Source organism: Onychostruthus taczanowskii, unplaced genomic scaffold (genome assembly GCF_017590055.1).
Source record: "Onychostruthus taczanowskii isolate IOZ18803 unplaced genomic scaffold, ASM1759005v1 scaffold50, whole genome shotgun sequence".
Lineage (NCBI taxonomy): Eukaryota > Metazoa > Chordata > Aves > Passeriformes > Passeridae > Onychostruthus > Onychostruthus taczanowskii.
Genome location: NW_024502569.1, coordinates 2258630 through 2323966, shown reverse-complemented (window position 1 = coordinate 2323966; position 65337 = coordinate 2258630). Strand labels below are relative to the sequence as shown.

The following is a 65337-nucleotide window of genomic DNA, read 5'->3' as shown; positions in this document are numbered from 1 at the left end:
ATCAAGAAATGACACGACATAGGCTGGCTGAGGTTAACACACTGGTGGGGCCTGGCAGTGAGAACACTTGCATCTCTCTGTTTAGACTGATGCTCTGGATAAAGCCAGCAGGATGGAAATCCTTAAAACCATGATTTACCAAGGGCTATAGAAATGAGATGATATGCTTTGTTTCAAAAATCTAAGAAAAGATTCTGAAAAGTCTTGGTTCTTCTTACCAGCAATGTGGAGACTGTGTGTGTCTTCCTTCTAAACTAGAGACAGGAAGGGTTACACATGGAGTCAATCCTCTTGTAGGGGCGGGTGGGAAAACATGTAACCTCTGCTGCTGCTTGTTAGTGTTGGAAAGCTTGTGAGTTCCAGAACTGAGGCTAACCAGTGTGCTGCCCTTCTTTTTGGGTGTCACATCAGCCTTTACTGGATGTCCATGTGGGCAGTAATGCTGGCCTGATGTGAAGTTTCTGTTAATGTTCTCCTTGGTCATGTAGTCTGTGATCTTAGTGCTGCTGGGAAGGGGAGAGTTCTGCTACTCTTGCTTTCTCGTTGTTCAGTGGGGTATTTGGTTCTTTCATATTTCTTTGTGGTTTTGCAAAGCATCAACTATTGTAGCTTGTTACCAGAATATAATGACTGAGCCACGTTTTTCAAATTTTTAAGGTTGCCTTGCACATTTAGGATGAGTGTTGCTCAGTTTACCCAAATATTCTCTCTACTTTGGTGTTTAACTTATGATAAATGGAGAGAGAGTTTGGTGACAAAAAGGTGCCTCTGGTGGATTTTTCTTCATCCCTGAGTACGTGCAGGGAGTTTAGCTCTCTAAATGCTCTTACTGTGGCACTTAATGGCACACTTCTGTGAACGTGCCCACATTCTGACCTGGAGAAAAGATCAATCTGACCTTCTTCAGTGCAAGCAATGCTTTAAAATGGTTGCTGATCAGGCCTTTAAAAATTATTTTCATATTTGGTACTGTGGCCTCTACCAGAACATTGATAAGTATGTTCAGAAACGGAATTTAACTTGGGAACAGGAGTTATCTCATCTGTTAAACCAGTCCTAATGTTGGTAACCTGCCATGGGCAGCCGAGATAGAATGACATTAGTGTCTATACAGGGAATGTTACCATTATAAAACATGACCTCAGCCAGCTAGAGGATGGGCTAATGTCCCTGTGGAAGGCCAAGCATAGGCACTTATTCCAAATGAACACAGGAATCAATTGAGTACTTGAAATTTCTGCTGTGTTGCCAGAGGCCCTAACAGAGATCTACAGGACTTCTGCTGGGAGAGTAGAGGTAGCATTCTTTGTACATAATCTTCATATTTTAATAGAAACAGAAAACAGGAAAACCCATCCCAGTATAGGCAGGCAACACCGAAACGTTGCACTCCAAGTAAATAGGTCTCTGTCATTTATCTGGGGACTTTATATATGTTCTCACTTTCCATTTGGGGATTGAGCTGCATTCCAGCCCATGCTATTGTTCTAATCTGTTTGGAAGTTGCCTGTGCCAGCTTTACAGCAGCTGCCTCTCTGTAAATGTGAGCAGTTGGCTCTTATGGTAGCACATGCTGGTCAGTCAAAGCTTCTGCACTGTTTCTGTCTCTCATCATTTGAGAAGGTCTTTAATGCAACCTAATGAGATTAGGGTTCATTTGTTCTTGGGTTCCCAGCTAAGTTTTAAAAGGGTAAAGAGCATTTCAGGTCATTGCTTATTCCGAAGGAGGACTGCCATTCCTATCAAGCTGTGGTTCTCTGGAAATATGAATTAGTTCACTAGACAGCTCCAGTGGTCTCACCCTTGTGGTACAATCCAGTACTTCAGCTCTTGCTTTACACTGATTTTCATACCACTGTGTTACCACTGTATGGTATTTATTTTCATGTATATAAACATTTTGTAAATCAAGTGAAAAAGAGGATTGTGTCAAGGAAAATAATACGAGTTGCCAAAAGTCTATCCATCTATGTGAGACTACCACATGATGCTTGTATTTTCTTTTTTTTTTTTTTTTGTCTCTTCTGTATAGGAAGTGTTAATGATAATATCTACAGTATTATCTTTACTAATACCTCCATTCACATTCTTATCCTGGAGAAAGAGAGGAAAATTGAAGAGGATATGTCACCCATGTGGTAGTGTAAGTAGCCTGAAGCATAGCAATCTATGGGCACTGCTTTCTGAGTGTTTGAAATCTGAGCTGAGCTGTTCAGAGCATCCCTACTGAGGGGAAAATCCACTTTGTATGAAATGCACAGCCTCTTGGGTAAGGCAGATAAACTTGATAGATTTTTGCATTCTTCCTGCTAAGAGCTTCAGCACTTGGCAAATTCTAATGAGGCTCTTTGCAGCTCTGGCCATGTGTCAGCACTTGTACACACAGCACAGCACGGATCCAAATCCCACAGGAACCAACAGGGTGATGGCTTTATCTTCCTCACACTCTGAGTAAGACTCTTAACCCAAAGAAACCTTCTTAATCTGAATTTCTTGTGACTTTTTTTCATTTTCATGCCTATTAATAGATCTGTGTTCTTATAAAACGTGAGTTAAAATGGAGCACACTTTATTTTTGAGGTTAACATGAATTCCTCAAAACCTGTAGCTGTGAATGTTTGCTTTGATGGCTGGGAAACTACTGTTACTGTCTGATGTTGATTAAGCATTATTTGTATTTAGAAAAGCACAAATTAAGACTGAAACTAACACAAAGATGGAGAAGATAAGTTAAAAGTTACGGTGCCAAAGTTATTGTGAAATTCTTAGTTTTATTCCCTTGGATGTACAGATGTTTTCATCCTGTCACTTAAACAACTGGATTGTCCCACTGGAAAATGTTAAGATTTTAGGAAAAAGAACATTTACTCTTTATTTGCTTTGTATTTAATAAACTTAACACAGCAAGGTAGGTTTACCATAAATGTTTTAAGATCCAAAATTATGGAGACTGCGCACATTGAAATAGTACTCAACCTGGAGTGCTCATGAATCTCAAATACTCTGAGTGATTATATGTTTATAATTCCCTCATACACTTTTCTCCTGTTGCTTGGACACAAGATGTGTTTTAAATAAGAAAATCAGAAAATATTATTATGGTTTGAAACAAAATTAATATAGGTGACCAGCTGAACATCTCTAATTGGAAGAAGGAGAGAGATGGATGTTTTTTAAGTAAATATGGAATTAGACTGTATAAACTCTCCGAGGCCTAAGTGCAATTAATAAAATAAATGTACTTGTAAAAGCAGAAAGATTGCAAATCCTCTTTAGACAGTCTGTATTGAAAAAAAAAATCTGTGGGGTTTTGACTGGTTTTTATACATGAAATAAAAGGAACTGAATGTTATTTTTAAGTAGGGAAATGCAACGGGATGAAAATTAAAATAAAGGATGAGGGGAATGGAGATGAATAGCTAAGTTATTACTACTTGATCTGATAGAAAACCATCTGGCAATATGCTGCCAAATCATTATGTATCATTTATATGACTCAGTGCTAATTAGATGTGCATGGATTATGCAGACTTCTTGTGCTTTCAACATTGATAAAATGTTTTAAAAATATCACTTACATTATTAGTATGACATGTACTTGTTATGAATTTCTGACAGCAATCCAAGCCATTTTTTCACGAGAAAGTATCCAAAGCACTTCAAAGACTGTTCAGATTTTGACTTATTAAAAAAAAACCAAAAAACAAACAAACCAAAACTGAAAACCCCAATATAATATCAGGATCTTCTGTCCAGACACTAAGAAATTAATTTCTTTTGCTTTTCCAGTGACTTTCAGAAAATCTGCTGACTGAGTGGTTAGGCCTGGACAGCATGAAAAGTTAACTAAGTACATAAATATATATACACTACAGATTACAGTAAACAGGCTTAGAAAGATCAAGTAATAAAGCATCTTTAGAAGTGTGTGTGCATTGCACCATGTCTATACATACACAAATCAAACACTTTTCTTTCCAAAAAGAAATGTAGGTATGCAATTTCCCCACTTTTATTCTCATAGAGTCAAAAATTGCCACAAATTGAAGCCTATAAAATTTTCCTTTGAGTGTGTATAGTACCTCTATTGCTATACTTAGGATCTATTAGCTATTATATGTCTATCTTAAATATGCTGCAACATAAACCTGTTAATAAAATGTATTCTAAGTGTTGAAAACTTCACACTGTTTTCATATGAAAGCTATAAAAATCTATTGGATGGAAGATGAAATACTGAGAGTTAAAAATGAACAGGCTGAGTGATTAAGAGGTGAAATTCTTTCCTTTTCAAGGAATGTCTCAAAGGTGGTGCATCTAAAACTACAGATTTTTTTTTTTTAAGAAAAAAAATCAATATGCTTAACAAAAAAATATTATGTGCTTTTTGAAAAGTAAAGGCCTCTGAAGGGAGCTTGTTATTTGTCCCATGAACATAAGATTTGGTGATGAATATGGTGAAAATAAAGCAGCACAAACCCATACTTGCATAATGAACTAGCAAGTGCAAAGAAAGAAGTAATATTAAAAAAATATCAGAACATTCTAGTACCAGGAAATAGATCTTAACAAAATAATACTTTTGGTGATGTGAGTACTTTAGTAAATATGCATGACTTGGCATGTGCAGTTTTTTATTTACATTTATAGATGATTTGGAAGAGTTGTAAGATAGCCCAAAGAGCTGGCAGAATGCTTTACAGCGTAGAACACATGATCTGCAAAGTGGTATAAACAAGCATTTATAGACTGAGAATTACACAAGAAAGAGGTATATGCTCATTAGAGCATTTTTTTTTATTTCAGAAGAAGTCACATTGTGTTCCTCAAGTAGAGGGATGAGGGCAAAATTCCAAACAAAAGTGAGATGTGTATTTTAACAGTAATTGTCATTAATGATTTTCTGTTGATATTTTCCAACATTATAAATTCTTTCTTTATAGTTGCAGGGGCCGTCCTAAAAAAAGTTACTGTCCTTTGAACACAGGCTAGATACATCCATTTATCAAAACTGGATTATTATTATTATTCTGTGCAAGAATTTTCATTTAGTAGTATAATGGTAAAGTCCCTGCACTACTTGAAACATGCTGAAACTGATCTCTGTGAGAGGCCCCAGCTGAGAGGGCTCAAAAAGTGAGAAAATGAAATAATGAGGACCTTAGGAAAATGTTGGTAGAAGTGTTTTGACAGCTTGAATGGATTTACCTGGGCTATGCTAATAATCATTTTACGGAGAATTCAAGCTGAAACTAAAAAAATATTTGCCTGCTTGGAAATTTACCACATCTGTTAATCTTATGCCTGAGCCAAGCCTTCACATACAGTTATAATTACTAATAACATTACACACAGCTTGTCGAGGTTGGAGGGTTTTTGTTCTTGGATCAATAAAGAAAAAACAATTTATGTATAACTTCTGGACATTGGGTGGCACCATTGCCTCATGTAAACCTTCACAGTGTTGGCTCTGCTCCTTTTTTCCTTTAGCATAACTATATAAGGCAAGTCAGAACGCAGAACTGGTTGCCTTCTTTCTTCTCTCACTCTTTTTTTTTTTCCTTTTTAGTTTGATTTTAAGTAATCATCTTGCTTTAAATAGTAACGGATTTTTAACCAAGAACTGATGTTGTGCAGTTTAGGGAAGTGGTGTTTTGGTTTCAAGTGCTGAAATGGAAAGATATTTTGTACAGCCAAACTGCTTTCATGTGCACGTGCACCAGCCAGCCTGTGATGAAGCTGTACACTAATGCAAAAAGCAGGAATAGCACCTGTGTGGTTTATTGTCTTTAATAAAATTCAATTTAAAACAAATTTTAAATTCAGAGCTGATTTGTGTCTGTAGCAGGGCTGATATATCATACTACCATACCACTATGTGCTTCTTAAGGTCAAGATTCCTCTAGGTTTACTTTTAAGTTGTATTTAGGTCTTTTTAATTGGATCTTGATCCCCTTTCTGGCAGGGACAAAAACTTTGCTCCCAATAAGGAGACTGTTATAAAAACTTACAACAAATACACTTTTCCTTACATCAGTGTGAATTTTTTTTTCCAGGGTTCATTAAATTTATTGTACAAAGTACTCAGTCATTTACACAACAGTGTCTTGTCTTCACATTAATTAAACCATCAGAGACTTCATTTTGAACATTTTCTGACCAGTTACACAGCACTGACTACTGTGGAAGTAGTCCAGTAATGAGCCAGTAAAAAGAAATGCAGTTTTTCCATTAATTTTTACTTTATGGCTGTGCATGTCACGGTCATTTTCTTAGGATTGATTGTGTTTTCTGTAGAGCTGTGTAAAAACTTGGTACTGCTGTTATAACCATTGTGCCATACTGCTTGGTCACAAAGAACCTTTTCCAGACTCTTAACTGAGTGATTTTGATTTAGGACTGTGTATTTTGAGGGTTTGGGCAATGTTTTCCTAGATGATGTTGCCATCAAACTCTGAAATTTCTTTTGACTTGTGTAGTTTCCCTGTGTCATGTTGACTTGATGTTGTTGTACTTGAATGGTTCTGTACCAGATGTGTCATTCTGTGCTTTTTTTGATCCAGTTCTGTTTGACTTCCCATATCAAAACAGAATGAGAGAGTCCTAAGGGAGCAATTGTGGGTGGACATAATCTAAAACTGCTTTGGGGCTAATAGAGGCTGTGATGAGTGACTTGCTCTGAAGTGACACCAGGCTGTAATGGCTCCTAAGGGCCACTCCATAACTGAAGACTTCTGAGTGAGAAGTGCTCTGGTTCCTGCTGTCGGTTTTGATCACTGAGCTGCTCATCTGGTTAACTATCCCAGCCCTTGTTTCCCCTTATGTCACTGAGAAGGACAAGGCAGATGTCCACCTTTGAGTGAAGACAATCAGAATGCAGAAGTCCTTTTCAGATAATTAAATCTATTTTTATTGCAGAGAAGATATTTCATGGGGCTTTGTTCATATCGAGGGATGGTTGTTAGGTGACTTATTCATAAGCAAGGATGGCTGGCAAGCTCAGAACTGAATCATTTTACCTTCAATAATGACTGATATAATGACTTTAAACTGCTGTTTTGCCTAAGTGGGAGGTCTCAACAGGCAGCAAATACCAACTTCTGTTGTTGGTGGTGAGAGTGAGTTCACATATTCAAAGTTGACTGTTTTTGTCTGCAGGTGAGTGTCTTTTTCTATTCTTCTCCCTACCATCTCAGAATAAGAGAATAATTAAGCTGGGAAAGAAGTTTTGAGGTCATGTGGTCCAACACCCAGCTCAAAGGTACTTCGGCAAGATTTTCCAACTCTGCTTGTTCAATGGCATGATTACTGTGCACACCAGAGCTGGTTCAAAAGAAAACTACTTCAACTGAAGAAACTAGATGTTATGCACCTGCCACTGTTTAGAGTGTTCACATCTAAGTATACAGCCCCTTTGCTTCTTGAGATTACTGGCATTAAAAGCTGTAAGACAGACATACCCCAAAATCTTTGTGTCACCATCTTACAGGATGGATTTTTCCAGAGTCTAAAGCCTCGTTAAGATGCCCCATGCTGGCTGAACATCTCTGGATATTTCTGTGACTGCTTGTCTCTTCCACTCTCAGGGATTCTTTTATTTTTTTTTTTTTTTTGGCTGCCAAATTGGGATGTCATAACAGCATTTGAGTTGGTTTCTGAACTGTCGTGGTTTACAGGGCAGCTGTAATAAGGCAAAACAAAATATATGGAATTTATTTGTGAGGCATGGGACATCTTGAGGCACAAATCCCAGGACATGATGCAAGTAAATCAATGCTTGAGTGATCATGATATTTACAGCTCAACAAACCAGCAGAAATGTTAAAGACAAATACATAGGACATTATTTAACCCCCCCACTTCAGTATTTCTTGAACAGTTTGCCTCATTCTTTTTCCCTGCCACTATGAGTACACAGTTGAGAAAAGTGGGTGATTCTTTACACCACTGTTTCTTTTCTTGTAAGAATTAGAAGCTGGGGAAAGTAGCTAATGTAGCCACTAAGCTCTTTAAAACTTATGGAAACATTTTGTACATACATTATTTTGCTCAGTTAAATTCCTTATTATTTATCTATATTTTGACTTTCAGTTGACAAGGTAATATTTCCACTAACTTATTAAAAGACAGGATCAGGTAGTTTAGGACGAATGTTTTGTGGTTTTAAATAGCTACATTTCAGCAGGGAAATTATAAAGAGCTCAGATGTGCTTGGTAGAGGCAGTTATGTGTCAGATGGAAGCAGCAGGAGACCAAACAGGAGAGAGCAGCAAGTCTGACAGTTCTCTAGGCAAGCTGTTCATTTGACCAAGGGAGTGGGAAACATGCCCTTGGCTTATAATCAAGACTGAAAATCTTCAGTCCTCTATGCCTGCCTATAGAATTTTCTCCTTGACTGTGTGCAGTACAGTTGACAGGAGCATCTGATAATCTCATCACCTGAACTGTGAGGACCTGTGCTAAGTTCCACAGCTTGATAGATCTGTTTCTTATCTGTAGCTTCGTCTGTAACAGTTCAAAGATGTTGAAATTCCTGTGTCCTGCCCCCTCCCCTTAGTGCATATATTCTGCCTCTTGGACAACCCTAAATGAGCACCAGAGGATATGGTGCAGATGGTATTTGCACTGTTTCTCTGCCAGAAGACAGAGGAGCTGACTGGCAGAGACAGTTAAGCACTCATTACTATCCCATAGGAAAGGAATTGTCTTTGATCCATCTTTACAATCTTGTAAGAATCTGTGACTGATGGCTTCACAACCAGTGTTTGTCCAAGTCCTTTCTAGAGAGTGTGTGATCTAATAACAGCAGTCTCTATCACGAAAAATTGCTTGGTTGAACTCTGATCCCGGGATTCTTCGCTGCAGCCGCACACCAGTTCTCTATAAAGCTTTGATTGAAGGTTCCATGACTTGGCTCAAATGGAGTCCTCAAACTTTAATTAAGAACAAGCACTTCCCAGGTTAACCCAGGAAGAAGAGAGACTAAACTCAGACTACACTGTGGGCTGCCACAGGGGTTGGCTGTAGCGCTGAGTTCCCTCAGTGATTTGGTTGTCAGGTTTACAGCATGCACGTGCTGGTACTGCAATGTTATCAGTTCTCCCTGATGGAGCAAGATGGAGCAAGTCCCAAGACTGAGTCATGTTTGGAGTATAGGGCGCTTTCCCTGCTGCTGCAGGTTTCTCCCAGGGAGAGTTTGTAGTGGTCCAAAGGGGACAAGCGAGTATAGTTCAGATCTGAGTGCTGCAGAGCTCAGTCAGAGCTCCCCTGCTCAAGCCCCCTGCCTAGTGTTTGACAAATGTAGTTGTATGCACAGGGTATCAGTATTTTAGGGTACAAAATAATGGACTGGAACTGGCATTGAGTAGCTGAAAGCTGAGAAACTCTGTTTCCAAATGCATGTTGGAATTTAAAAGTAATTGTGTGGTTCCAAACTCATTTGGATTAGTTTTGCTCATTTCCACAGAATTAGTCATCACTTAAAGTTATGCCCCTCCTTACGTAACTTCCTGAGTAGGACAGAGGGGTCCAACTGCAGAAGCCTGAGGAAGAGCTGGAACAGAACTTGTGATTTGCAGGCCTGTCTCTGAAGAGGTTTTCTGCCCAACCTATTGAAAGAAACTACGGAAACTCTGTCATTCCTGGGTGAAACCTTTCTCAGATGCCTTAAAAGAACAAAGTAGTTGCAGTCACGTTCTCTAACTCAGTAACTGCTGTTGTGTCTGGTTCATAATTTCTCTGTTTCCCCTTATTATAGTCCTTCTATAGAAAGAGATGACAGAGCCACAAGGGTATCCAGAGGCACTGCTGCAGTGCCTGCACAAAGAGCAAGCTACCTTTGAACCCCATGCCAGCCTTTGCACTTTATATACATGCATCTATCTATCATCTATCTATCTATCTATCTATCTATCTATCTATCTATCTATCTATCTATCTACTATCTATATCTGGCAGCATTTATTTGTGTTTGCAGCCCTCCCTTTCTAATCTCAGAGATGGGACAGCATCAGTAACACGTTTGTACTATTTAGGAATCTAAAATATATGTAATACTATAAAGAAAGGAGGCTTGGTGGTGTTCTAAACCTCTGTGTTCCTTAACAGAAAGTTCATTATTTTCAATTTTCCTGAGATGGAAATTCTCAGTGCAATAGTTAGAATAACAAACAAACACAATCTGAATGTACAAGTAGAGTAGAATGCAAGAAAAAACTTTATTTCATACTTCTTCCTCACAGACCTAAATATAAGATTTAAAACACTTAAGTGATATTTTTCTTAACAGTTGGAGAACACCAGGTTTCATGGTAGAGTTCCATATTTCTTGGGGGTTGTTACAATGGAATTTTTCTTATAGTTGTGGCAAGCCAAAACACTTATTACATCAAAGCAAAAGGCTGGGGTTTTTTTCCTTACAGACTCACTGCGTGAAGAAACATTGGAACATGGGTATATCTTAACCATTTTGAAAGTGAAAAATCTTATGTTTATCCCAGATGCTGTGGGCATGATCCTTGTGATGTGAGTTCTTAAAGAAACCAGCACAAAACAGAGAAATGGAAGAAAGGGTGGGAAGTGCTGCTGAAACTTATAAGGAAAACCAAGCAAATGCAGATATACATGTTAAGCAAAAAGTTTCATATATTTTATATTGTTGTAGTTCTAGAAGGATAACTTTATGCTTCTCTCTTATTTTTTTTTTCCTGCTAATGATGAGCATGCACATAAAATCAGAAACAGTATGCAAGTTTCTACTTAGTTGGCATCAGAATTATTATTCTTGAGGCCAGTAACTTATTTAGTGAGTCGGAATGTCAGCAACAAGCAGTTGTTTTTTAAGGCAAATAACAAGCTGCTCTTCATGCTTGTGCCTCATTTTTCCCTTCTCTTATGATATGAAGAGGTGTGTGTTTAGAAAATACATAAGGCAGGTTGAGTACTCCAAAGAAGTCTGGCTAACATATTTCTATTGTGATAGTTTTAAAGGAAAGTGTGAGGTCTACTATGAAGTTACTGTGATACAGATGTGCTTGCCTGAGCTTGCTGTGAAAAGGGTTCCATTCATCTTCACAATCACTTCTCTGGTATATTTAAGGTATCCTATTGTAACCACTTGACCCTGAGGAAAAGAATGGCATAGATCTAAAGGTTGCAATGTTTTAAAGAAAGATCCAAGTTGGGTCCTGTGCTGTTTGGCCTTGCTGGTTTAAAAATAGTTCATGGCTGACTTGGACTCTGCACCATTTTTCTCCAGTGAGGTCAGTGTATATTGAATGGTTGGGTTGCTAGGAGGGGTCTGTGTGAAAAGTATTTGATGGGAAAATGTGTAGAAATAGACCTGGCTGGAATTCATGTTTATATGTAGCCAGCAGGAAAGGAATTGTTACATAGGGCCACTGGGTGTTACACTCAAAATCATGTTTAAGAGCAAAAAGTAAGCATACCTTACATGTTATATGCCAAGAATTTTTTGTTTCTTGCTACTATACTTTGAAATGTGAAATTCAAATAGTTGAAATATGAAATGTGAAATTCTAATAATTATTAATACAGATCGAATTGTTACAGAAAAAAGAAAGAATAACATAGTGATGAAAATTTTGTACACACTGCTTAGTTTCTAGTCCTATCACTTCTTGCCTTTCTGAGGCTTCTCTGGGTCTGAAGGACAGCAGTTTAATTCTGGGATGTATAGAGGAACTTATAACAAGTTGTAAACATGGAGTGCTTCACTAGGACAAATCTGACATTCCTGTGGATGGTTTCTTCTTCCTTGTGCCAGGATTCATGTTGGATCATTTTTTGTTTATTAACAAGGTTTCACATTCTTGATCTTTCTTCACTGGTCGGTGGCTCTGTTATATCCAAATTTACTGTCTGTATTGTGACATATATGCACAGGGTTAGTCATTTTAGCTGTGGAGTCTCCAGGGCCAAGGCTGTGCTCCAGGTCACACGCCTTACTCCAGGCTGCACCCCGTGTCCACACTCCTGGTCACACAGGTAGTTTAGGAAAGGCTGTCTGAAGGTCCACATGCTCTCTTGGGTAAGGGTTTGTGAGGGTTGGTAGAGAGATTAATTAGGTCCCCTGCTTTGTTGAATGAGGTTCCTTTGTTGAATGAGGAGTGCTGGCTAACATTTCACAGAATAACAGAACCAAATAGGTTGGAAAAAACCTCTGAGATCATGGAGTCCAACCCAAGACTGAACACCACCATGTCAACCACACCACGGCACTGAGTGCCACGGCCAGTCTTTCCTTACGCACCTCCACAGTCAGTAACTCCACCACCTCCCTGGCAGCCTGTTCCTACGGCTGTTTAGGAAGAGTTAATGGCTAAGGGGAGCTGAGTTTACTGGCATTATTTCGGGCAGGATGCTCCCTCCCTGTCCCGGAGCCGGCGGGTGTCCCGTGACGAGCGCCCGGGAGCGCGGGGAGCCGCGGGAGCGCGGGGCGCTGCCTCTCCCGCTGCTGCCGCCAGAGGGCGCCACGGCCGCCGAGCGCCTCCCCCTGCTGCCGGCTGGCGGCCGGTCCTGCCGGGAGGAGGGAAGGGGAAGGCAGCGGGAGGAGGAGGAGGAGGAGGAGGGCGGGCAGGCGGCGACCGCGGCACCGCCGCCAGCCGGAGGCCGCTCGCCCGCGCTCCTGCGGCAGAGGCGGGCAGCCGAGCGCACCGTGCCCTTCGCCTCCTCCCCGCGCCGTGCGGCTCAGCGGCCCCCGCCAAGATGTCTCGGGAGCCCGGCTGCAGCCGCTGGCTCCTCTTCGCTGCCTGCGCCCACCTCGTCTTCCTTCTCCCGCCGCTCCGCGCCCGGGGTGAGTGGCGGGGGCCGGGCCGGGACGCCATGGCGAGGTGAAGGGAGGAGACCCGGGACGCTCGGCCCCTCCGAGGAGGTGATGACAGGGAGGAGGGCACGGAGAGCTCGGAGGGCGCCGCAGCCGCCGCCGCTTCCCGGCCGCTCCGTCCCGCCCCGCGCGGGAGGCGGGCGGCGAGCTGAGGCGCCCTGTTCCCGAAGTTTGTTGGCGATGCGGGCTGGAGCGGGCCGGTCCCTGTGCGGGACCCTGCGCGGCCCCGGCTGCCGGGAGCGCCTCCTGCCCCCGGGGCGGGTGCGGGGCCAGGGGTGCGGGCAGCGACAGCCCGCACCGCGGAAAGCGGCCCTGGGATCGGGAACAGCTTCGTGGAGCAGCCGAGCCCAGCGCGGAGCACTCGTGCTTGTGTCTGGGCAGCGCCGCACTGACGGAGTGTTCTGTTCAGGGCGGGCGGAAAAGTAAAACCGCCCGCCTAAAATGCCAGCCGAGAGGAGGAAATATATTACTGTGTTTTAGAGATGGTTTTCATGTGTCTAGTCAGCTGGGAGAAGATGAAAGGAGAAGGATTATTAGAATGTCAGCGTTTGGGTTGCTACAGGCTCCTGGAGTTGGGAGCTGTTGGCATGAGTGTAAGAGGCAGAAGTAAGTATTTACATCTGTTCTCTTTCTCATTATTTCTATTCCTGAATATTTCCATCTCTGTCAGCATAGGCTTGTCAGTTTGTTGTGAGCCTTTGGATTTTATTCTTTTCCATTGTTAAGGCTTGTGCATCAAAATCATACAGGAGAAAACTGGTACTAATAAATCACGTTTCCAGCAAAGTAAAACTGTGATATTTTGGTTTTCCTTCTGCTAAACACTTTTGCTTTCACAGTCACAGCTTAGTTTTGGAGTAGTCCTAGTATTCTACAGCTCTTCCTAAAGCTGCATTTCATTCTTTCCGGAATGAGTAGTTTTGCTCCAGTAAGGTACTATAGCACTTCTAATAGCAAACAGATTGTAATCACAGTCAGAGAATAGCAGATTCAGTTTTCCCCATATCTGTATTTATTGTACGTGCATAGATACTTACCTACATGCAGGTAGAAAGCAGAAATGGAAACACTTGTGTTCTTGTTTAGTAGGTCTTGATTAATGCTTGTATGGAATTTATTCACCAGAAGCTTCCTGCAGTATCATGGTTTTCTTTTGGTTTTTTAATACCCGTTTATGTTACAGAGTCTGTCCTTTCCCACATAACCCATGCTTTTGAGATGGCCTGGATAGTAAGTTTGTTCTACGAAAACAGAAATAATTTGAATTGCCTTCCACAGAAGCAAACAGCTTGTCTGTCAGTAGTTGGGTAATTTCATAAATTCCAGCTTGCAAGTGGCAGCTTACAGAAGAGGAAAATGTATTCAGATGATTTTGTATGGTGTAACTTCTAGGCAATAGAAGGGATCATGATGATGCTTTTTCTTCTACTGTTTTTCTTTGCTTGCCTTTTATAAGGATAGTGGTGTACACAGCACTCATTTAGCCATTCCAGTGGTTCAAAGTACTGATTTCAGCTGCCTTCTTCCCATGTGTGCCATTTGTGAAAAGAAATATAAGTAGTTGCTTTTTTTTAATGAAAAGCTCAGATGCTGTAAATTTGCTTGCATCAGCCTCTCCTCTTCCTCCTTCCCCTGCTCTCTCCCCATTTTGTGCTGATGAATCTGTAATACATTCTTATCTGGCTAGACCAGAGTCTTTGATGCTGACAGGGTAGCAACAGTGAAGAAGTATTATAAAAGCTTGCATATAAATACACAAAACTAATTTATAGTGCTCACAAGCTGTCTCATAATGGAAGATCCCAACTCTTTGACAGTGTCAGTGCAGATTTTCTCTGGAATCATGTCAATCCATAGAACCTTATATTCTTTGAAAACTTGTAAGGGGGAAGAAACCCAACCAAAACAAAAATAGGCCTTTCATTAAATTATTATTAGAAGTGTAAAGAAATTCTGATTTAAATGTTTTCTCTGTTGCATACAACGTAATCACTGGCTGTCATTATTTGAAGTGGTTATTATCAGTCACAGTTTTGCCATACTTTAAGTCATAGAATTGTTACTTTTTTTGTAGCTCATTGAAACTGACCCACAGCTCAGTGAGGTGGTTGGAATGACACTGGGTCAGTCAACCTTGAATCAGACTGTAAAAGAGGAATATAACAGAAGTATTGCTTTTCTGTCTCAGGTGGATTAGTCTGTGAAAGCAAAGAGTTAACTCCTCAGTTTTAACATCCTTGGCACTTCAAGGACATATAATTTCAAACATTTGGAAGTTGTTTATGCATGAAAGAGTATTACCGAAGAAAGGATTGCTTCTGCATATAAAATGTGGTATTGTATAATTGTATATATTTATACAGTGTGTTGTATTTTAATGCTGCAGTGTTTACATCCATTTTCCTATCCTGCACACATTCCTGCAGTTGGGTTGCTGAACAATGAAAAGAATTGCTGAGTTTTACATTCTAGTGTTATAAGCAAGTCTGTTTACTTATTAAAATTTTAATGGAAATAATGGAACACTTAACAAAAATAAATAGGAATTGAAGGAATTGAACTGAATAGGAATTCTCATATTACATGTCCAGGTTTTGAATGGATCCAGAAATGTTGCCTGTCTTTTCCAGTGGATTTTAGTCATGCTCTCAAAAGACATGACGATAAGATTGGTGGTAATATAGAACTTTAAACTCTTTCTAAAATTTCTTCTTTTTCTTATCCTCAGTTCTTGGCCATTTAGCAAAAGGAGAGGAACACTGGTGATTGACAGGTTCTGCTTCTGTCTGCTTGTGCCAGATGACACAGTGTTAATGCACAAAGTGTGTTAACAGCCTTCAGAGTACACAATGCATTAAATAATGAAGTGATAAATACAAGATTACAGTTGCATTTAAGATGGTACCTTGCTGGTTTTTTTCTGCTTTGGGTAGCTTTGTTTGGGAGAAACTGTACAGTCAATCACCCTGGTCTTTTGGTTACTGCGGTATCTACAGGGCTTGAACTTTTACCAGCTAGTAAGTTTCTTCTTGCAATGTGTTTTCTCTGTGCTCTGTGGCAAATCCAACTGAGATATGCTTACTTTGTATTAGAAAACACAAAAGGACTAGGGGAAATTTTGGATTTTTCAAAGGTGTCTCTAACTCCAAAGATTTATAGGTGCTTTAGGGAGTTACACTGAAAGAAATCTATTGTGATTGTCTGAATTATTAATGACTTATGAGCTTGAAAAATTACTGTTTTGTTATAGTAGCATCTGATAGCTCTAGACATAGGTTATCCTTCTTTGTGCATGTATGCCTTGCACACAACAAAAATATATCCTTCACACAGAGAATTTATAGTTTCTATAAATTAGCCCATGTTGTACAAGTGACCTGGCCATGAGCTGCATCTGGAGTTAGAATTTTTCTGTCAGTGATCCATTCTTGGGAACATATTTTTCAGAAACCTCCTGGAAGTGAATTGCATGTGAACAAATTAATCTTGGAGTTGTCCATTTGTTTCAAGGCACTGTATTTTCTACCTACCCTGTGGTCTCTTTGTTGATATGGTGTAGGCCAGATAAATTTACCATGTTCTTTTCCTGCTGCCCTTTTCCCAGTAAATCCTTAGAAGAGGGTATTTATTTCCATGCTGAGAGATCCGGTTGCTTAGCCAGAACAGTCTTGGCCACAACTGACTGCTGAAGACTGCTTTATCAAATCAGATGTGCATAACAGATTTGCTAATCAGGTAGAAGAGTGTTGCTAAGATAAATTCATACAGTCTCTGTGATGAAATTCTTCACTACTGTTGGGTGAAGACTCTTGAGGCTTTTTTGGTGGTGTCTTCAGGGGTCTGTTGGTCTGTTTTATGAATGGTTCTTCAGTAGTTTAAAAATAGTCTGAACAGTTCTTGTCTTATTAAAATGTATTAGCTGGAAGGAGTCTTCCTGATATACTTAATGTAAAAGATACCAAGTCATTTTAACGTGTTTAATTTTTGAAAAAGGAGGGGAAGCTGCCTTAGTGAAATCACAGGGAATAAGAATAATGATATAGCGAGATACTTTAGCATTCATTTCATGTATTGGTTTGTTGAATAAATTATATGTGTGAGTGTTGAAATTGCACTGTGTGACAGAGTCAGAGCTGGTTGACTTTCAAGGTTCTTCTCCTACAATAGTGATCCATCCCCACATGCAGGAAGGCAGGCAAAGATGGCAGGAGGCCCACATGCACAAACAGGAGCTCCTGGCAAAGCTCAGACATAAAAAGGAAAGCACACAAGAGATGGAAATACAGTCAGGTAACATGGAGACACTGTCTGAGAGTGCAGGTATTAAGAAAGCCAGAGCCACCTGGAGTTGAGTCTGGTGAGAGATTCAACTTGTGAAATATAAGAATAAGGGCTCCTGCAGGTGAATCAGCGAAAGGGAGACTAGGGAAAATAATAATAGGCTTTCTTATGAATGGAGGACAGGGTTAAAACAAGGACATGGAAGAGGGCAAGGAACTTGGAACCTTCTTTGCCTTCTTCAATATTATTAAGACTCACCTTCAGAAAACCCAGGCCCCTGAAACTCATGAGAAAGTCTGGAGCAAGGAAGAGTTACTCTCACTGGAGGAGGACTGGTTTAGGGAACATTTAAACAAACTGGACATACAGAGGTTCACAGGACCTGATGGCAGGCATGTACAAGCTCTGTCAGAGTTTGACGATGTCAGTGCAAGATTTGATAACCTTTGAAAGGTGATGGTGACTGGGGGAGATTCTTCAAGACTAGAAGAATATCACCCTGGTCTTCTAGGAGAGCAAGGATAAGTTGGCTAGTGGTACCTCAGTCCCTGGGAAGGTGGTGGAGCAAATAATCCTCAGTATCACTGCCAAAAAAGGAAGGCTAAGACAAACCTGTGAAGGACAAAAGGCTGACTGTGAGAAGTCACCGTGTTTTTATGAATGGGCACTCATGCTTACCAACCCAAAGGACTTCTGTGATGACATGACTGCCTTCATGAATGTGGGGAAAGCAGTGGATGTTGTTCATCTCGACTTCAGCAAGGAGTTTGAGTTCAATCCTGTCTCCTATATTGTCATAACAAACAGATGGAAGTGTGGGCTGTGTCTGTAGACAGTGAAGTGGATAGAAAGCTGTCTGACTTGGTGGGCTCGTGGGCTCTGATGAGTGGCACGGTGTCTTGGCTCCGGTAGTGTTTAACCTCATTAACAACAATGGGGTGTGCACCTCAGGGAATTTGCAGGTTCGAAATGTGCAGGGGGAGTCGATGCACCAGCTGGTTGTGATTTGGGAAACTGAGTTCAGTGAAGGGAAATACAAAGTCCAGCCCCTGGCAAGGAGGCACCCCATGCTACATTGCACACGGGGGGCACATTGTCTGGGAACAGCTTTGCAGAGAAGGACTTGAGAGTCCCAGCACGCAGCAAACTGATCGTGCACCAGCAGTGTGCCACTGTGCAAAGATGGCCGGCAGCCCCCTGAGCTGCAGGGGGAAGAGTGCTGGCAGCAGGACAAGGGAGGTGATGCCTCCTGTCTGCTCAGCACTGCTGTGACACACCTAGGGTGCTGCATCCAGGTCTGGGCTCTCCAGTACAAGAGAGACATGGACATACTGCAGTGAGTCCAGCAAAGGACCATGAGCATCATTAGAGATTGGGGCCCCTGAGACAAGGAGGGGCTGAAGGAGCTGGGGCTGTTTAACTTGGAGAAAAGAAGGTTCAGGGAGAAGCTCCAACGTGTAAATACCTGATGGGATGCAATAAAGAAGACAGAGCCAGACTCTGGTACTTAACAGGACATGAATCAGTTTTCACAAATTGAAATACAGGAAATTCTGTTTGAACATAATTACTTTCTTTGGGTTTTGTTTATTTTGTTGTTTGGGTTTGGTTGTTTTTTGGTTTTTTTTAATCTAAGAATGAACACTGGAAGAGGTTGCTCAGAGAGTTTAGGGAGTCTGTTCTAGGAAATAACCAAAACCTAACTAGAGAAGGTCCTGAGAATCCAGTTCTGGGGGGTTGAACTAAATGACCCTTAGGGATCCTTTCCAACCTTGACAAATCTGTGGTTCTCTAATGCCAGGATGAATAGGTTGTTTAATTAATTCCCTGAAGAGCATTATCTGTGCTCTCAAAGAAATGGTGTGAAATATGTGATCTGATTATTGTTTGATTTGTTTCAAGGATCATGTGTGTTAATATTTTATAAAGCTTAGGAGCAGTGTGGCATGGGTTATTGAAGGCACTGTGGTGACAGAGGCAGCATCTCTTGTCAGTCACAGTTGTCTCAGGTTTCATGTGTCATTCCTCAGGTGCATATTAAAAACTGAAAATTAGGCTTGTGAATAAGCTGAATTTATGAGGTGACACTTCTTGAGGTTAATACTACATAATTAATACATTTCCTGGAATAAGGATGTTATGTGTTGATCTTGTAATTAGGATTGTGTCAAGAAGAAGGTGTGGATCAGTTTGTGTAGGGGAAGCTATTCCTTGTCTGAATCTGTAAATACTGTTACATTGTGAGACAAGGAGGAGAATGACCTTGAGATATGCTCAGCTGGTTAGAGTCTGGTGCTTATAACATGAATTCAATCCCTGCACTGGCCACTCATTTAAGGCTTGTGGGTCCCTTCCAAGTCAGAATATTCTGTGATTCTGATGTATGACCACCATGAATCTTCTGTGTTAGAATGATTTTTGGGATGTCTGGATCTAGCTGTGTGATTTGAGATGTAGGTTAATCAGCACCTGAGGTGTCACTGTGAACCTCAGCTCCTGGACACTTGATGAAATTTGATCTCCAGCTGGAAGAGCATAAGGATGTAGGTGTTCAGAGATGGGGCACCCTAAACCTAGGACAATCTTGTCTTGCTGTCCTATACTGTGGGTTTTTAGGGCATCAAGGGAATGATAATGTCTAACAATTCACTCTGAAGTCAATTTCAAGCAATAAATAATTTAAATTTGTTGTGAGACAATCCACTTGAATCTGTTTTCTGCCCCAGTTTTTTTAAGAAAACCATCAATTTGACCATGAAGAATAGTATTTTGAATTCCTTCCAAATTGTAACAATTTACTTTCATTTGCATCTCTTTAGTGCTTTTAAGAAAAGGATTTCTTAAGAAGAATGTTAGCAAGGCTTTCTTGTGTTAAATGGAACTACTTTTACAAATGAGCAGGCTGAGACAAATTAAGTGACTACATAAACAACCAAAAAAGTAGCACCAGAACCCATTTTATGATTATTTTTTCTAATACAAACCAGAAGTATGTGCAGAGGGTGGTGTCATTATAAATAGTTTAAGATAATGCTACTTCTGTGCAGATTAGTTCTGTGGGGTCCCTGTTCTTTTGGTAAACATTTTTTGGGGTCTGACACATTTACAAGTTCAGCTGTTGTTTAAAGGTGCCATTCAAAGCCTGTGATAGGCATCTTCACTTTTGGTAGAGATTTCTGTCAGGCACTGTAAGTTTCTGTGGTTCCAGGAGAAGCTTTGGTAATCCAAACTTTAACCTAAAAACAGTGCATTGCAGGTTTCCTGTGTGGTAGCACATTAGGCTGTTACCAAGTGAGCTACTGGACTGAACAGATTTTAAGGGATTTATTTGCCTTGAAGCCAAGAAAAATTTGCTTTGTGTCCGAGTGATTTTTTTCAGTGATGGTGTGGGACTTGTCAGGCAGCAAGTGTATAAATTCTATAAGAACAGACTCATGTTCACAAAGATTATTGCAAATACAGTATCATTTAATGTGAAAAATCTACCTAAATGATGGGGGGGGGGGGGGGGGGTTGGGGTTTTTTTGCTGCAGAACTTCATCAGTTGTGAAAGTGAGCTGCTGTAATACGAAAGAAGTCTGTTTTTTCTTTCAGCTTTTGCTGTAAGTGTAGTTTCTGAAGGTGCAGAAGATGAGACTGAACCATCATTGCTGCAGGTAATAAATTTTAGTTGCTAGAGCAGGAACATTTTACAGACATGATAAAATAAACTGGAATAGAGCTGAGCAAAAAGCCTAATATCTGTGGCATTGATTATTTCAGTTATTGACTTCAGTAGTACCAAATTACATGTGCTGTCTTTCTGTTCTGTGTCGTATAAGTAATTAGTGCTATTGCTGTTGAGAAAAGTTTTTGAGTATATAACCTTTATTCATTCAAAGTTTTTGAGTATATAAACTTCATTAATTCAAATTAATTCATTTTCATTTCTTCTGGGTGTTATTAAACATAGAATACATAGAGAGGGAAATGGTTGTCTCTCTGCCAAATTAACATTGTTACATATTACCACTCAAGTCACGGCTCAAGCAAAGCTCATGTATGAAATTTCAAATTGACCAGATGAGGAGAACTAATGGTCAGAGCTAGCCCTAGCTTTAAACAGCATCCTGAGTGTTAGGTGTGTGTGCACGCATGTCCTCTGACAGACTTGTGACTCCCATTTTTATATGAGTACATATTTGTAACAGATGTTTGGGTATGTATAAAAGAAATTTAAGGGAGGAAAAGAAAAGAACTGGAATGAATCAATGGTTAGAATCCATAGCTGGCATTTAGATCTAGTGATCTGAAATCAAATACAATAGCAGTATAGCCAGAAGTACATATTTCTAAAATTTTTGTTTTGATGGTGATTGCTCTAACTACAGTATTTTTTTTTAAGTGAAAAATATCCCTATTGCAAACTGCTGATCTGCCTCAGTGTCTGGGAGCCTTGATCATGTAATTCTGTTGCCATTACTGCTAGGTTGCTGTTTGTTAAATTCTATTGCTGTCTCAATCCAGCTCTTACCCTTCTTATATAGGTTATAATTTATGAAGGCTTTCCTGCTATTTTAGAGTTTCAAAACCTTCCCTCAGATGAGGTCAGAGGTGCTTCCTACAACTCTTCAGGCCAAAATATCTTTTTTCCCCCCCTTTTTTTAAAAAATAGCATTAACAGGAATATAACAGGCAACAATTGTTTTGTGTTTTAATAAAAGTAATTTTAAATATGGCTTATTCTTCACACAGTGTACCACAAAACACAAAGGGTTTTGTTACTATGTTTTTTCTGATACAGGCTAGCTTAGACTGTTAACTTACTGTGCTATATAATGACAGTGTTGTGTATAGATATAAAAATAAATTAATGTTATAATACGTCTTTTAAACATTCTTGACCCAGGCAGCAGGAAAAGGATCATAAGAATGGATGCAGTTGCAGTAATTTTTGGAAAGGTTTTACAGATGGTTACCAGGGAAGTTGGAGCTTATTCATTTCAGTGTAAAAGTCAGAGGAAAGATTGATGCAAGTAGAGCTAAAAGGATTACATACATCTGCTATTTTAAAAAAGGAAGGGGGCTAAGTATTTAGAAGTAGAACTTGTCTCAAGGGTAGGAAAACTTTGTATGAGCTTATTACTGAGGAAATGTATGGCATTTCTATCTGGAAGTCTTAAAACACTGGAACCAAGATAGGTCCTACAATATTCTTATGCAATTTGCAAAGATGAGTTTGATTTTCATGTGGACAAACCAAAGCACTGGGCTGCTGTCACCTGGGATAAATTGTGCAACAAATGAAGGCTCTGTTTTCCTTCCTACAGTTTTCTAGGCAGTGCAGAGATACCTGATGTTTGTCATACCTGAGTAAATTCCAGTGGAATCATGTTATGTGCAACAACCTTTTGATATTTGTCTTGATATAAATTGCACTTGAGTTTTCCTTTAAGAACTGTGTTTTGATGGAAGCTTGACAGTAAGTCAAATTAATAGAATGTGTTGGGTTTTTTCCCCTACACTGAACAGATGTGTAGAGCTCCATATTCCAAACTTAGTGCTCAGGAGATACATAAAAAAAGACACTGTGAGTAATAATTCAAAGAGCTCTGGTATAAACTGAGGTATAATAAATGGATATTATAATAATAAGATATAATAATGGATATTATAAATGGATATTATAAATGGAAAAGCATTTTCTCTTGTTTTTCTTATTCTTACTGTATTTTCTGAGTATTGGTATGCAAGCATATAGGATATCTCCTGCAATTCTTGATGATTTTTCATATTAGTTTTTGAGTTAAAACCTCTATGTATGCATTTATAATCTCATGAGTGCTTTGACTCCCAGTGTGTTTCTGTAGAAATATTTGAGGCTTTGTGTGTATTCTTACTTGGTTTTTTTTCTTTCTTTCTTCTAGAACTCTGGAAAAAGAACAATTAGTAAAATAGGCAGAGGTAAGTAGAGTATAGTGCTGTTTCACAAATACTCTTTTTTTTTTTTTTGTTCATGTAGTCTCATCAAACAGAAAATTCTAAATCTTTGATTGTACTTGCAGTTCTCGTAGTTAAATTTTCTGTGAACATGTGCACTTGCACTGTGAAAAGGATGAATTGCTTTTTGTAGTGCACTATAGTTTAAAATAAAATTTTATGCTACTTAGCTGTTCTTGTAACAATTTAAGATGAAACTGAATTTTACCATTCTGCTAGGCTCTAACTGTACTTGTAATAACTAGAGTTATTGTAAATTTCCTGTAACAAATTATAATTACTTTGTAATATCTAGAAGCAAGGATTTAAGAAGCATGTCAAACATTAATAGGTAATATAGTGGTAAAACAACTTTTTGCTGCTGGACAGGTGATAAATAATGAGAATAAAAATTCTGCAAGGTTCTGCCTTCTCTGAAATCCAGTCTGATGTCCTTCTGGCAAAAAGTTAACAGAACTGACTTGCATTCTCTGCACTGGAGCTGTGGACTTTTCTCTACCAAACCCTCAGTACTTGGCTCTGCTTGTTCTAAAAGGACCCATCTTCATTATGTCTGTCTTCTGGCATTTCCTGATGTAATATTTGTCAGTTCTGTGAGGGTATAAGGAGCACTGGAGTAAGTGAAGGTTTTGTGGTGTCTTTCCTATTACTACTGTTAAAAAAATATACTGGATTAGATGGACTGCTGGTCTGATGCAATACATAATTTTTTGCCTCTTCCTAGTAAAGTTATTTTGGCTTGAGGTTTCATGGGTTTTTCTTTTGTTTTGTTTTTTTGGTTAGGTCTTTTAACCCATTTCTATAGGTAAAATGTAAGGGCTTGAAACAGAATGTAGTTCTTGATGGTTCTTAGTTCATCTGATATTTCATTCTTCTCTTTTGAACTGTTATATACAGATCAGTAGCACCTTTGGAAATTTATCTTTCAAGACTTCTTTCTCTTGCTTCATTGGGTGTTTCTCAGCTTGAGAAACAATTGAGATGTTCAATATTGTAACTATTTTCTGTTGACATTTTCATACACTGAATATGTCTTTTATTAATGACTTTACCTGTAGCAAAGGAAACCATTTCCATTTGATTTAATCATCAAAGTAGATGTAATCTTACTCCTAGAAAGTGTGCTATTGTGGAATATCACAGGTGTTGTTAAATGTACCATAAGTGAAATTAAGTGTAGTTCAGATGCTTCCATGTCTGTAAATATACTGGTACTAAAACAGCAATTACTAAAAACAAGGTTGTGCTTGCTTTTTGTCTCTGTAGGTGTTTTTGGTATTGTGCATGTAGATTTAGCACTTTGGCTCTCATTAGCATCAACCAAGTGTAGTTTCAGTTTTCACACTGATTTTAATCTTTGCACAGGAAATCTAGCAAGGATCTTGCTAGGTAGCAATTAGTTGCTATTCAGAAGTTTTTATTATGCATGGGATTTTTAAGCAGTTTGTTTGATGAACACTGTTGATTCCTACACTCTGTGGGAAAAATGGGAAATGAATACTGATATCTAAACCAATGCTTATTTCATCTCCGTAATATATTACCAGAAACCTCATACAATTTTACAATTGTCTTGATGAATAAGCTAATAAATGGAGGGAAAATAACATTGATGGAAAAATAGAAAAACATCTAACTGCAGCTTTGAGCTGTCATAGGTCTAAATTAACAAATAACTGTTCAGAGCAACAAAGCAACGTAAGCGATGTTGGACATAGCAATCTTCTATGTTGGACATAGGTGTTGGACACAGCAATCTTCTCATTACCTTAGTGCAGATATTTGTGGTTAATTCTCTTTCTGTTCACAATGTTTTCCTTGTGATCCTTCTTCATGGGCTCAATTTTACCCTTTTTCCTTTTGATCACTTCTTTCCTTCTTCCTTTTTTTTTTTTTTTTTTGGCGTGAACTGTGTTCCTTCTCCACAATTTTCAACATTCTGTACAGTTCTCCTGGGCATTAGTTTCTTTCCTTGTGGCACTGTCTCAAGTTATTATATTCTGAGTTTCCTTGTTCACTTTCTACATAGTATCTGTAAAGTTCATCTTTTTGTGGCCAAACAATCCTTCTCATTTATTGATACTTAGCTAATGGTCTTGAGTGGGTTAAACAGCATAGATCAAACTTGCTAAGAGTTCTGGAGAAGGCATCTCTCCTCTTCCTTTTATTGTCTCATCCTCTGTTGTTGTCTGCTGTGCTCTGCTTCTGAATGGGATCATATCTTCCTGTTTTCTAAGATTTCCTAGTATTGAGGGATTATTCCATCTCCTAGTATCAAGAAAATTTGGCTACCTGCTTCATCATCTACTTGTATTTTACAATAGGCACTTTTATAATCCATAAATGTTTGCAAAGCTACTTCATTATTTCATTTTAAATTTCTCTCAGTCTTCTCTCCTGTTTAAAGTTTTTAGTTATGATGCCTTTAAACGCTGTGGAGACACGTGTGAGATATTGGTGCTGTCATATTGGATAAGAGTATCAGTTCAGTGTTCTTGTGTGTGTGTCTCTCCACCTGATGTTTGTTTTTGGGTAGGGTTTTAAACTGATTGTTTGGGAAGCAGCTTTTCTGTTTCAAGTTCATGCATTTCCTGGTGAGGGGAGATGCTGGTCTGTGACGGACAGATTTTTACTCTGGTGGCAAAGAGTGCTGGTGTATTGGAGAAAGAGCACCCTCAGGAATGTGGCTGCTGTTAACTGCTTCACACCTTCCAGTCATTCCATGTTCTTTTTAAATGAATCTGGAAAAGGGCTGGTTTGGATTTTTGTGTGTGTGTTAAATAATGCCTTTTTTACTATTTCATGAAATATTTCAACAATTGAAGAAATAGCTTAGTGTGTAATAGATTCCTACATACACCTGGGCTCTCACTAGCTTTGGAGCAAATCAGAAAATAATTTCTTTTATCTTTAAATATTATTTTCTTTCTTACAGAATTAAAAGGAATTGTATTTGTCATCCAGAGTCAAAGTAATTCTTTTCATTCCAAGAGAGCAGAAGATCTAAAAAGAGATATTTTGAAACAGGCTGTAGATCTTGGAAAGGTATGTTGAGATAATATTAAGTGCACCTTGTTATATATGCTGTTACTGCATTTTACTAAAAATATTGGGATTTGTTGTGCCTTTTTTCAAATCCATTCTGCTTCTTTTCTAATTGCTTTCTGTGTGCTTATAAGAAACCTGTTCCAGTGGTTATTTACTGATTGTGCACTGTGATTTATCACTACTTTTAGTTTCAACTATCAATCTTTTTGTGTAACAGCTGTTATTGTTTGGATGGCATTTAATGCAAAAGTGATAAGAAAGACTTGGAAGAAGGCAGTTTTTCTATATGTAGTGTGTTTACCAAGAAAAAAAGATGCATTCTTTATGAAGTGAAAAACACAACAATTTAATTATTAGTTAGAATAATTTTGGGTGAATATTTTAATGGAGCCAGTGAATGTGCTGTAATGTAGATTTTGTCAGAATTCCATTGCACAGTTGTGACATGGTGGCAGTAGAACGGAAAAGTGTGTGGACATTAAATTCCTAAGGCAGGATTCCCCCCTTCCTGCAGCAGCAGTCCTCCACACCTCTCTTGTCCCTGTCCCTCCCTGATGCAGTACCTTCCGTGACTATTTCTTGTTCCTCTGCTGCTCCTCTGCAGATTGAGCAGAGCCACTCCTCTGCAGACGCTCCCCTTGAGCCGCTGGTGGTCACACTGACCTGGGAGCTGCGTGTTGTGCTTTACATTCTAGTGGGAAATTTGATTTGTAAAGCGTAAGCCTAGAGAAGAGGTTTTTAAGAAACTTATACTGAAAGTTTAGTATGCATAAACAATGCTTTATTTTCTTTGTCTTTTATAAAATTAAGAAAAATTTAAGAGTGGCATACATCCCCTCATATGAAATAGCTTGCTGTGAGGTTACTTGACTATTTTTCATTTCTTTGTTGTAAAGGAAAAAGAAATCTGATGTAAATTGTCTTATGTACATTGGTCTTGTAGTGCCTAAATCAGATTGCAGGATGTTTTAGGCTTCATTTATCCAAGCTTATCAAACCTGTTGTAATTAAATCTATCCTAAATGCAATTTTTAATCCCTTAATGAAATCAGTCATGTGAACAGCCTTTGTTCTGCAGAGTTCTGCTCTTTGAGAGTCCTCCTCGGAATTGAGAGAAGTGTTCAGATGCAATGTGTGCAGGGAGGATTATGGTGTCAGTTGTTAAACCCAAGGATTTTAGTTGAGTTCTGTAATTGCAGAATATGAGTAATAAAAAGTTCAGTAAGCAGAAGTACAAATGGTTTCAGTGAGGCTGGAATATAAGCATGTTTTGTGGGAAAGAGGTGAAATCATTTTGTAATCAGAGTTGTACCTGAAACTGACCTGGCTTCTAAAAACCTTTATTGCCTGTTTGAGAAGATGCCTTTATGGAAATGCTGAAATGATGATGCTTTTCCAGTATTAACAGTTACCTCTTGAACAGCAGTCATGGTGTCTTAAGAAAAGCAGTGATGGAAATCCCACCAATAATGTCATATCTGAAATTTGGGAAAAAGGGAAAGCCATCAGTGTAGAGGAAAAAAAAATGAATGGGCATAATCAGCAGGTTCTTGATACATCTTGATTGTTTTGGTCAACTCACAATACCACTGTGAGACCAGTAATGCTGATTATGGACGTGGGGCAGATCATCTCTGCAATCCTGCTAATCAACATTTGAAGTTGGCATGTTGCACTGCACAGAATTCATATGAAATTATTAGCTTCAGGCAAAAAGTTAAATCCTTGTGTTTTCAAAGACAACAGCTGTATGAAAACATTAGTTATTTTCTGCTAGTTTAAAATGAGAAATGGAATCCAACTGCTAGATTTGTGTTACTTCAGTAAGCTAGCACATATATCTCACTTCAAAATTAAGTAATGGACATTAATCTTAACAAATGGTTTGTCCATTTATTTTCTTTTATGGTGTACTTAAAACATTTTTTTAATGTGAAACCAATCTGTAATTCCGGTCTCCAGTAGATGTCAGTATTTTGTACTTGCTTAAAAACATTTTCTGTAGCAATTTATTGATTATTAGCCAAAACTCTTCAGTTAGAATTTAGCAATGGCAAAAATTCTTTACAGTTTCTACCAGTCTTCTTAATTTTTTGAGATTATGGAACATTTAACCTCTGTAAATGAGACCTTCGTAAGAAGTACCAAATAGGAAGAAGGAAGCTGTTGGGAGTGTAAAATGGTAATATTTGGGACTATGCCCTTTTTATCTTAAAAAAAAATCAAAATCAGGATTTCTTTTTGGCTATAACTTTCAACATTAGAAAACAGGATAAATAAAGTTTTTGAAAAATTGTCAGTTTAGGTGCAGTCAGTGCTTTTTAATTGCCTGTGATTGTTTAGAAGACAAAAGTCTGTATATTTCCCTATGAAAACTGGTCTAATAGAGTAGGAGATTTTTTTTTTTTTTTTGCCTTGGGTCCTTCAGGGTTCTTGCATTGAACACCCTCACCAAATTCAAAAAACTATAATTTTTCCTGAAAAGTCTAAAGATCAAATGGGGTCCTATTAATAATGGTGTAGTTATAGGATTTAGTGGAAGAACTTCTTTTTCGAGGCAACTGAGTTAATTTTAAACTGATTTGTATATTTAGATAAAACAGACATAATTTGCTTGAGACTTTTCAAAATTAATGCCATTAATTCAATGCAATCTGTAATATACCTCTTGCTTCAATTTTCAGTTACCTGCTCAAATTCAGGATTCTAGTATGAAAATCCTGTTTACTTCTCTCCCTCCTGTAATGGCTTCCCATTTCATGGAAGCCACTTTCCAGCTGAGACTGATCAGGAAATTCATTTTTTGATCCTGCAGTTTTAACAAGGTTTAACAGATTATATTTAAGTGAAGTGTTGGGCTACATTCCGACCTGCCCCTCCATCTCCGTGTCTACAACAGTTTGTCTTTATGGCAAGGTTTTCCACCATATCAAGATCAACCCTATTTTTTAAATTAAAACAGGTGTGTTTTGACATCAAAATTTCTCAGTATTACTAGATTGATTCCCTTTAGTTTTTTGAGTAAAATAATAGTATGCCCTTTATTTCCTTCCTAGCAACTACTTTCCTTTTTTTTATACAAGGATTTATTCATTCTTGAGTTTGCAACATCATTCACAACTTTAATATTTGCATTTATTTTCCAGATCTGTTCGTAAAACTACATTTTTATCATGTGGGGAGAGCTTGCAATATAAAATCCTAATGAGAGTGGGCATTTAAGTGGTCAGTGTATGAAGTTCCTATTTCTATTTTTTTGTCCACGTTAGCACCTGTGTTTGTTTTATGTTTTGTTACTTATTCTGCTTGCATACATTGCCTAGTATCAGTATGGTCTTGGTCACTTTTCTTTGTTTTTCTTCCTAATGCTTCATTCCTTATAGGATTTGCATTTTAAAGTGCAACTGCTCATTCTGGGGCTTCAATATTTAGGTGCTCCTGCTGTGAAATGCTTCTAAACTGTTCTGTGGAAAGCTGAGGTGCATTCAAAATAAAACCTTTTGAAATGGATCCAGGAAAAGTGTACAAAAGATACTGCTTAGTTTGGAAAATGTATTTCAGAGTTGTCTGAAATCTCTTCAAGGTCAGCTTGCAGGGCTTTACACATTTGAGTGACTTTTGTTTTATCTTTGCTTTCCTCTAGCTGTTCTCCTAGCTTTTTGTTTTAATTGTTTGATCTTTGACTTTCTAATATGCCCTTGCTTCTCATTCTGCAGAGGTACTGGCATCCTTTTGACAATTGCTAGGCTTTGTTATCAGCAGAATTGATGCCTTGCTCATTAGCTGTTGGAACTGTAAAAGTTACCTACACTTTGTGCTGGAAGGTGAACAGGATTGTTTTCCTCTAATGGATGCTCAGCAGATCTAAAGGAATTTGCAGCAGTCAGATAATTCTGCACTAATGAGATCTTCTAAATGTTTTAGTAGTGATGAGTGGGCTGCCCTCAGCCCTGCCTTGCACATCATCTACCATTTTTATATCGCTGCTTTTGCCCATCAAATATGTGGTAGCTTCCTTCGCTTTTTAAATGCAGAAAATAGGACCTGTCACCTCACAGAGATGTCTTGCCGTGTCAGGGCAAAATATAAACAAGAAATTCAGAAGTTTAAAGTGCCTTAGGCTAAGTGTGTCTCTCAGCCTCTTCAACAGCAATCTCTGCATACTTAATAGGATTTGAACAAACCCCTTTAACTAAGGTATTTATTTTCTTAGTAAAGAATAAGAGATTGCTATAAAGCTTCCTCCTCCACTGTTGTTGGCTATATTAAAATTGCTCAGTCATCTTTGAATAGAATGCTCTAGTATACATGAGACTAGAATTAATAAATCATCAGATTAAAATCATTGCCTGGTGACAGTTGTTTTGTTCTTGTAAATTCTCCTGAGCATCTATACTGGTACTTGAAATACATTCACCAAATTTCTTGCCTTGTGGAAGCTTTTTTCTGCTCTCCTGTTCCTTCTCTTCTTCCCTAGTTAAAATAGGTACATTAGATTTACTTGGCCAGAGCTGTTGTGGGGAAGGGACTTGCTCCCCCATGTATGACACTGATTTAGCTTGGGAGACAACTGTCCCAATCTTGATGTCAGTGAAAGATGCTTCAGACTTTCCGTGAATATAAATCTACTTACACCGCTGATCTTGCTCATATTTAAAGAAGCATCTGGACCCTATAAATTGCTTAATTTCATTGCTTGAATCACAGAATCATTAAGGTTTAAAAAGATCTCCAAATCATCAATTTTTTGACTGAATACCACCACACCCACTAAACCATACCAGGAAGTGCCACATCTGCTCAGTTTTTTCAGGACTTCCAGGGATGGTGACTCCATCACTGCCCTGGGAAGCTTGTTCCAATGTTTAATCACTCTTTCAGTGAAGAAATCTGTCCCAATATCCAAGCTGGAGTGTTTTTATGCACTAGTTTGGATTGACAAAGGATTTTGCTTTTAAGTAAAAACTCACTTTACCCATTAATATTATCAACTGCAATGCTAAAATCCTATCTTAAACACATTCTAAACAAAGACCTTACTCAGACCAGGCAACATAATTACAGTGGTTCATCTTTAATATTGGATTTCATGAATAATAGCTATGTACTGTAAACCACGTCTGTCTTTTGTATGATTGCATTTATTTAGAATTCTTGTGAATTGTGAGCTTGAAGAAAGTATTCCTCGCTGCTTTTTATTCACTCAGGTGAGGAGCAAACAAATAGCACTTTACTGCAATATGTTGTTGTCATTCTAGGCTACTGTCTTATTATACACATCTGTGGTAACGTTTATAAAAAGCACTCAAAACTTTTCCAGATTTTTTCCACATCTTTTTGTTTGTCTTGTTACAAAATAAAGTCTGATTTGTTAATTTGCACACAGTACTTGCTCTTGATTTGTGAAAGCAGGGTAATGCTGTGGCCTTTCACTGAACTCTCTGAAATTGCACATAATATATTATGAAAACTCGGTTCTTTTTTAAAATGATAACCGGGCATCTGAGAGTAGAACAGAAGTAGAAATTCTCTCTAATGGCAAATAGTACATTATACTTTTTTACTTTGGGCTTCCTGAGGAGCAAAGATTATTGGAAACTGTGACTTATTAGAATCATGGGTTTTGTTGTTGTGGGAGTTTTTTTACACTTTATTGTGGCCTTTCAGTACTTAATGGGGGCTTAAAAAGAAAGAGGGGAACAGACTTTTTAGAGGCCCTGTAATGATGGGGAAAGGGTAAAGTTTTTCAACTAAAGGAGAGTAGATTGAGACTCAGCATAAGGAAGAAATTTTTTACAGTGATGTTGGTGAAACACTGGCAGTTTGCCAGAGAGGTGGTTGATATCCCATCCCTGGAAACATTTAAGATCATTTTGGATGGGGTTCTGAGCAACCTGATGTAGCTGAAGGTGTCCGTGCTCACTGGAGGGGCCTGGACTAGAGCTTTAAATATTCCTTCCAACTCAAAACTGTTCTAGGACTCTATGAATGAAGCCTAAAGAAAGAGAGCAAGAAGTTAAAAGGACTGGACAACTTTGGAGAAGCTCCTAAATAACAGATGTGTTAAACAGAAACAAGGTTCTTTTACAGTGGTAATGTATAATAATATTTTAAATCATCCATGAGTTTTATTTGAAGGGGATTATTGAAATAGTATTTTGTCTTGGATTCTTGGAAATGAGGCTCTGATAAAATTGATAATTATGTCTTTAAAACATGAAAAATAATTGAAATGTGTATTGTAATTTTCAGTATTTAAGGAAATTGTTAGAATATAGAGAACGTGAAGTGTTTGGTATAATGTTTGAAGCTGGCAATTCCCAGTAAATTGTCTGGCCCACTGGGCTTAGAGATAGGAGATTTGCTTTACTATTGCTATTGGTATTACTTTATTTTAGAAATCCTTCAGGATGTCTACAGAATTGGCATGTTTTTGAAAATAAAGCTGTAGGGAGACTTCAGAATGTATTCCACAGCTGTACTTTGTCAAAGTAGTCATAACAGATGACTGTAAGAGCTTGGCTTATTTAACCTCCCAAGGGAAGACTGAGAAGGTAGGCTGGCTCTGAATGTGTCTTAGGATTGATTACTGAGAAGAAGATAAGAGAGTAGGGAAAATGTTGTTACTGCTTGTAGGGTATGTAGAGATAGGAAAGCATTTCTGAGTCTGGAGCTGTGCAGTTCAGCAGCAGTGCTCAGGGTTTAAGGTCCCTGCCCCTCAGCTCTGGGCTTCACAAGGTGGTTTAATGAGCTCACAAAGCACAGAGATAATATATGCAATACACCTACAGATATGAGCAAACTGGACTCATTAGGAGCAAATTCCTGTACACTACTTTATTTCTCTCTAGTGTATTACAAGATGGCTTTTGCTCTGCTCAGGTGACTCAGTAATATAACAATGAACACATTACCATCGTGTTTTGCATTTCACCACAGTTCTGGATCTGCTTCTATGTCTTACTTGCAAAATCATGTCACACAGGACATATAATTAATAGTGCTGAGCAAGATCTAGTGTGACTTGTGTTCTAATATAGTGGTTTCTCACAAAAGAATACATTTAGGGCAAGGTTTGGTTATGCTTAGATTAAATTCAGTGAGCTACTTTGTAGGGAAATGAAGCAAACACATTTCTGCTAGAGGATCATAGAGGATGTGACCTAACCTGGAAATCCCATTTTAGCTGGGGTGGATCTCTGCCATCCTGGGTGCATACAGAAGCCCATTTTGGCCTCGTAGTCTATGAAACTGTAGCATTTCCTTTTGTTTTTACCCTGTACGGTTTTGTTCTCTATAAATTGCACATTTCTCATGTAGGATTTGGTAGATTGATATGAAATTCCATGTAGTGCTGAAAGAATACAGATACTTGTTCAGGTTACCAATTCCCTTACTTAGTTCTTAATACATTCTTTTATTCTGAATTACCTTTTCTTTATTGGATATGCTGGTTCTCCAAGTTTTTTCATGTTGATGAAGAGAACTTCCAATATTTAGATTAAAAAACTGGAGTTCTCTTGATGATTTGGTGTGAAATTGATTGGGTCATTAGCAACTTCAACTTGCATAAAAAATATTAGATGATTTTAAGGTAAAAATGAAGCTGTGTGAGTCTGTGTTTTTGGAATTGTCTTGAAAATGTGGATCTAACCCCTTTATTCACACTTAGATTTTGACTTGTGTAAAGTTTTCAATTGTCATCTGTGGCAGGTATTGCTGATCTCACTGTGCTGATAGAGTAGGTGGAATTTGGAGTAAAAATGTCTCATACTGTATTTCAGACCACAAGCAATTCCATTTCTTGGTTTTGCCCTTTTGTCAGCTCAGTTGTGTAAGTGGAGAGAGTAGTTTCTCAGTCTTCAAAAAGTGATTAAATTATGTTATTTAGATTATAAGATACTTGTGTCATATGTAGAATGTTGGTATGTGTGAAAACACGTGTTTTGTAACTGTGGAAACAAGAGATTCAAGCTAGAATAACCAGTGAATGCAGTGCAGGCCACGGATGCATTTGTAGGAGAGTTTTATGAGATAGACACAGTGTGCAAGTTACATTTCATTACCTTGACTGCATGTGCCCTTCCCCTCCTCAAAGCTGACACCAGATACATTTTGCTTTTTAGTTCTGTCCTTGTACTGAAGATGGAATAAATAAAATTAATAGGTCAGCCCAGTTCCACTAGGTTCAGAGCAAAAATGAGAAAGGAAAAGCAACAGAAATCCTCCTGCATTTTTGAAAGTGGCTGTTTTAGATCTCTAGAGTGTGTTTTAAGCATCTCCTTTATGAAATTAGAATTAATGCATGGTTCGAGGTGAGTGGAAGGAAAGGATCCTGCAGGACATGTTTTTTCATGTTTTAGAGGAAGTTGGGTAGAGAAAGAGCAGGTTTATGAGAATGTCAAAGACAAAAGATACCTTGTAAGAGTACTGGATTAGCTCAAGAGAGAGTGCTTTTTCTTTATCATCACTTCTTTGCTCTGCACAAAGCAAATAGAGTATAATGGTACAGCTACTTAAATTATGTCATTTACTTCGTATCTTTTGCATGGGTAAATGCTGCTTTTATCTAAAATTAATCCAGTTTCAGCCTTCAGTGTGATAGAGACACTGAATATATTATTATTAACTACTATTTTCTTTGTCTATTATACATGAAATACATGGCTTCCTACAAATACTAGCAGGTTTTGTATGCGTGTAAAAATAAATGTTCTTGTAAAGACAGAGGTCTTCCCTTTTATCTTCTTATCTGCAGCCTCTTAAGTAAGCATAATTTTGTGGTTTTACCATAAACTTATACTAAAAATAAAAATAAATAAATAAATAAATCTAAGTAAATAAAATCAATAAAGAGAAAACCATACCCAAGTAAATTTTACCATTTTCACATTTTAGTGAAATACAAGGTGTTGAGAATACTATGACTAAGATTTGCCTCTTCCACTAAAAGCTCTGAACTTTTGGTTTTTCAGTAAATTGAAAACAAGCAGAAACATATTTGCTAGGTTAGTTTGAACTGGAACCATAAATCAGAAATGCTGATTTTTGAGATGCAGGTGAATATTCTGTTACAAATTGGAGTTTTGGCATTGTTTCTTTTCAATTTGGGTCATTGCAATAGCATAAATCCTTATTTTTGTGTAAGGTTAATGCACTCCTGAGAGACACTGTTATTCCTTAGAGCAGTAGAGGTGTTTTCTTTAGTATATGAAATTTGCAGGTTTTATGTATATCTGGATGCTGTGCTTAACTGCCTTTAAAAAGGATTTAAAGTAAACTTGACAGAGTCAGCAAATAGTGTAAACTTTGTCTTAGAGATTTTTAATTTATTTTTTAATAAATTATTTTTGAGTCTTGAGTGTGAATTTTATGTTAATGGCATCATTCACAAAAAGCATTCATCAAACAGGAATTTTTGGCACATGCGAGCTGTAAGTGGAAAAGAGTTAGGGCCTGGAGAGACACGTGCATCCCTACAGCTCATGGTCCTCTCTCTGGCTGTGGGAACACAGACCACCAGATACAGACACACAAAGCCTCCTGCCCAGGAGTTAGAAATGGAATTTATGAAGAAGACAGGACAGACTGCAGTGATCAGAGCAGGCCATGGCCAGACAAGTGTCCTGCCCAGCAAATTGTTACAAGTGACCACCTCCCTTTTTGCCCTGTACTTACTGATGATTTTTTCCTCCTTGTGCTGGTTTCATCTAGGACAGGGGAAGAGGGGATTGGGTGAGCAGTTGCATGGTGCTTAATTTCCAGCCGGCTCAACCATCAACTCCTCAAACACCATGATCCCTCTTTCCTGACCTTGTGCTCTTTCCTAAGTATCTCATGTGAAGTTTTGTGCCAGCCCAAAGTGCTGTTCCCCTGAGTGCTGTGGTGAGTCCCATGCCCCTGTGGGCAGCAGTGACCCCTGTCAGGTGAGCAGGACACCTCTCTCTTCTCTTGAACTGGTGTCACACCTGGACAGAATGATGCTGCAGTGGGGGATTGGGCTTGCTGATGGAGTAAGGTACTGCCTGGGTATCGAGGGATCTCAATTTGTATCTAGCTTTCCACATGTATTACAAACTGTGCACTTTGGTTTATCAGAAGGCTGTTTTTAAATGGTGTTTTCTTGGAAACTACCCCAGAATTCTAGCTTATCTGCTATACACTGGGATCTGCCACATCAAAGAGGTTTTGAGTAACAAAAGAGCAAAGGAATTTTTGAGAAGTATTCTCCTTTGTAGGAAAGCTTCTTTGATCTTTCAGGAAGAAAAAAATGCTAACTCCTCATTTTGATTTTTCTGTAAATCCATCGGTTTTTGTCATGATGTTAGTGTGACAAGTCAAAGCTCAGCTCAAAGTAAAGAGTGTTGGAACTCTCACTTAAGCCGTGTGTAATGTGATTGTCCAGTGGAAGCCTTTGGAGAACACCCTTCATTATTTGTAAGTATTTTTTCACAGGATTTTATGGTATGGCAAGGAGATTACTATGATCTCTTGATTACATGGGTTCTTATGCAAAGCATTGAACTTGAAGTCTGTTAGCTTTATAACTAAAAGACAATTAAGAAATTAGGGATTGGAAGAAGCACTGTCCCTAACTTGCAGTTCACCTTGTTTCATACCAGCCTAAGTAATCTATTCTTCAGGGCTCCTTGCCAGTCAAAACCAATGAAAACTAAGTAGTCATTCCAGAATATTTATTGATGTTTAGGAAGAAAGTATATATAATTCAAGTTTAATGGGAATATTTTTATTTTTCTTAAAGGAATTGCCTACGGTTCTGCTTATTCATCAGATCAACAGGCATGAAGGTGCATGGACAATATTGCCATTAATGACAGAGTAAGTGTAATGAGTGCCAGTTATTTTCAGAAGTTTTTGTAACAAAGAATATATATATTAGTTGCTCAAAACCCTTTTTTTCAGAAGCAAATTTTTTTAATGAGAGTTGCAACTTTTATATTTTAACTTCCTTACTGTACTTCTTTTTTTTTTGTTGTTGTTTTATAAAGCAATTTTCTGATAAACTTAATTAAATCAGAGAAACTTATTTAAAATAAAAGAACAGTAATAATAGAATTTAACTGAGCAACAACCTTCTTCAAATCACGGTGCATTTCAAAATTATTAGGGAAGTAAACTAGTCTAAAAAACCAGCATTTTAAATGTGTATTTTTCTATTTGGTCCCCAGTTCTTACAGTGTAAGGTGTGAGGTATTACAGAAATTTTGATCTTTCAGATTACTTGACTGAATGAAGTGGAATAAATTTTTAAAAAATAGATCATAATACTTGTTTGGCATTTTTATTCCTTATAGAGTTTGTAAGAGGCTGTATGTCTCTGTAGTGAGAAGTTTTAGGTTTCAGCATCTTTTTAGATGCTTATATGGCAAATTTTCGTATTATTGTGATCAGAAAAGACAGGTAGTCTCAAATATCTTTTCTTCTTAGCTTATGCAGATGGCTCCAAAGAGGACATGCTGCATTTATATGAAAGTATCTTGCAAACTCTCAGGAAATTGTTGTACTAATCCTGAAGCTCCTTGGTACTGAAGACTGTCTTTTGCCTGAGGCTTACATTTGAAATCTGCAGCCTACTGAGGTTTAATTTAGTAAATATAATTTATTAGACATATTCAGGGTGAGGTTTTTATGTCAGAGGGGTTGCAGGACAGGTTACTTTTCCTTCTGCTTTCCATTCCTTTGTGCATAGAAAAATGTAAATAGTGCTTGTGTAGCAGCTGTCTGTGAGATATATGTAAACTGTGAAAAATAGCAGAAGAGATTTGAAGTAAATTGAAAACTGGAAGATGATGTTCAAGCTATCAATCATCTTTCTTTTCTTCCCTGCTTAGCTCCTGTTTCAATGACCTTGTGGTTTCTCTTCTGAATTATTTATGTGATGGTGACAGGGTTTACAGACACAGCTCTTATAAGACAGCAAAACTAAAAGAAAAAATACAAATGCTCATTTGTGTGAGAAAGCAGAAGAAAATTCTTTAGAAATCAGAAGAGGAATCATAAGTAGAGGATTTCCATCTTGAGATTTCTGGAATATGAGTTTTCTTGTGTGTGCTGTTTCACTTAGTACTTTTGGCAAATGAGGACATGGAGTTGTTTAGAAGTATGTTGATGTTTTGAAGCTTGTATTGTTTTGTTTTCTCAGTGGACAAAAGAGGAAGAAGGGAGTTCAGCCTATCCTGCAGCAGCTGATGATGCTTTTAACTGTGATATAAGATGCATCTGTATCAGAAAACTGCTTTCAAAAGAATAGATTTCTCATTCCTGTAGCTGTCAGCATTTTTAAGAATGTCTCTAAGCAGTTATGAAAATTCTTACTTTTTAGTTCTTGGGCACAGGTTAAGTTGGACAAAATATTTAATTTCAGAAGATACAATCAGTGTGTTTTATCACACAGTATCCTTACTGTGCCCAGAGGACCTGCTACATTTCATCTCAGTAACCATGTTCATTTAGCAGAGAAGAAATCCCTTTTTAAAAAATTATCCAGAACAGGATCTTACCATGGTATCTCCAAGGTCTCCTTGCAGTCTGAACTCCAAACTTTTGTGCTCTGAGGTCTCCATAAGACTCTCTTGGAGACCTTAAGTACTTAGCCTTGGGAATCACTCAGGCCGTGCAAAGGAAACTGGACAAATAAAGATTGTAGGGGTTTTTTTCCATTAGCATGTCATTAATTAATATGTATCTGTTTTGATGAGTAGTGGAAGAATTAAGGCTAGAGGAACAGAGAAACAGGGAGTGTCATTTTTCTGGAGGAGTCAGGAATCCTGCACTGAGATTATTGCTGTCTTTGAGGAGTCCCTCCAGTCTGTGCAGTTTCACTGTATGGAAAAGCTAATGAAGTTTTTAGGTTGGGAATGATCAGTGTCCAACAGATGTGAGAAAACCTGTCATTAGGCATTTTGATGATGGTTGCAGTGCTGTTAGATTTTGGAAGAAGGGGAATATAATTTAAACTGCTGTCTATGGATTTCTGAATTCATAGGTGGCCATTAGACCTGTACATTTCTGAATGGAAATTCTTTATGTATTTCTGTTCCCTTCTTTCTAGCATAACTGGTGCTTTATAAATAGATAGCAGCAGAGTCAGTATCTTTATCCATTCACAGTAGTCCCTTGATGTGTAATTCTAAATCAGTAGTAAAATTTTTCACTTCTGGGTAAACGAAGAATTGATGGCAAATTACTTATATTTGGGGAGTGTGCCTTGAATTTGCCATTTTTGTTCATAAGCCACCTTATTAGTAAAATGTCTCTTTCTTTTTTTAGCTTCTCTTTTACCTATGGTAGGAATTCCTCATGGATTTTCTTCTGTGAAGAAGATACAAGAATACAGGTCGTAAAACTGGTAGAAACACTCAGAAGATTCGACAAGTCTAAGGTGAAATAAAAATTTAGAGATTTGACTTTCTTTTTGAATGTGATTGAGTGTTTTGCCAAATGTTGGAAAAGATGTGTCCAAACACCTTAAAACAGGGGCACAGATTTCTGTTGCTGAGGCTGAGAGTGAGTAACACAAAGCAGTACAAATGCCTGTATAGCTGTTGAAGAACTGTCAGAATTGAGCAGAGAAACCATTTTTTTGTGAATAGCCTAAAAATTATGTACCATAAATAAAAAGATGAATATAGTCTGTTTTGTGGTCCCTTCTCCCCATTTTCCTGTCTGTTATCAATTCTGATTATCATCAGACTGAATGACTGATGCTAGTTTGTCTCTGATGTAAAATAGTAGGGTGTTTTACTTGCATTCTGTTTCTGATCTGTCTTGGTGATAAATATTCTGTACCTATTGGAAAAAAACAACACCAAAAGATTTGCAGAACAAAATAGAAGTATAATCACCGAGGAGCAAAGCAAATTTGGCAATGCAACTGACATGAAAGGTGCTAATATTTAGAATTTTCAGTGTTCAGAAAAAAAAACAAAACCTTGCTGTCAGTCCTTTCCCTGTAATAAAAGAAGCCAAACTCTTCTGTGTGAAATGTGTTTTGCTTCTTTATTGTAATTCTGCTTCAGGACTCACTTTAGCATACTTTCTTCTTTTTCAGGCACATGGCCATGTGTTTTCTCACAGTTCTTTTCTAAAATGGTAATAATAATAATAATAATAATAATAATAATAATAATAAAAAAATTCAGAGGTCTTATCTTTTTAAACACTTGGTCTTTGAAACGGAGGACTGAATATATTGAGACCTTTGGAACATCCTTTTCTTTTTGTTTAAGAAACATCTACTTGCAATTGATATTCTCAGAATAGAAACATGAACATTTTTGTTCTAGATGCTGCCCTTTTGCCAGTTTTACTCTCTCCTTTGCATTACATAGAGTCTAATAAAATAACAAATTATGTTCCAACCCACAATAAAAGGAAAATCAAACACTTTGCTTTTGTACATGTAGTAATTGTCATGTTAGTGTAACAGTCCATCCCTGATTCCTTATATACAGTAGTAGTCCATCAGATACAAGATTCAAGGTGATTTATATCAGAGCTCCTTCAATATTCATTTTAGAGTCTCAGCAGTCTGCATAATAATAAAAAGTTGGTATACAGCTTGCCCAGAGAGATTGTGGAATGTATTGAAAACATGACTGGACAGAGTCCTGGGCAGCCTGCATTGGGTGATCCTGCTTCATTCCTGGGGCTTGGACTAGATGATCTCAAGAGGCCTCTTCCAACCTCAGCCATTCTATGACTGGAATTCAGTGTTCTTTGAACAGGTGGAAGCCAAGGCGTGTTCTGGAGTTTGAAAATGCAGCCTGTATTTGATTTTAGAGAATAAACTTTAGTTTCATTTCTCACCAAGTACAATTTTTGTCCAGATTATTAATTGTGAACAATGTGCTTCCCTTGTTTTTGTTTTCAGGTTTGCTTTATTCAGCATGAAAGCAGTCATCAACTTCACTAAAAGGATGCTGTAGATGAACAAAATTGTTTCCTATATTCCTTTACAGGAGTGGTTTTTAGGTAAAGCATTATATGATGAAGAATCTACAATAATTCACCATTATGCCTTTGCTGAAAATCCTACCGTCTTTAAATTTCCCGATTTTGCTGCTGGTTGGGCACTTAGCATTCCACTTGTTAACAAGTAAGAATTGAATTTTAAGTAACTTCCTGTTTATTGTCCATTATTCTACACGTTCCAGTTATAATTATTATAAACATTTCAAAATTAAACAAGAGTGTAGAAATATATTTCTGTACCATTGCTGTGCATGTGATTTATTTTGCTTCACTCTGCCTACATGAAGAAGCTAATAGTTGTCCAGTAGTAACTGTTTAACTAGTTCAATTCCATATTATAATTTTAAGAATGTATTCTCCCCCAGACAGTGGTTTTATTCTTGGGTAGTAGAGTGGCTGCATTGCCCTCTAGAAGTGCAGTGCTGTTTTTCTCATGCTGTACACACAAACCACATATTTATTTCAGCTTAGACTCTTAGGTGCTTTCAATAAGATTTGAAAAATTCATAGATTTCAGAAGCTGGATGTGTCTTACCATAGCAAGGATCGATGTCCTCGTGAATTGAAAGTCCTTAAACACTATGCTTTGAAATACACAGAAAGAGAATCTTGTCTGTAGTTTGAGATGCTGATCAGTACTGAGCTTCAAAGGTGCTGCTGCTTTTAATCTGTTGAAAATTTTATGGGAGACTCTCTACCTTCTCCAGATGAGAACTTTCTGGTAGTGTAGGAAGAATTTATCAAAGTGTGTGTGTTGAAAATTAATGTTAACATCATGACACTGTCAGATTTTTTTTAAAAAAAGGATTTATATGATAAATATAAGTTTCTTCTTGAGGCAATAAATACAGAAATGTGATTTATTATTATTTTTCCCCTTATAACATGGTCAGTAGTACCAGACACATTCCTGCATGTAATAGTGATTGGTTTTTTTGATATGTTTGATTAAGTTTCTTCATCTCTAATTGCATAGGCTTGCAAAGAAGTTGAAGATCGAGCCACTCAAATCAGACTTCACAATAGATTTAAAGCATGAGGTAAGTAGTGGTGTGATGAAAGAAAAAAATGTCTCAAAGTTATATATTTTAATGGTGTTAAATCATAATGGAAATAAGAGATTATTCTTAAACATTGCTAAAAAGTTTGATTGCAATGGCATGTTAGATTTCTTTTCCTTCCTTTAGAATATTGTAATACTTTAGAACTATATTTTAAGCATAGAAAAATGTATCAATAAGCTTGCATTCATATAAAAATGCATACATGGTTGTATGCATTAAGATGTCTTCTAAGGATTGCTCTGTAAGGAAGGCGAGAGACTTCCAATTCATCAACCATAAGCTGAGGTGAGTAGTAGCTCAATTCTAGCCAGCTTCACTTTCTGAATCAAACTCTCAGAACTAAATATGGTGGGGTTTGCATTAAATACTCGGAGGAATCTACCTTTGTGTGAAAAAAACAAAGGTTGAATTGCAGCTTGGAAGTTTGGAAACACTTTTTTTTGTCTCCGGTATGCAACACTTTCAAAAGGTTGGCAGAAGGTATTTCAGACAGTGAGTGGACTGACTGAAAGGAACATGAGAAGGAGGCTTTGAAAGAGTGTCTGTGCTACTTTTTTGGAGGCTTTTTTATTTTTTCTGAATTTAAAATGTTTATGCTGTCCAGCGTTTTGTACTGTCCACAAAGTGAACTTCTGAACTACAGGTGGAAGAGGGAGATGAATCTGGAATAAGCTTCTGGACTGAAATAAAAATATAATTAAGATTAGGATTAGGAAGTGAAGAAGAAGGGAAGAAGAACAGGATTAAGATTCGGGCCTGAAATTATGAGTGACACTGAAGTAATTTTAATTATTTTAACACTCCTGAAAAGCATCTATAAATTGTTGTTCTGGTCCAGAAAAAAACCCACCTTTACATAAAACTACTGCTGCTTTTTCAGATCAGATAATGGTCATAAACCTCCTCATTTACAACATAAATTGATGGTGTATTTATAGAGTATAGATATGTAGCATATTTAAATCAATTTGGTTTTATGCAAAACCATTCTTTTATATAGTTTCCCCTCACTTTCTCAAAAGCAATTGAATCCCTCTCAGCTTTCATTTTGCTGTAAGAAACAAGACAAGAAGCTGTTTTTTCCTCTTGTTAATTTTTCTCAATGCAAGACCTTGGGCTTCACAATGTCATTTTATTTTAACTTTATTTTTAAGGCAAAATCATTCCTATATTCACAGTATTCCAGTCTACCTCAGCACTAAAAAAACATATTGTCATCAAAACAAAAAACATATTGTCATAAAAAAAGATCATTAAGAGCCAGTCCTTTATGTGCTACAGATTGCTTAGTAAAAAACAGTTGGTAACACAACCAACAAAATTACTTCCATCCGCTTATTATTCTGTTAGCAGGTCCTTCCATATGTTTTATTTCAAATTTATTGCCATTGATAACCTACTTCAGCCCTGTAGTTATTCTTTCTGCACAGTTTCATGTCTCCCTAGAGACAGTTTCATTCCCTCTCATTTATTTAATAAATCACTGTCTTCTCTGTCTTAAATCATTTTTTCGTCTACACTCTTCTTGTGTGTATCAAGATTGACAACAAATCAAAGAATATAATCTGTTGTTTTTATGGTTGTGTATAATGCTTAAGTTTATAAGAAATAATTTAGTTTGAGGGACTCCTAATAACATATGTCTCTAGTCTTTGGTATTTTATTGTGCTCTGCATCCTTTTTATTGTTTCTTTTTTGTTTGTGTTACTTTATTACTTTCCAAGTCCCTATTCCCTATATCCATAACATTTATATCACTTTGGTATCTTGCAGAGGTGGTAAAGTGTTTTTGTCATGCTGCTGCTCATTTGTAGGTTGTTGCTTAGACTTTTTGTAACTGTACAGTATATGGCATATTCCCTGATGCCTGTTTGAAGCGGGAATTGAATAACAGAATTTTTTGTACATCTAACGTTAGGTCTGAACTAGCACTAAGACTGTTTTTGTCTTTTTGTTGTAAATCTGTTTCCATTGTTCTAGTAGCCTTGTGTCATCCTGTGCTACAACCCAAAATGGCAATCTAACCTCACTTCTGAATTAAAATAGCTTCATACCATTCTAAGGCTTTCTCTTGAAATTGCGTTTTTCAGTGGGAAACGTTAGCACATTGTGAATTTTCATAAATAGTAAACGATAAGCTACAATTGTCAAATACTCTTTGTTGTCCAGGAGCATTGCTTCTTTGTTGGTTCATATGATGGATATTAATTCTGAATAGCTGAAGTCTGTACTAATGCAGGGTCAATTGGTTAAAGGACCCAGGAGCAAAAGTACTGTTCTCTATCCTTCCACTTGGAGGGAGTGACAGGAAGAGCCAGCAACCAATACCTGGCTCTGAGCATGCTGCCACCAGCAGAATATGGAGGAATTAGTTAATCAGCTCAGGAAAAAATCTGCTACACCATCCCGTATATTTCACTTTTCTTGTTAATATGATTTCTTTGTATGCTCTGAAAATTTTTATTTAGTTTAATTACTGATGTAGATGTTTCCAATTTTGATAGATTGCACTGTACATTTGGCAGAAGGGGGAAGGACCACATCTTACTCCAGTGCCCGAGTTCTGCACAGATGATGTGAATTCATATAAGGTTGATCACTGTGCCACAACTTTCAGTAATTTTCTGCCACTTTGTGTAAGTACAATATTTTAAATACCGTTTGGTTTGTAAAAGTAATACTCTTACTAAAATATATAATACTTGAGTTCAAAAATCTCAAAACTTGAGAAAATATTTTTAAGTAAGCTAAAAAAAACCCCCAACAAAACAGTTTGTTCTGACATTTATCTAGGATGTATTTTGGATATGCTTTCAGGCTTCTGTGGCACAGAGTATTTCCTGGCAACTAATATTGTGTGTACTTTAATGAGTCTTTCTACCACAATGTTTGGTTGGCGCACGATCTATAAATTATTTATCTTTGCACTCCTTGCACAGTGAGATACTGAGGTATAGATGATCTTTTTTTGTTTTTTCCCCACAGATGGGAATCTAAAACTTGTTGAGGCTAAAGATAAAATGTATTGCAGTATTTGGTGCCTTAAAGTACAACCCATCTCTTCCACCTCTAGGAGAATACATTTATTATATTATAAATGTAGCTAGTGGCCAAAAAGTGTTCCATGCTTCAAGGAGAGCAAAATTTGAGGTGCCAGAAAGGATAACAAATCAAAGTGGTCAAATGGTTTATTACAGTTGAGGAAATTCAAAGATTTCTAGTGTGCATCATTTTAGCTGGTCTTTCCAAGTGTGATAAAAGTGTTCTCATAGTGACCGATTTCAAAGAAGTTAAGATAACATTCTTTTTCAGATTAATCATTCTTAGTTCAACAAGTTTTTCTACTCACGGTCTTTTCCTAATGATAGGTGTTTTAGTTCTTGTTAGAGTACTATATCAATAGAAAAAAATTTCCAAGAATGTTATTTCAGCAATTTTAAACAACCAATGCCTTTTTTTTTCAAGAGATAAAAATTTACTTCCTGGTGTATCATGAGAATACTGCTTGACAAGGTATACAATGAAAAGCTATTTCCTGTTTTATTATATGTATAGATATACATGTCCTATAAAATACTACAGGCACAGCCTGCACTTAAAAGATTAATTTTTGTTTTGTTCATATAGGGAGAGCCAGTGAATAAGGAAGATGTTTTTGTTGCTGTAAAAACATGTCGAAAATTTCATGGTGACAGAAGTAAGTTGTTGGCTGGTCAAGGTAGTAGTTTGATGCAATGTAGTTCATAAAATGAATATTTAAAAAGCAAACTGATAATGCTGTCTCTGTAGCTCTTGGGACTAAACGTTTGCAAAATTGACTCGGAAACTTAAAGTTTTGGAATTATAAACAGCTTATCCTTCACGTGGAATCTTTTTGCTGTTCAGAGTCCTCAGGAGTGCTGTTAAACATTTAAGATTAAAAATGTTTTCATCATTAGTCACTGTTGCCAAAAAACTTGGAATTGAATATCTAAATTAAAATATGCATAGGATTAGCTCATATTGTTGTAAATTGGAACTGTTACAATATGAATTAATACAGCAGCTATTAATATCCTTCAGTGAGCTCCCCCTAGATAATTGCTTCACTTCTTTTCTTTGTGTCAGCAGTGACAATTGTGCAGCTCTTTGGTGGCTGACTTAGAAATTTGAGCAAGCTGAAAGGTTCCTCATCTCCTTCTTCCTTTTGTCCTGCCCTCCTCGCCAGTAAAAGATTGAGCAGTTTATGCTGTCATGTTGCCTCTAGCTGTTCCACGTGCACATGTATTTTATAATGCTTAAAATGGGAAAATCCATCCCTTCTAGGAATCCAGAACTTTGTCCAACCACTGGCCCAAATCAAGAATGTGTGAAACACTATAGCATGTTTCATCTGGAAGTTCATCTAGAAATTGTAGAGTTACACAAGCAGTGACAGTCACCATGCTAAAAACAACAACCAAAAAAACCTCTGCAAAATAGTGCAGCCCAATAAGATACACACAGTGAGCAGTAACTTCCTCCTCAGAGGCACAGAAAATAGACACAGAGACTCTCAGCTCCTGCTAACACATAGTAATGCTCAGCTAAGTTGAGGGAGATCAAGTCTCAATAAATCTTGGAAGGAAAAATTCCAAATCCAGCTATTGAACATAAGACATTCCACCTACTTGGTGCCACCTACCAGTCTGTTCTAGTTTGCTTTTAGACATTTTGTTAATAAGAAAGAGATTTGTTTCCAGGAATTTGCTTGAATTTTGTGTGGTCTTTAATACTCCAGGTGCATAATAGTCTGTCCATTAGGTTTAGTTTGTTTATAAGCATAATTTAAAGGGATTATAATTGGCAAAAAATTGAAAATCAAGTAATTGGTTAGTAGTTGTACCAAATTTTGAGAGGTTTTTGCCATACCTGTTGTCAGAGGACAGGATGAAAGTAAAAGCTCTTTTCTTAACGAAGTCTAGTTGAAAACAGGTAGGATTTTTTTCATAATAAGATTTATGGAATTATTTTCTTAATGCTACTGCACCTGATGAAAGCACATTTGTAGTGTTTTAGTCATGTAATTGTTAGGTTATCTTTAAAGTAGCTTTTGACAAAACAAAATTGACTGTCCTGTAATTGGAGTTCACTGAAGAGTTCTCCTTCCTGGATCCATGTTAATTTTTTAACATCAAAATTTAAAAAAAGAAGAAAAAGAAAAAAAAAAAACAACCTAGAAAGTCAGAAAGAAACATAAGGCCTCAAAAAGATAGCATAAACATCCTTCAAGAAACACCTGTTGAAGACTGAGGAAAATTCTTGAACTTTCCTCACAGCTTCCAGTGTTATGCAATAGAGGATAATCTTACTGCAGATTTTGAAAGATTAATGGATGCCAGCTTCAGAGAGCTCTTTTTACCTGGTAAGTCATTCTTTATTGTATGCCAGAAATACATTAATGCAGCACTAAGGCTTGGAAATTGATGTGCTTTTAAAAGCAGCTAAATTTTACCTCAGAATTTACTTCAGATACAACTCTCCTTCTTACACATACCATCTGTAGTTATAAAAGAAATTTTCAAGACTGCAGACATGCATCAGGGTTCTAGAAATAGCAGAAATGAAATGTCATTAAGAGCTTAGAGCTGATCTTTAAATACATCTAGTGGTATTCAAACTTTGGTGTGATCACAAGTATTAATACATATTGATAGATATTTGCATTGTCATCTAGTCCAAAATTTCAAGTAGTCTTCTTTGGAAGATACAATTTGCCAGAAATTACAAAGTATTGTGGGATTCAGTTTACAGTTGACAATAGTCTGCATGGTGACACTTCCATCAAGACAAACAAGGGAAAGACTTCAGCCAACAGCCCCCTTGCGAGAGCTCTTAACTGAGACCCAAGTCCTTGCTTCAGTAAGCTTTTCTTCATTTATAGAAAGAAAGGGGGGCTCCACTGAAGGAATTGAGAGGCTCAGTCTCTAATTGCAAATTGTTAGAGGACCTTGCTGAGTGTGTTAGAGGACCCTGCTGAGTTTCAGGTCTCTGTTTGGAGACGGATAAAACAACCTTCACAGGTGCAGCTCTTTTGCCAGGGGAAGTTTGGATGCTCTTGTATATCTGTGATTCTTCTGTTCTGAAGCCTTGTTGTCTGAAACTTTTCTGGTTTTGTTCTGCTGAGAAACATTTTTAAGTAAAACATTTCAACAAAATAAGAAAATAATTTCCTGCCTATACATTTTTTTTGTACATAATTCCTTTTTGGATTTTTTATGAAAAAATGAGAATGCTTTTAAGAACTTTTAAAAGTAGTATGGACCATTGTAATATGCTACAAAAGTAGTTTTTTTTCTTTTCAAAATATTAAAGCCTTTCCATTAGTACATTGAGTTCTTATTACCGTGTCTTAACACCAAAATGAACGGAAAGGTAACTGTTACCAAACTGACTGTTGATCAATCAAGGGTAATAAATCCTGTGTGTTCAGAGTAGAGGGAAGTGAGCAACTAGGTAGGCAACAAACATCAAATTAGGTGATGGATGATTCTAGCAAGGGGTTAAAGTGAGCTGTTCACAAGCATCAGGGTTGTATAGCAGCAAAGGGAAGTTATGTAAATGTTTCCTCCATTTGAAGCACTACCTGTTACTGGTGAGACCTCCTGGATGGTGTTGAGAGCATAAAGCAGAGAAGCAGTAACAGCAGAATGCAAAGTACCTGCTCACCTCAGGCCTGACCTCCTCATTTTTAAGCTGGAAGAGACATCATCATTTCAGTCTGATGGTTTTCTTCTGAACACCCTGCAGATGGTTGGATTGTTTTTGTGTTACTCATAATTTATTCACTTCTTGATGTAATGTAAACACTCATGGCATCATTATTAGAATTTTGTGGGATCAATTTTAAATGCTGATGTGAAATGGCAAACTAGAAAAAGGTGTTTTTTTTCAGAGAAGCATTAAGCAATCCTCGTTTGAACAGAATCTCCATGGGATCAAAATTGATTGTATGATATTTATAAACTATACTATACAAATATTCTTATTCATAAATGAAACATAAATATTTATGTTTGTAACAGGAATGGTTATAAAATATCCTGTGAGTGTCTCCAGAGACAGGTGCTTTGGAGCATTAATGTAATGTTGCTGTCAGATAGGATGTGTGAAATACCAGCAAAGTATTTCAAAAGGTACATTTGGCCTCTTTCTGATTCAGAATATGTTTCAGACTGTACCGTTGGATTGAAATGTGCCATTTCAACACTGGAAGAAGAACTAATCTCTGATAGTGTTCATGCTGATGTGTGCTATGAATTGTAGAATAGCAAGTGTAAAAGTAGAATTCCATGCTTTGGTTATGCTTATTTGGAAAAATGTAAATATCACATTTTTCAATTATTGTTATGAATAATAGTATCATGAAAATATAGTCATATTTTAATAGAATATTTTTGCATCATTTAAGTAAAACTGTCCTGGCTGGCTTTCATAAAATTGTAAAATTTTTTCTCTCTAAATATTATAGGAAAGAAAACAGAATGGACATTTAGAATCATGATGCTGTATTTGAAGCAGCATTTTTATTACCATGAGAACAAATGTGGCTAACAAAACATGGTTTACATGAATATTTGGATCAAGTATCTATTTTAATTAAGTCCCTTGTGTTTGAATGGCAATCATTGTCTTGCAGTACCAGTTGTAAAGCAGACCTGGGAAAGAGAAGCTGCCCTTATTGAGTACTACAGTGATTATGCAGACATCTCCATTCCTACTACAGACCTAGGCATACCTAACACTGACAGAGGTAAGCTTTTGTCTGCACAAATGACTGAAGAAGTGAAGTTTTATGGATGATATGTGTCTTTCATGTCAAGCTTGTCATGTAGAAATTCCGGTTTTCTCTAGCACATATGTGCTGCCTAAACTAAAAGAATGCTCTTCACACAGGAAATGGATGGAGAGTACATTCAGAGTCCCCCTGTGTAGATAACATGTTCTTTTAAGCAGAAACCTAAATACTGAGATTATGAAAGCATGGTATACTGATATACTCCAAGAGAAGAAAAATTGTTTTATTACTTGGGGTAAGAGTAATATCTCTACAGTTATTTATGATTTTCAGTAGGATCATTAACAGTGAAGAAGACTTAAATTTATTTCAAAAGACCTCTGGCAGTGCCAAGTGGTTACTAAGCATAAACTGCTTGCCATATGGCATTCAGATATTATATCCATGTGCCTTGCAGGTCTTGATTTAAGCACAAAAACTGAATGTTAGGATTGAACATCTCTCTATAGCACGTAACAGGCATTTAAATCAATTTACTTTGTGTTTGAATATAAAAAAAGGCTATGGATGTGCCCAGTAGTTCTAGTCATGCCAGGAAGCTTCCATTTTTTTTAATAGAATATAATATAGAAACCTTGAGATTCATTTTGGAAGTGTTCAGATATCAGCCTGCGTTAGTCTCACAAAATCACCAGACTTCCTTCATGTCTTTAGCATAGAATTACTGCATTTTCTCAAAGAATATTTTAACTGAAAGTGGCTTCAAATATAATACTGTTATTTTTAGTGATTGTTTACTAAATGTAATATTGATAGCAGTAATTACTTTAGACAATCAACTGTGATGAATAAAGACTGGCTGAAATGAGGTTTGCCCAAGATCTAAGAAAGACTCAATAGATGTCTGAAACAATAGAGGTCTTGTTTCTCCAGTCTGCTTATTCTGAACAAGGGTGTTTCACTTCTGCACTCCTAGCAAAGGGTGTCTTATCTCCTGAACTTCCTTATAATCTTGTGATAAATGTTCAGACCTTTCTTTGGAGTCAGAGATCTGGACCTGAGTTGCCAGTGAGGAGTACAGTAGATTAAAATAGATTTAAATATATCTATAAAAGCAATGGATATGCCTGAAGCATCTTGAAATGCTATGACAGTGTCTTGGAGCATTTTGCAGAACATTTGTTTCTATCACAGTCTCCTCATTTTTACAGCTCTTTAAATTGAGTAGCAGTTAGTCCAGTATTGTTCAACAGCTTGACAGATAGCTGGAATAAAGCTTGTTTTTAGTTTAATTCCTGTTTTAGTTAAGTGTATATTCTGTTAATTTATCTTCTTTTTAGGTCACTGTGGGAAAACTTTTGCCATTTTGGAAAGGTTTTTGAATCATACTTCTCCCAGAACCCCTTGGTTAGTTGTAGTGGATGATGACACACTGATAAGGTATATATTGCATTACTTCAGGATGCAACAAACAATTACTGTTTATGTCAATAAGATGTTTAGCAATATTTACATATCCTTCTTTATTTAAGAGATACAGCTATTTTATTAGTCATGTTGCTTTGTATTACTTGAAGAAAAGAAATTGTCATTTCCCATCAGTATTCTTTTGCCAGATACTAAAAACAATGTTGTAACCTGGTTAAAACTGTGCATATCAGTGCTATTGTGTAATCTTATAGTCTGAATACACCACATTTTGTGATTCCTCAGAGTAGGTATGTTTGAGCTGATAGCATTTAGTCATTTGCTGATAACCTTTCTAAGATGTGTTCCTCAGACAAATGTGTCATAAGAAAGGTTCCATAAGCTCAGGGCAGTTGTCCAAGCTGCCCAGAATGGTGTTTTGGAATTTGCATTTGTCAGAAAATTAGATCCCATTCTCATAAAATCTGACACTGCAATATAAGCAAAAAAAGGCACGGTGAGCAATGCACAGGATCACCTGGTCAGGAACAGTGGTTCAAGACTTTACATTAAATCATGTGACAGAAAAAGAAATAGTGAGAGGATGTAACTGTGGATAATGCAACATTCATAAAATGAAATCTACCTTTACCTTAGTTTTCAATTTGTAAATGTTCATAGATAATTTGAAAAGAAATTGCACAGTCATTTCTCATATTAAATTATCCATCATAAATTTCTGTTTAGCACTTTGCATCTCTGGGGGAGTTTTTTTGGGGTAGAATTTCCAAATTTCTCCTGTCGTCTTTGTGGTATTTAATAGAATGCTGTTGAGGCTAGCAATGTCTGTTCCAAAAAGAATGTTTACAAGATTTTTTTTTTTTTCTAATGGCTTTTCATATTATAGTATATTCAGACTCCGAAAATTGCTCAGCTGCTATGACCCAAATGAACCAATATTCCTTGGAGAGCGTTACGGCTACGGCTTGGGAACAGGAGGATACAGTTATATCACTGGTGGAGGAGGGTAATTTATTTAAGTTCCTGCTGAGATCTACATTACTTCCTGTTTTGAGTGCAAATGTTTTAAATTATGACACAAATCAGTTTCAACAGAAACAGTGATGTTTTCCCCAAATGTGTGCAATTTACCTCACACCTTCTGTGTAGTGACACATGCTGGTCTCAAGTCCCCAGCTCTTCTCGCTTACATTTGGGTAAGATTGAGGAGAACATCCCTTTTGAGTCCAGGCCAAATTTAGGAGGAACTATCAGCTGTAGTGAAAATGGTGGGTGGCTAACTTATTGTTGGAATAACAACAATGGGTATAATTGGTGTAATTAGTTTTCAGTATAAAAAGTAATTATCTTTCAGAAAATGCTTCTTGCACTATTTGTCAGTTCTGACTACTTAAATTTTGAATTTCAAATGTGTTGTATCAGAGGGCTACATTCAGTCTTACAGTTTTAAATAATTTACCAATATTTATTAGTTACAGATATTTGGTGTCTTTAGAAGTTTTTATACATTTTATGTGCTTTTTTCTCATTCAGGATGGTTTTCAGCAGAACAGCTGTTCAGAAACTACTTGCTAGCAAGTGCCGGTGTTACAGCATGGATGCACCCGATGATATGGTCCTTGGGATGTGTTTCAGTGGCTTAGGAATCCCTATAACACACAGTCCGCTCTTTCATCAGGTCTGAATGTTATTTTTGAGTATTAAAAATGTATTTCACTTTTTAAGTGTACACATAAAACAGTCATAAATATTCAAATTCCATCAATATTCCATCCAGTCACAAATATTAAAATTCCACACTAACCACGATGCTGCTGCTGCTTTACCTTGATTCTTGGCAGAACAAGACTGATCAAATAAGGACATTCTCATACCATGGATTACCACAATGCTTTGCTAGTTTATGTGATATTTTAGCTAACCTATAACTACATTTTATTAGAAATGCAGTCAGAGGTGAGGATTTTGAAAAAGAAATAGCATTAGGAACCACATGCATTGAACAGCTGTCTTATGTCCTTCATGGGAAAAAACCTACAACAAAATACTTTTTTCTTCAGGTAATGGAGAACTGAGTGTAAAATTTTTCAATAAATCCACCTGCTCTACTTACCTGATTTTTTCTATTGATTCAGTATTTACTATTCTGAAATACCTCATTAGTGGAGATATAAAATATGAAGTTATTGCTGTTGTGGTGGATTTTGAAGAATGGGATAAGTACGATACATTGCTCTATGCTAGCACATGGGAAAGAAAACTTGCAAAGCATAATTTTCATGTGAGTTTGGGAGAAGAGGGCTGGAGTAGATTTGAATCTTGTTTCTGTCTTCCACAGTATTTAACTGTAGTGTCACAGTAGAAAGCATGATGCACTGAGGCCTATGGAGATTTTCTTCCTTGTAAACCAAGTAAAACCCAATCCTTCCATGGTATGAACGGGAAGCACTAGAGATTTTTTTTTTCCCCAAACAGTGCACAACTTTCTTAAAAGTCAACATTTAAATCAGTGTAACATTTGATGGTTTTCAGTTGTCAATCTAGTTGAAAAACTGGGAAGACCTGCATATCTGAATATGAGCTGAGAATAAGATAATAAGCTACTTGAGAATTAGTAAATTACCCTGTAGTTCAAAGCAGCTGTCATTGCAGGGGGGAGTTTCTTATTTAAATTATCAGCTTTTCCTATGTTAAGATTCCCTTTCTGATTACATTTACTATTTAGAGAAATTGGAAGACTGAGAACATATTATTCAATATTTTAATTCCTTGTCCATATAAAAAAAAAATCTGTTTAGTCTCCTGTTTTATCATTGCTTACTCCTTTCAATATAAAAAGAAAACAAGTCATGCATGTTATAAAATCAATAGTTACTGAATAATTTTGCTTGCACATGTGTTAAAAAACCTCAAAACAACAAACCAGCCTAATTAAAGGAGTGTCAGAACAGAACTCATCCTGCAAAATTGTAAGAATGATTCTTCTTAAAAAAAAGCACCTCCTTGTAATCCTTAATAGTGTGCATTTGATACTGAATCCCTTTGAAAGTGAAATCCTAGCAGTTTGATTTTCCACATAGAAAATTGCACTTGACTTCTAATTCATCTTTACTGTTGCTTGTAACAAATTCTAATTGAACATCCCTTGAACAAAAACTAACCCATGAGGGAAAACCACTGAATAAAAATTGAATGTTCTTAATCTGCTAAATCCACTGTTGTGCAAAGAATATTTTAAAAATGAGGAAACCCAATTTTGGTTTTCTGTCAACCAGAAAAGAACTTTTTAAGGACTTGACTGAAATATTATGATGTGTGATGTTCCTTGAAGTATGTGAATCTAAAATTGCACTGAGACATAGCTTAGGAAACAGAAACAAAGATGCCTTCATTTTTGGAGTGTCTGTGATGTGTTTGCTCACTCTCACTGGTTTCCTGCTGCCTGCTTGCTGAACTAGATACAAATTCTGTAGCCTGTTCCAGAGGTTTTTGACATGATCAGATTCTTAAAGAGAACAGGAACCTTCCTGTTGATTTTCAGCCAGAATTGTGGTCTTAAATATAAAATCTCTAAAAATCTCTAAAAATTGCTAAAGCAATATATTTGGCTTCTCTAGAGCACCAAATACAAATTTTACCAAAAACAAAAACAAAAACCAGTTACTAGAGTAGGTATCATTATTTTAGAATTATCAAAATGCCAGAATTTTGTCTGTAGCTTAATAAAAAGCTGATTCATTTCCAAACAGCAAAAATCTTTGGTCTCAGATATGTAAAAACTGTCTCTTATCCAAAATAAATTCTTCAGGTTCTTGAAACCTAAGTGTTCTTCAAAATGTCTTTCAAAAATCGTGAGGGATACAGATTCCCTCTTGCTTTCTCCAGTGGAATTTGTAAAAATAAGCACTCTGTGTTTTAAATATCAGAATAAAAAAACCCCCAAAACACTAACAACACATGCTCAGTTTTCATAATGTCAAATTCTGTTGCCTGATTTTATGACTGTAATGTATACAGAACTGCATGAGGAATTCATAAATACCACCAGAAGTAGGTGAAGCATGCAGTATTGAATCACTTACCAGCTTAGGCATCAAATCAATTATTTGTGAAACAAATAATTCCATTTTCTTCTTGTTTTTTTTTTTTTTTTTTTTTTTTTTTGGTTTTTTTTTTTTTTGGGGTTTTTTTTTTTTGGGTTTTTTTTTTTTTTTTGTTTGTTTTTTGTTTTTTGGGGTTTTTTTTTGTTTTTTGGTTTGTTTTTTTTTTAATAGATGTAAAACACAAATATTTGTGTCTTCCATGCATTTTTCTTACAAAAACTCTAATGGCAAAATGTAGTTGTTTTACCAGGGACCACTATAGGTGGGAATTTTTTTATGTAATGATGCACTTAGTGTCATTGAACTGCCAGAGAAAATGAAATACACGTGGAGCATTAGGACAGCAGCTGCATTTTGTAGCTGTGTTGTAATTCTGTCTGGTTTGATATAGCCTGATAAAGAATAACAACACAGTTTCCTGGCACCACCATGTATCCTACTTTTGGAAGCTTTACCTATCATAAACTCTATATATTTTGGCTGCTTATGGCCTTATTAGAATCCTGCAATCACAGTGGCAGTGCTGACAACTCTCATTAGAGGAGGAAGCGAATATAGTTTAAAATATTTTTGTCATTATCGAGCCAAAACTGCATATTTAAAAAGATTTCATACCAGCTACACTGTTTATCACTTGACTTCTGAGATGGTGGCTATTTCATCCTGAGAAATAGGGCATATTTAGTATCAGTGTACTTCATTCCTAGCATGATGGCTGCAGTGTGAGTTGAAGATTTAATCTAATGCTTTGTCAATTGATTTAATAGAATGATAAAAACCCCTTTGTTACCATCTTGTGTATTTTGTCAGTGCCACATGGTTGTGTCACTGACAAAATACACAAGATATTGTGTCACAGGGGCCATTGAGCAGTGATATCTTTTTAAAATTATTACTGATCATTAATACTGGTGCTTTTGCTTTGTTCTTCCATCTTAGGCAAGGCCAATGGACTACCCAAAAGACTACCTTTCTCACCAAATTCCAGTATCATTTCACAAGCATTGGAATATTGATCCAGTGAAGGTGTATTTCACATGGCTGGCACCAAACACAGAGGAGTCACATAATGGAAAAAAAGTTGGATATAACAGAGAGGATTTATGAGCACTAGAAGAATGCAAGTGTTAATTACTATTCTACAGCTGAGAGACAGTCACTACTGTGATTTTTGTTTTGTTTTCATGTTGTTCATATGTTCATGACATAAGAAGACAGTGTTTTGTTCCTGTTGGTTGCATCCCTTCAGAACAATGGAAGAAGGCACTTAAATGACTTTTGTGATCTTTTCCTCCACTTACTTTCTTTTTAGAATGATTTTGGGCTTTGTGTACCAATGAACTTGACTCACATTTAAGAGTCTTGTACAACTTTACCTGTGTTCTGCTTTGGACTTAGTTCAGACAGCATAAATTTACATTCCCTTCCTTTGCCTTCTCAAAAGCTGAATTTATGTATTTGGGAGCCTAATACTGAATAAGAGTTGAATATCTATTAAACATCATCTCTCGCTGACTTACAGAAAACAGTTCTCTAAAAGGTTCTGGAACAGTTTCTTGATAAATCATAGAGGACACTTGACTTTTTTTGTTGCGACCAGGAGCTAGATTGTGTGAAGGCTGTGCTCCTTTATGCTCATTTCAGATAGAAATACTGTTGTTTGCTGGAGTAGCTGGACCAGCCATGAAACCACTGTTGTACCTTTTAAGTTTATTGGCATTTGTGTGGAATGTCATGTACAGAATGGAAAAAAAGGTTAAGGACAGGGATCTCTTAGGTGGCCACGGGAGGTCACTGTGGCTCCTTTAGAAACCCAAGTCACCGTGCATCAATTTGTCAAACATAAAAGTGACTCTTAAAGATTTTTGCAGAACTAACATTTCAGTATTTCTGATGTGTGCATTTCAATAGCATATGAATGCCAGCTTTAAAAATTTTGTAGTATCCCTAATTTATATCATCAAGACAAGTAATTTTATGCATCCAACATGTAAAATGTGATTCATATTTAAAATGTCCTTGAATTTTTTTTAGTAATTCAGTTTTGTAAAAATGTTTGTACAAAAACTGGCTTTAGTATGTTCTAAACTAATTTTTATATTGTAAAACCGCTTCTTTTAAAATGACAGTATATGGCACTTGTATGCTGTTATTTAACTTGGCTTGCTATATTGTAACCAAATACAGGGTCTTAAAGCCATACTGCTATAGCAATTCGTGTTTGGGTTTCTTTTAGTAAGTTAAAAATTCATTCCACTCCAAAGAAAAGCAATACTTGCTCTAGAGTCGAAGTAGGGGAGCCACTGATTCCTGTCTCGGTAATCACCGAACTTGTATAAACATTTGTTTGTGAATGTAGCTTGTGGGTTTCTAAGCACTGAATAGCAAGCACATATTCATAATAGATTCAAGTTCTGATTAAGAAAGAGCAATCTGTGTTATGTCCTTTTTTCTTCCCACTACCAGTGCCTTAAACAGTAGACATTTTACTGATACCAGGACTGTGTTCTCTGATACCATTGGTGAATTGTTAATTATGTTTACTGTTTAGAACTGTGAAAGCAGAAAGCTGAATAAAAACATTCTTTAACCTTTTGTGCCTTCTTCTTCTTTGCAAACCAAGTACAGGATTCTTTAAGCACCAGTGAAATGAATTCATCACCTTAATTGTAATTACTGTCAGTTTTATTAAAAGTTAGTGTAATCTTTGGGGTTTTTTCATGTTCTGTCCCAACGTCCACATTAGGTCAGTTTTCAGCCTCTAGTTTTGTGCAAATGGCTGTTTGAATAAACACCTTGTGACTGGGAGCCTTGATGCTATCACAAAACATATTTCACTACCAAATTCTCCAAAGGTCTTGCAACTCAGTCCAGTCAGGTCCAGCTTCCAACTGGTGATATTTAATCTCTCCTTGGGCCCTGTGGAGGCAGACTAGATCAACAAAAGATTATTAGATTTGAGTCCATGCTGTGTTGTATTTGTAGACTGCTTATTTAGATGTCATTGGGAAGTCACTGACTCGTTGATTGATTGCTTACTTGACTTCTATTTCTGGTTTGACAAATGTAATAGTAGCTGTCCTGAAGTCCATCTTTTCCCTTGCTGTTAGCTCTGGTTTTTACTGCAAGGTTTCTGGAGGTATTTGTAAGCATCATACTTCTGATTTTAGTCTCCATAGTTTTGAAGGCAACAAAGCCATGATTTGCTCAACTATTTTGCCCCCAAAACTCCAACTTTTGAGACACTGCAGCAGCATGGCACAAATCACCTTTTAGTCCGCCACCTAAAGATTTTTTCAAGCAAAGGATCACAAAGAGTTTATATAAATAATATGTGAAGCCTTCTATGTGAACTTGAGTTTTAGAAGACTCAGGATGACTGTTACTAGCTGAAACCTAAGGACAAAACTGTGTTAATAAGCCTGAACAGTACTTATGTTTCTAATGAAAATCAAGTGGATTATAAATGGTGTAATGTTAAAGAAAATTAATAGAAGAGGCATTCACAGCTCACTTGGTAATAGGCAGATTAAAACAGGTCCGCAGAGTTGATTGCTTGAAGTTGCCTTTTCTGAGACATTGCAAGGTTGTGGCATGAAAAAGAAACTCTGGGAATCATTACTGACTATTTTTTTTAATGTTCATAGCATGAATTTTTTCTATGTATTAAGATCTTTCACAAAATTATTTTGATAATTTGTTTGGTCACTTCATCTGCCAGGAGCCAAAAACCCCCTTGTGCCTTCAATAGAGTAGATATGTAAATGAAGCCCGATGTAGTATTTGAGGCCCACATTTGATCATGAGCAAGAAGGAAGGCTGTGAATCTATTTTGATTTCCCTACATCTGCAGATGGCCCAGTGATGGAGAGACCTGAAAGGATGTGACCTTTGTCTCTTCCTCTGCAATTTGGAAAATGAGCAGGAGTCTTGAGGCACCATGCAAGCTGGGTAGCTTTCTTTTTGTGCAGCACACTTTGCCCTGACACCAGCTCTGATGACTGCTGACTGGAGGGAGGAGTCCGAATTACCTTTTTTTCAATTCTTTAATTTCTCATGGATTTTATTATCATGGCTGGAACTAGACTGTGTCAGCCAGAGGCCTGAGACATCATTCAATGAGATTCCTGGAAGGTGAGATCAACACTGCGTAAGACTGCCATAATTACTTACTGTGAGTACCTCCCTGGAGAAGTAGTAAAGAGATTTGCTTTTTGCAGCACTGTAAAACTCTGTATGCTTTTGTGCATTGGACACCATAATAATAAATATATTTGGGTTTGCATCAATGCAATTGTTTCTTCTTGTTGTTGATATGAAACTAAAGGAAAAATTTAGAATTCTGAGCAAAATGCTCCCTGAGGGTGTCACCTCATCACACCTTGGCTGGGGAATCTAAGGGCACTTGACTCTGCTCCATTAGTGCTGCCTGGTGTGGCTCTGGCTCTGAGGTTCCAGTTCCACAGCAGCATGGTGGCTTCACCCTCTGTATACTCCTGTACACACATCTCTTGTGTCAAATTCACCTCCCCAGTCACACCGAGGGTTTTTTCTTAAATTAATTTTTTCATTCAGCAAAGAAATAGATTTAATATTGATTTGTAGGCAACAAATTTATCTATTTCAGTTTGTGACACACAGTGTGCACATATAAAGAACAATTTTTATAATACAGAGTCTCGTAGTGGTATCCATAGTGTAACTACTTCATTTAAATTCTGTCCTGAGAAGAAAAGTACTCATGCTTTTCAGATCTCAGCCTGTTATTTGCAGGAAGAGACCTGTGGGATTAGAGGAAGTAGAGAAAGGTGAACAATGTGGTTTTATCTACTTGCTTGTGGAGATTCCCTTTACTTATTTATTTGTGCCCTTGTCAGCCAGGGAGCAGAAGTACCTCCACTGAAATCAGTTAATGAAACTTCTTCTGCTAGGACCTGCATTTGCATGGCAGGAATGAAACAGCTTTGGTGGAGTGTGTGTGCACTGGCTACTTCTGAACACAAGGGGAAAAGACACAGTAGAAATAATTTATTTAAAGATGAAAAGGTAAGTAGGCATTATGCAAATGCATACAGAGGCCTAAAGGACTCACTGTCAAAGAAAGGAAGAACTGGTTTGGAAAACAGGTTATGGAGACAAGTGATAGGAAATTACATCAATGGAGTTTAATGAAACATTCTTTATGGAAAATCTATAGGCATGCTGCTTTTATAAGCTAAAAAAACCCCAAACAGTGCTAAGCTATTCCTGTGAGAAATAAAATTTTAAAGCAATGCTTTTGTAAGTCTGAAGGCTTAAGAACCTGACTGTTAAACAGAACAACCCCAAAAAAGTTGAAAGCACTAGGCTGTTGTTAATATTTTACAGACTCAACTTACCAAAAGAAAAAAAAAACAGTGTAAGCAGATTGTTAATTAATAAGAAGCCATTAAGGAAAATCATCTACTGGGAAGATTATTGTGCATCATCATCTGATTTGTGCCCACTTCTCATTTATGTGTTTCTAGCTGGGACATCCTCCAGATGAAGGTCTAATCAGACAGTTTATAATGTACCCCATCAAGGTGCTCATAGCAGGAGCTCACGTGTTGCCCTAGTTCTACAGGCACTGCACTCCATCTTCACAGGCATGCTGTGTGACACTGTGTGACACCTGCTCCCCAAAAGCCTGGGAGAATGGCAAGAAATACAGCACATATTCTTCAGGAAGGAGTGAAACCATAGGACTCAAGACCTGTGAGTTCCTCAGTTGTCTTAAGGAGAGGTCCTCCTTCAAAGTGGCCATTCCCTGGCTAGCAAGGCAGCTGAAATGATGTGGGGTGTAACCCTGAGTAAAGACAAATATGCAGTGATAGCCTGGAGCAGGTAAAGCTTGTTTGTAGCTCTGGAGGCATTGGTAGCTCTAAGGACAGTCAGTCAGAAGTGCTGATGGGTGATGTTGGATAATTCACCAGCCTTTTTTTCCAGACTTCTAAGGATTTCTTATATTGCTAAGATTCTGTTTGCAAGCTCCATGAGGGAGCCTTTTACACAGGGCAAGGGGAGCTGTGCTCCAGCTGCAGGGCTTTGATGCAGCCTACGCTGTGGTCCCATGGCCTCATCCTGCCCAGTCATGAAGCTCTGCTGAGATATACCGCGAGAGATATATTGAGAACTGAAAAATTCTCGGTATATCTCTCATCCTGACAAACCAAGTTACTAATTGGTTGTTCCCCTTTCTGTTGCTGTTTCTTCAGGCTAGAATTTTCCTGTTAATGGATTTTATGTTAACTAAAACATCTGATCCTACAAATGCAAGTTCCGGAATAACTTTACACTTAATAAACAGTGAAATACATTTTTAACAAAATAAAATGTGGATAATCATCTACAGTTGCCAGGTTATATTTTTATGAGAAACTCTGTCAAGTGCCATTTGAATGTCTGAAAAAGATACAATTTTGTTTCATAAGAGCTGGCTTACCTCTACCATGGCTTGCCACTTGTTCAGTTAAATGATATGATTAATATGTAAACAATCCTTGCTTTAGAAGCTCATATTTGCCCTGCCACCATTGTCCAAACCCTGCTCTTGGGGACTTGGTGCTTGAAATCCGAAGCTCCAAGCAGGGAAGTTTCTTTCTTGTCTACAATTTTCTCTCGTGCTCTGTACATCCTGCAAAATCTGTTTAATGCTGGACCTGTGGACTGAGCCCTACCATTGTTCCTGGCTTGAGGAAACGAAGATGGAGCCTAGCTTCAGCCAGGCTGAAATGTCTACTCCAGGTGAGTATTTCATTGACTCCCATCAGCATTAATTACACTTGGTCTCTGAGAGGACTGCAGTCAGTGCTGTACCAGCTTCTTCTGGGTGAGCAGATCCCTCATACTTCATGCCCCTCAGGCAGTGCCTCTCAGAGCTGTTTCTCAACAAGAACAGCACATTTGCAACACAGAAACTCAGAACTGCGAAACAGCCCAGGCTCCTCTGGAGGTCACCTGGTCCAGCCCCCCTGCTCAAGCAGGAAAACCTGCAGCGGACAGCTCAGGACATGACCAAATGGTTTTTGAGTGCCACCAAGGATGCAGACCCCACCACTTCTCTAGGCAACCTGTGATAGTTTTACCATCTTCACAGTATAGAAGGATTTCCTTATGTTCAATTAAAATTCCTTGCATTTCAGTTTGTTCCCACTGCCTCCTGTCCTGTCATTTGGCTCCACTTGGAAGATTTCAGATCAATCTAATCTACACCTTCCCATCATGTACTTGCTGCTAAGATCCGACCTGAGTCTCTGCCTCTGAGAAGTCTCTGAGGCTGCCTAAGTGGGGTTCAGATTCAAGTTGGTTTTGTTTATCTGACAGTTTCTCTTTAACACAGCAAGGTGACTCCAGGCACTTTCCACCAGAGCCTGTTTACAGGTTTTTAATAACTGTCACAGTGCCAGGCGTTTGCTGCATGGTGAGAAGCTGCTGGGAATAATTAGCACCAAGGGGAAAATGTCAAAGATATTCAAATGTGACATTTATACAAAATGCTTCTGCTTTTAAAAATTCCGATCAGCAGCAACACAAAACCTCTGTGATTCCCTGTACCCTGAGGTTCATGACACCCACACAGCTCTGCAAAGCAAGTTCCCCACTCAGAGTCCCATTTCCCTTCCCTGCAGGAGTGGTGCCAGCAGCACTGGGAGCTGGAGAGACCCATGAGCTCCTCAGAGCCCCGGCACCCTGCATGTGGCACCTTTCTGCCAGCCGTGTTACCCATGGATCATGGCCCTCTAGGAAGGTGCCCAATCTGTCTGCATCACTTACATCACTGCTCAGGCTGTCTCTCCTGTTGCCTCCGTGCCCTGCATGGTTTTGCCTCCAGCCACGCTGTCACTGTGCCAAGCTTTCCCGTTCTGCACATCAATCCCCCAGTACCAGCCGTGAGTTATGTGACATGTTCCTCCTGCTGCCCTCATCCCACTAAAAATCAGTGGGCAGTTCCTGTAGTCTGCAGGTTTTGAATCGTTTGCATGTGATGGAGAGTCAGTTTTCCATTAACCCTTTGCCCCCTTGCAGGGTTCATTACCAGTATCCAGCATAAGGTGTTATTGCATCCTCCCTAAGGATTGTGCTACTTCAGCTGAAGGTGCCAGGGAGGAGATTTCCTCCAAAACCACTTGCTCTATGCCCTCCCTCATAATCCAGTGTGGAAGTGTCCTCATCTTGCTAGCACAAATGTGACCTCCTCTAAAAAGCACATGCTTTGCTGTGTTGGTAATTTGGGGGTCAGACTGAGGCTTCTCCTTCCAGAGCTTCTCTCTCAGTGCAAAGAATGGAGGAGAAGTGTTTGCTGCTGAGGCTGAGCGGAGAGTTTAAAACATTTGAGGGATTGGTGCTGGCATCTATCTCCCTAAATGTTCACATGGAATTGCTTCCATGGTGAGAAAAAAATTAATACATTTCTCTGGAGATGCCCCAGTAGGTCTGAAGTGCCAGCTTATATTTTCAAAGCAGGTTTATATCTTCAGGAGCAGACATTTAGTTCCACAGCAGCCCCACCACAGAGGGCAGAGTAATAGAACTACTTTTAGTCAGCTCTTGGGGATCTGACCTATGAGTGGTAACTTGGAAATATAAGGTGTTTAAATTGGTAAGATACAAATACTGTTTTCTGTAATATCCCCAGGCCTATAAAATGTTTGCTTTCCCCCGTTAAGTCCTCCTGATTAGTGAAAAAACAGTTATTATTGCAGATTTCCAGATAATTATGATATATTCTTCCCCCATCCACAAATAAAAAGAAAATTTAAAAAAAATCAGCAGCAATCTCCTTGGATTGTATGACTAAAGAGAATTTATAGGTATGTATTCTACAATATATATGCACATTTATAGGACCTCTTTCAAAGACCCATGATTCTGATAAACCTCAGTGTTAATAGCTCCCAGGAACTGATTTTATGCAGTCACCACCATTAAGGTCCTTTGTTTACATTTCATTATCCCTGGGCTGGGAAATAATGGCACAATACAGGGGAGCATACAGGTAACGATTTTCACTGTCCTGTGTAATTTTCTTGGGTGCTCCTCATGCCTTGGTTGGCCAAATCCTTTCTGAAGTGCCCTTTTCAGCTGTGCTGAGAGGGAGTGCCCATCTCTTAAGTTTTAAGCAGAAACACTCCATACTCCCTGGAGCCACAGGACTTCTGGAGCAGCAGTGGTGGGCAGGTTGCTGTTGCAGATGTTTCATTTTAGATGGAGTACATACACACCCAGAGGAGCAGTCCCCAGATTTCAGGTCTTCATCTGTAGTGGCTGAGTGGCTGCAGGATCTATTGAGATAAAGAAAGGTAAGGGGTCCCTATTCAGGTGACAAGGCTGCAGTTACCTACCTTTATACTGAGAAATGCTTAGTAAAGTTCTATTTGTATTGCTGTGGATGCAGAGCACCTCTCTGCAGTTGAGGGTCATTTATCCCCTCTCAGGAATTGAGAGCCAGAAATAAAAAAATACATGTGGGGTATGCTAGTGAATACTGGGCTTTTACCTCTCAGGCACTGTGAGGAATGTAGCAAGGCTTTCTTAATTCTGTATTTTTAGAATTTATTTTAAAATACAGTCTTTCTAATTTATCTCATGCAATGATTATTGTACAGATGGAAATATCCCACACTACACAAGTAACCTCATGTTTGAGCTGACCAAATCATCCCTTTCAGGGTGAAATTAATGATTCAAGAAGTACACATCCAAATGTTACATAAGAGCTCCCTTCCATCTGAAATACCAAATATAATTAAAAATGTATAAAGGAGGAGGCAAGTTTAGCTTCAAATAACTTTGTGAACTTCTAATTATATTCAAAATAGG

The 65337-nt window shown here is 37.6% G+C and overlaps 1 protein-coding gene across 1 annotated transcript; it reads left to right on the top strand.

Annotated features, from left to right (window-relative positions):
• Positions 1-12560: 12560 nt before the first annotated feature.
• Positions 12561-58078, top strand: B3GLCT (beta 3-glucosyltransferase). The gene is made up of 15 exons (XM_041416093.1): positions 12561-12814; positions 20720-20781; positions 23032-23068; positions 26040-26149; positions 36915-36991; positions 39443-39554; positions 41134-41270; positions 42123-42186; positions 44715-44846; positions 45838-45907; positions 49868-49981; positions 51307-51406; positions 52281-52400; positions 52928-53072; positions 56437-58078. The coding sequence occupies exons 1-15, from the start codon at positions 12727-12729 to the stop codon at positions 56602-56604; spliced, it is 1536 nt and encodes a 511-aa protein (XP_041272027.1). The 5' UTR covers positions 12561-12726; the 3' UTR covers positions 56605-58078.
• Positions 58079-65337: the final 7259 nt, after the last annotated feature.

What these genes read in the sequence shown, in the direction of transcription:
- B3GLCT (XM_041416093.1), top strand. Translation starts at nt 12,727, where the DNA reads ATGTCTCGGGAGCCCGGCTGCAGCCGCTGGCTCCTCTTCGCTGCCTGC. An exon ending in CAATAGATTTAAAGCATGAG is followed by an intron (nt 42,187 to 44,714) that starts GTAAGTAGTGGT and finishes CAATTTTGATAG; the next exon opens with ATTGCACTGTACATTTGGCA. An exon ending in GTAATTTTCTGCCACTTTGT is followed by an intron (nt 44,847 to 45,837) that starts GTAAGTACAATA and finishes TTGTTCATATAG; the next exon opens with GGAGAGCCAGTGAATAAGGA.